At 39.7% G+C, this 72,089-nt stretch overlaps 2 protein-coding genes across 2 annotated transcripts; one reads left to right on the top strand and one right to left on the bottom strand.

Moving 5' to 3' along the window:
* Positions 1-12,466: 12,466 nt before the first annotated feature.
* Positions 12,467-50,813, bottom strand: LOC148759187 (uncharacterized). Its single transcript, XM_088793235.1, has 16 exons — positions 50,732-50,813; positions 50,581-50,686; positions 47,704-47,818; positions 47,375-47,548; positions 41,629-41,735; positions 40,165-40,302; positions 37,997-38,067; positions 35,480-35,513; positions 32,918-32,990; positions 27,820-27,859; positions 27,371-27,432; positions 24,888-24,981; positions 21,060-21,130; positions 17,404-18,135; positions 15,879-16,031; positions 12,467-12,654 (listed from the first exon to the last, which is right to left on the bottom strand). The coding sequence occupies exons 1-16, from the start codon at positions 50,811-50,813 to the stop codon at positions 12,556-12,558; spliced, it is 2,151 nt and encodes a 716-aa protein (XP_088649361.1). The 3' UTR covers positions 12,467-12,555.
* Positions 50,814-50,964: 151 nt separating this feature from the next.
* Positions 50,965-53,238, top strand: LOC141570011 (patched domain-containing protein 3). Its single transcript, XM_074324843.2, is given in 10 exon segments — positions 50,965-51,014; positions 52,130-52,230; positions 52,233-52,343; positions 52,346-52,410; positions 52,412-52,473; positions 52,475-52,553; positions 52,556-52,698; positions 52,700-53,049; positions 53,052-53,198; positions 53,201-53,238. Coding segments are annotated over 10 exon segments (1,146 nt in total).
* The last annotated feature ends 18,851 nt before the right edge of the window (positions 53,239-72,089 follow it).

Genomic DNA, 72,089 nt, shown 5'->3' with positions numbered 1-72,089 from the left:
CGTCTGGGGTCTTATTTTATCTTTTTCCATTTATCAAAAATATAGAAAGATGAGAAAACAATACACAGGAAGAGAATGCATCCGCAAACTTTAATGCAAAGGAGTTTTAACTAGAAGGGGCTTCTCAGAACTGGCAGTTCTCAGACTACGTCCCGTAGAAATCTCAGGTTCCACTGGGGACACCTGCGGGATTGCACAGCTTCTGAGTCTCCATCCCTCCGTTAGCTGGGCAGCTCTAATGGTCTCTGTTTTATATAATAGAGTTGCAGACATGTTTTTTTTTTTTTTTTTTTTAAAGAACATCAGTAGTCTTTGAGTAAAAAATATTTTTCAATTCAAATTCACGGATTTAGTAAAAAAATCCCTAATTTTACGTAAGAGGCAACCAAGGTTCGTAGAGATTATAGGTCTTCTGAGGTCACAAAACCGATAAGCTGCAGGCCAGGAATGGGCTATAAGGCTTCATATTGAGTCTAGAAATCCATGCCAGCTACTTCCTCACATTCAGGAAAATTATATCAATTTCTAAGTATAACTCAGAGGAAATGAGTATGTAAAACTTTGTCATGTAGCTCAATAATGTTGAGGCACGAGAAACAAAATAGTAGCCTTCTAATTCAAGTACAAGCTTTAAAGTGACAAATAGAAATAAAGAAACAGATGAAGATCAGACCTCCTGTTAATGGCAGTCAACAATCAACTATAGAGCGTAAACATATCTAATCACGGAACAGGGAACGTATTGGAGAAAATCTTTAGTTAAACCGAGCAAGCTGAAATTGAGGAAATTCTTCCTTCAAAGAACTCTTCCATTCCTCCACATAAACTTGGTTGACCAACATCACCGAGCACAGGTATTGTCTATGTTGGGGGTGAACTGTAGGGAAATTTATAACACAAAACAGATTTCTCTTTACCATGTAGCGCACTTGTGCCCAACCTCACATCATCACACCTATATCATAAATCTTTCCAGGCATTCTGTAGTGATTTGGGCCACTTATCTCTGGGTCTTGACAGGGTGGTGCTTTTTCATCTCTTATTCAGGCTTGCATGACTGGGCAACCCAATGCCTCACAAGGGATCAACGTCTGCCTTGGAACGCAGGCATTGAATTTCACATCAACCGTTTTTCAATTTATCCAGAAATACTAAAAACACCATACCTCCCTCCTACCAAAAATTAACTAACGGAAAAATTACCACAAGCATATTCTCGTGCATTGCTTCTGCCTTTACACTCTTGCATCTTCTGATTTCTCTGGTGATAACTAATGAGAACATTTTAAGCGTGCATCACACAAACGATTTACAGAAGCGTTGGACATTCACTTTCTTTTTGTACCCAGTGCTCAAGAAAACTTAGAACAGTTAAATGTGTATAACAATGCTTCCATCAGAAGGCAAATGGAACTCAGAATTAAAGGTCTGGAATCTGAGCTCTTCAAAGTGAAATTTCTCAAGATTCTTTTCAAATGAAACTGGAAGAATATAAACAAGACTACCTGGAGGAATTCACACTTTGAATATCATTGGAAAGTAAAGTACACACACAAGTCAAAACAAAGAGTCAGAGAAAATCAACTAGCTCATTAATTTGCCTCCAAAATATAACTTTGATCCAGACAGGTTCATGTGCTTAGTAGGAGTGAAAATTCAATAAATAATATACTTTTGGAAAATGATGCTAGTAAGTGAACTTAACCTTTACCACTTAACCTGCACATTCTGGCACTTGGTAAATGTACTTTCTTGGTTAAGACCTTTGTTATTATCACTACAGGTGGTTTTGAGAAAAACTATTTTTTTTTAATCTTTCTACTCTACACAAAGGTATACATGTTAAATAGGGAAAGATTAACAGAGGCGTGAAAGGCAGTATAATTGACAAGGTGGCTAAAAATAAGGTGGTCTGCCTGCCCGAGGCTGTGTGCGGAACACTGAAAGGGCAGGTCCCACCTCCAAAGCCTTGGTAACACTGTTATAAGCTAAAGCCTGTGGAGCTGTTTGAGAGCCTTTTGATCACCAACCAGACTTCTTGTTCTCCCCTAGAGGGAGTTGCTCAAAATGATGCCTCAGTGCCAAAGGGTAAATTTCTCCTGGGTATTCAGAGTATTGTCCAAGTGTGGTGACAGCAAATGCTTGAAAATAGCTTTGTGGTATTTTAAAAATCTCTAACCTGGTTTACTAAGTATGTCTCAGTGCAGTCCTCAGGAATCTTCTTAGTTCAGCCATTGCAGAAGTCAGGATGTACTACCCGTGAAGCCGTCTGCATCGCTGATAGCCCTTTCTCTGTCTCTCCTACTTTGAATTACTCTTAGTCTGACATCCCCAGAGAAACACATGAACTAGTTTAGAACAGTGTTCAACCTATAGGTAGGTGTGCCCCAACACATTTTCAGTGTTAAAATGCTGTGTAATGGTAAATTCCACTTGCTATTCTCACAACTTTAAAAAATGCAAGTCATGGTCATCAAACGACGGCGTGAGGTGAGCCTCTGCAAATCTCCCCTGGAATTTACAGCAAATGGAACAACTATAACGCCACAAAGGACTCCCTGCACAGCAGACAGGCAAGACTAAGAGGCCCACTGCAGAATTCACCTAAAGGTCATAAAGGTGGGCGAGTCGCGCCAGCCGGGCGGGGTAGGAGGGAAGGGAGAAGCACGGAGACGGAGCCCCGCAGGCACAGCACGCAGACCTGGCTCAGTGCGCCGAGCTCACTGCTTCCCGGAACCAACGCAGCTGCGGGAGAGGGAAGAACTCGGACTGTAGGGCTCCGCTAGGGCTCCACAGGGCTGAGGGGGCAGCATATAGCACGGCTGAACCCAGCGCTCACGGCAGAGACCTCGGAGAAAAGACTGAGGGAAGAAGGCTCAAAACAGTGGTTTAAGCCCTCACTGCCGAGCAGAGAACGGAATCCTGAGGCACTGAGACCAGCCGCCCCCTCCCCAACCTCCCAGAGCTCCCCCCTTCCCGACCTGCCCGGTGCTAAAAGCGGAACGGTAGCAGTGTCAGATCCAAAGAACAGAATATTTGCTGTTCTGAGAACTGTGGACCTCAGACACAGATTCGCAGCCCAACTAGTTCCGGCAAAGGGGAGGGAGCTGTGGAAGCAGGACCGGCTGTGGTGGTGGTCGCAGCCATTGCTCTGGGCCACCTCTCACAACTCACCCCACCCCTGGCCCCACCTCTCTGGGCGAATCCCTGCAGGAGTAAACAGAACTACTGAACCACATGGGCTCTGAATCTGGTACAGGAAAAGCTTTGGAACGTCATAAGCTCTCCGCATACCCACAGGGACACTGCACCGTCTGACCCAGGCAAACTATTAACAGAGGAGAAGCCGTCACCCAAGGAATTCCCCCAATGTGTGAGAAGCTGGAATAGTGCAGAGAAAACATAGCACTACAGTGTGAGAGAGAAAAAAAGGCTACTATCAGAGAGAAAATAAAACAATTCTACCAACAAGTACTGGAAAACAAAAGAAAAACCTCTTCTGATCTACCTGTTGCAGAAGCCACTCCTGTAGATGTCTAGGAAGAGAAATAATAAATCAGTAATTGCCATGAGTAACCAAGGCAACAAGACAGCTCAGAAAGAAAGTGAAAAGTCTCCAGAAAAGGAACTTAAAGATATGGAAATATGTGACTTAAATGACAGAGAATTCAAGATTGTGGTTCTGAAAAAACTCAATGACGTGCAAGAAAACACAGAAAGGCAGTTTAATGAACTCAGAAACATATTGAAAGAACAACATGAGCATTTTACAAAAAAGACTGAAATTTTAAAAAAGAACCAAATAGAATTTCTGGAGATTAAGAACTCAATAGAAGAAATTAAGAATGAAATAGCCAGCTTAGGTAGCAGAGTTGACCAGATGGAGGAAAGACTCTGTGACTTTGAAGATAGAAACCTGGAAATGACATGGATAGAAGAAGAAAGAGACTCAAGATTTAAAAGAAATGAAAGAACTCTACAGGAACTTTCTGACTCCATCAGAAAGAGCAATATAAGAATAATGGTCATACCAGAAGGAGAAGAAAGAGAGAAGGGAACAGAGAATATATTCAAACAAACTATCGATGAGAATTTCCCAAACTTGTGGACAGAACCGATCCTCGAATCCAAGAAGCAAATAGAACACCTAATTACCTCAATCCCAACAGGCCTTCTCCAAGGCACATTGCATTGAAGCTGTCTAAAATCAATGACAAAGAAAGAATCCTCAAGGCAGCCAGGGAAAAGAAGACGGTAGCCTACAAAGGAAAGCCTATTAGATTATCATCAGATTTTTCAGCAGAAACTCTACAAGCCAGGAGGCAGTGTAACCAAATCTTCAAACTATTGAAAGAGAGAAATTATGAGCCAAGAATAATATATCCAGCAAAGATATCCTTTAGATATGAAGGAGGAATCAAGACCTTTCCAGACGCACAGAAGCTGAGGGAATTTTCTAATACACGACCTGCACTACAAGAAATACTAAAGGAGGCTATTTGACCACCATCAACGGGACAATTTGTGGTGACCAAAACGTAAAAATGGGGAGAGTGAAGGTCTCAACCGGAATATGGGAATGGAGAAAGTAAGCGTGCTGAAGAAAATGGAATACTCTAAATATCAAACTTTGTTTTACTCATTTTATGAGGCCAACATTACCCTGATACCAAAACCTGGTAAGGACAACACAAGAAAAGAAAACTGCAGACCAATATCTCTGATGAATACAGATGCAAAAATCCTAAACAAAATTCTAGCAAATCGAATGCAACAATGCATTAAAAAGATTGTCCATCATGACCAAGTGGGGTTCAGCCCCGGGGCACAAGGATGGTTCAACATCCTCAAATCCTTCAATGTGTTACATCACATAAACAAAATAAAGGACAACGATCATATGATTGTATCAATTGATGCAGAAAAAGCATTTGACATGATACAACACCCATTTATCATTAAAACACTTAATAAAATAGGTATAGAAAGAAAATGTCTTAACATAATATAGGCCATATATGACAAACCCTCAGCTAATCTCATAATTAATGGTGAAAAAAATGAAGTCCTTTGCTCTACGTTGAGGAACACCACAGGGCTGTCCTCTATCACCTCTGCTTTTCAACATAGTGTTGGAAGTCCTTGCCAGAGCAATCAGGCAAGAGAAAGAAATAAAAGGCATCCAAATTGGGAATGAAGAAGTTAAATTGTCACTCTTTGCAGATGACATGATGCTATATATAGAAAACCCTAAAGACTCCACCAAAAAGCTGTAAGAAACAATAAACGAATATAGTAAAGTTGCCGGTGACAAAATCAACATACAAAAGTCCATTGCATTCCTATGTACTAACAATGAAATTTGAGAAAAAGAAATACAAAAAACAATTCCTTTTGCAATTGCAGCAAAAAGAATAAAGTACCTAGGAATAAACTTAACCAAGGATGTGAAACACCTATATGCTGAAAACTACAAGACATTTTTAAAAGAAATAGAAGAAGACACAAAGAAATGGAAAGACATTCCGTGCTCATGGATTGGAAGAATCAACATAGTTAAAATGGCCATATTACCCAAAGCAATATACAGATTTAAAGCAATCCCCATCTAAATCCCAATGGCATTTTTTAAAGAAGTAGAACCAAACATTATCAGATTTGTTTGGAACCACAAAAGACTCCGAATAGCCAAAGCAATCTTCAGAAAAAAGAACAATGCTGGAGGTATCACACTCCCTGACTTTAGCTTGTACTACAGGGCTACAATAAACAAGACAGCATGGTATTGGCAGAAAAACAGACACATGGACCAATGGAATAGAATTGAGAACCCAGAAATAAAACCACATAAATATGGACAGATAAAGAAGCAAAAAACATGCAATGGAGAAAAGACAGCCTCTTCAATAAATGGTGCTGGCAGAATTGGATAGCCACGTGCGAAAGAATGAAACTGGACTGCTGTCTGTCACCATGTACGAAAATTAATTCAAAATAGATCAAAGACTTAAGCATAAGACCTGAAACAATAAACTGCATAGAAGAAAACCTAGGTAGTAAACTGTTGGACCTTGGGATCAAAGAGCATTTTATCTCTATATTACGTAAAATCATAACTTTTCTTGCATTCTTGCAGCTTTTCCTGTCATCCTCCTTCTCCCCTTCCATTGGACTCCAACCTTCTTTAAGGTGTGGCCTCAGACCCCTATTCTCACCACTTACTCTCTTCTTTTACATAAGCTTCTGACTTCCCATGCCATCAGTGCACTAAAACGTTTTTGAGGGTCCTCTCCTTCTGGAGCCCTTATCCTGCTTTACTTCTCAGCAGCAGCAGCTAAGAATGCCTACATGCTTTCTATGGTCTCCTAACCCCAATTCATTTGTAAACAGCAGCCCTGGTGGTCAGGCCTTGACCCTTTCTATTCCTCCTTTGAAATTCTCTCAGTTTCTTAAATCCCAATGCTGCCAACCTGATTCCCCATCTACAATTGCAGCCTTGACCCCTTTGCTAAGGTCATCTGTACTTTCCTTTCTTCCCTCTCATTCTCATGGCCAGTGTCCCCAACCACGCACTCAGAATCCATGACGTGCTGCGGATCAGCTCATCTTGTCCAATTGAGGTTCATTCCTATCAGTGTTACTTTTGAGTGTAGTGTTATTTTTGGCTCTTGAGATGGTGACCAGCACTCTCCGTTCTGTTGGTCTCCTACAATGCAAATGTTTTTCACAAGCTGCAGTTTATCCACTCTTAGCCATGGGGGTTTTTTGTGTGTTTAGTTTGAATAATTTTTTATTCCATAGAAACGTGACTTGACCTATGGAAGTCTTCTTCTGAAATGCCTTTCACATGTACACTCAACTATCTCATTTGCAGGCTTGAATAAGCTGGAGTTATCCCTTCTTCCCAGTCCAGATTCTTTCTCTCAACATTGTGCGGATCAAATACCTTAACCCAGGTAATGTTTCTCCAGGGGAGACTCACGACTTGAGAGCCTTCAAGCGAAGTGATGGCTATTGGCTGAATTGGTTGAAAGCTGTCATTATTCAATTTTGATTCACAGGGTAGAGCTTACGGTGGCTAATCATTCTATGTCAGGGTCCTACCTCATTCCTATAGGACCCTGCAGGCAGTCCCTCATTATTTTTGTATGAGCTTAATCAGTTGAGGTATGCTTACACATTTTTCAATTTTGTTGATGTTCGATATTATTTTATATGAATTTCAGGTGTCTAGCACAGCGCTTAGATATTTATATAAGAAGTGAACCACTGACTTGTCTACAGCCACCTAGCATTATACCTAGTCATGAGCACAGTGTTAACTATAAACTATATTCCCTATGCTTTACATTATATCCGCATGACTATTTGGTGGCGACCCATTTGTACTCCTTAATCCCTTCACCTTTTTCACCCTGCTCCCACCTCCCTTCCCATCTATCATCAGATACATCTAGTACCGTCCTGAGACCATGCACTGTCATTACAGTATTATTGACTACATTCCTTGTGTTATATACCCTACATCCCCATGACTACTTGTAACAACCAATGTGTACTTCGTAATGCCTTCCTCTTTTGCACCCTCTTCCTCAACCCCCTTTCGAGCTGGCAACCAGCAAAATGTTCTCTGTATCTATCAGTTTGTTACTGTCTATTTTGTTCTTGAAATTCCACCGATGAGCAAAATCACATTGCAAGTGTCTTTCTCTACGTGACATACCCCATTCAGCAGAATACCTACCAGGTCCCTCCATGCTGCCGCAGATGGCAAGAACCCATTCCCTTCCCCGGCCGAGCAATGTTCCATTGTATATATGTACCCCATGCATATATCGTTATCCATTCATCCATCCATGGACATCCAGGCTGCCTCCGTATGTGGGCTATTGTAAATAATGCTGCAATGACACGGAGGCACATGTCCCTTACAAGTAGCATTTGGGGTTTTATTGGATAAACCCCAGAAGAGGGATGACTGCGTCCTTCTTTGACTCTCGTTATAGCCTTTGTTTTAAAGTCTATTTTGTGGGGTGTAAGTATTCCTCTTAAAGCTTTTGTTGTTGTTTGTTTCTATTGACATGTAAATCTATGTTCCTTCCCTTTATCTTCAGTCTCTGTGACTTTCGATCTGAAATGAGTCTCTTGTAGGCAGCATACTCCTATGGAAGGGTTTTATTTTCGTACCCATTCAGCCACCCTATCTTCAGTTTGGAGCATTTAATCCATTTACATTGAAAGTAACGGTTGATAGATATATACTTGTTGGCACTGTATTATTCCCATTTTTAATTTTTTTTCCCTACCTTAAAAGTGTGCCTGTAAAATTTCTTGTAATAGTGGTTGGTGATGAGAAACTCCTTTAGTGCTTTTTTGTTTTTGTTTTGTTTTGTTTTGTTTGTTTTGTTTTGTTTTGTCTGGGAAACCCTTTATTGGGTCTTTGATTCTAAATGACAGCTTTGCTGGGTCCAGGAATCTTGGTTGTGGACCTAGCCTTTCATCACTTGGAATATCTGTAGCCACTCCCTTCTGGCCTGCAGAGCTTCTTTTCAGAAATCAGCTGAGAGTCTTGTGGGGGCTCCCTTTTAGAATACTAATTGCTTTTCTCTTGCTGCATTTAACATTCTTTCTTTGACTTTAAACATTGGCATTTTAATTATGATGTGTCCTGGTGTTGTCCTCTTCAGGCTCATGTTGTTTGGGACTCTGCACTTCCTGGGTTCCTATGTCTATTTCCTTCACCAATTATCTTGGTTATTTCAGTCATTATTCCTTCAAATAGGTTTTCAGTTCCTTCCATTCTCTCTTCTCCTCCTGGTACCTCTCGGATGTGAATGTTAATGAGCTGGATGTTGTCCATGAGGCCCCTTGACTATGCTCACTTTTGGATTTTTTTTTCTTTCTTTTTTTTTCTTTCTGCTGTTCTGATGAGCTGTTTTCTGTTACCTTATGTCTAAATGACTGATGAAGTACTTCTGCTTCATCTAATCTACTATTGATTCCCTCTCAGGTATTCTTCATTTCAGTTACTGTAGCTTCATTTCTGACTAATTCTTTTTTATGTTTTCGATCTCCATTTTAATGTCTCTATGTCTCTGTTGTTGTTCTCCCTGAGATCATTGAGCATCCTTATAAACCGTGCTTTGAACTCTGCATCTGGTAGATTGTCTCCATCTTGTTCAGGTTTTTTCTGGAGGTTGTACCCTTCTTTCATTTGACACATGTTTCTTTAACTCCCAAATTTTGGCTGACTCCCCATATTTGTTTCCATGTATAAGGTTGGGCGGCTATGTCTCCCAGTCCTACTAGAGTGGCCTTATCTATTAGGTGTCCTGTGGGGCTCAGTGGCGCATTCTCCGTTTTCACTAGAGCTGGATGCTGGAAGGAGGTCCTCTGTGTGGACTGCGTGTGATCTCCTGTTGTAATTCAGCCCTGGTGGTTGTTTGCATGTCAAAGGGAGGGATTGACCCTAGGACTGATGGGTTGTGAGGACTGGCTGTGACCATAGTGGAGGAGCTGTTGTGCAGGGGTGACCCCACAGAGCAGGATTTGCTTCAGCAGGGCTCTGGTGCCTACACAGGGCGCCCTTTCGGTGTGTCTTTTTGTCGGCAACTTGGAGATGCTGCCGCTCGATCTGACTATCCTGCCCTGAGGACGTCTGGGAGGGGCCCCACCACAGTCCAAGCTCAGCGGCAGCCTCGCCCTGCCTGGGGCCACCTGGCTTGTGCCACAGAGCAGTCTGCAGATGGCCACCGCATGCTCTGCGTATGGATGGGCTTCGAGAATTCAAGTTGTGAACAGAGGCCAGGTGCCGCAGCTGCTTCAGAAGTAAAGGATATGCTGAATGCAGATGCTGCTTGTTTGGGTTCGTGAACCTTTGAGAGATTTGACGAATGTCAGTAGCATGAAAAAGACATGTCATTTTTGTGGAAAGACACTGCTTGGGGCTTCGGTGGGCCTGCATGGTGGGTGGTGTGGGGTCTTAGGGAATCACCAGGGAAGGACAGCACAGTGTTATTCAGGTTGAGGAGACTCAGATGTGTCGGCCACCCAGATCTGCATGCAGAAGGGTGAAGGATCAGGAAAGAAACTAAGGATTCTCCCAGTACCTCTGTCTCAGACAAAGCTGCCCCTCCAGCCTTCGCTTTGAGGCCAGACAACCCCTTATGGCCCTGGCATCTTTTGAGCTGCTGCTCCAGGCTGGAGCTCAGGACAAGTGAGCCCGTCAGTGAGTAAGTCTCTGCCCAAGCCCTGTAAGAGGATGGCCTGGGACTCTAGTCATCCTCCTCACCCAACCACAATGTCCACTGGTTTTCACGGCCAGAAGTAATGGGGACATCTCTCTTTGATACTGGAACCATGGGCTAGGGAGCATAGTGTGGGGTGGGACCCTTCGCTCTTTCAGCACATGTTCGTCATAACCAACATATCCCTCCTGATGTTTTTAACAGTCACATGGGGCAGTGGGACCAGCCTGTTCCATTTTGTTGCCTCTCCTACCAGTCTCGAGGTAATTTTTTCTACATATCCTTAGAGGTAGAACTTTGGTTCCGCTGTACTTCAGGTCATTCTCAGTGGTGACAGTTCTGTAGTTTAATTGTAATTTCAATGTGGTCATGAGAGGAGGCAAGCACAACATTTACCTACTCTTCCATGTGGACCACAAATCCCCAATTTTTTTGTTGGGGGTATATTGGGGGACAGTGTATTTTTCTAGGACCCATCAGCTACGTGTCAATTAGTTGCCTTCCAATCTTGTTGTGGGAGGTGCAGCCCATCTCCAAGTGAAGTCATCATTCTCAATCTCGTTGTGGAGGGCGCAGCTACTGGTGCATGTGGGACTCGAACCAGCAACTTGGAGTTATGAGCGTTGCACTCTAACCGCTAAGCCAACCGGGCATCCACCCGTGGCTCAGCTCCATGCTGAAATCATTGTTTCTCACTTGTTCATGTGGGAATCGAACTGGTGACCTTGGTGTCACGAGCACCGCTCTCCAACCACTGAATCCCCAAATTTTCAATTATCAATTCCTCAATAGATTTCTCTTTAAAAGAGTAAAGTCACAACTTCCGACACTCGCATTCACGGAAGGCTCCTTATCAACCTATTGTCACGTCATTTGTATGAAAAGTACACTACCACAATGTCACTAAGGTATACGAAGTCCAGACAGTTTTTAAGTTTCTTCAGCCACAGGCAGACCCATGAACATAATCTTCTCTTTCCCTGGATAGGCATGTCTGTCTAAAGCTCTTGCACAGACCTGGCCACTGTGCCTGAAAGACACCAGCTGGTAGGTGCATCCACCTCAGCAGTCCACCTCAGGGTTCACAGTACAATCTTCTGACTGGAAATCCTAGGCGGCCTCTCCTACATGGCACAGGAGGATGGCAGGCGAATGTAGTTCTGCTTAGGAAACAGTGGTATGGGTTTCACTATCTATCAGGAAATCGTCATCCTGGATGACACATCAATCTTTCCTGAGACCAGATTGTTACATCTTCGAAAGTCTGATAATGCAAGTGAATGAAAATCTTAGTTGCTAAACTTGCAATGCTAGGAGCATTATGTTACTATGTAAGGCCCCGCTTGAACAGCCATGTCTACTTTCTCACTGCCATCTCTTTTCTTTTTGAAAATCCAACAAAGAGAAATGTACTTTTCAGGAAACACGTGCATAATGAACTCGCATTCATTCTTGATGAAGGAAACAAATTAGACTACGATAAGGAATTCATTTTCCAAGTCTCACTGAAGAGTTTAGATTATAAGAGAAACTCAGCATTCTAGATGAAGTCATTACTCAGATTTCTGGACTCAACATCTGTAGTGCAGTGTGAACGGCAGCACTAGTGACAATAGCCAAAAGCTGGGAAATCCCAGATGTTGGAGAAACGAACGGAGAAACACATTGTCGTATACCTCAAACACTGCTTTTAGACTATCACAATCTCTTTCTACTAAAATCTTACTACAGAATTCATTAATTTTATGAACTCAGACGCCTACCCCTGTGAAGACGATTTACATTACTGTCAACAAGGACTGTCAATATGACACTTTTCTGATTGTGCAAAATATTTTTAGGTGCTACTACTACCGAAGTGAACATTCCCTTAGTATGACAGAAACCAGGAGATTGACTTACTGAACTTACACGTAAGAGGTTTCTCTGAAGCTGTTCAACTATGCCGGCTTCCTTTGCGGTTGTCACTTTGAAATCCATATTTTCATTTTCTAGCTTAAAATGTATATTTGGAAATAATTATTTTCACACATTGATTAAAAACATACCACATAATCTCTGGACAAACATCTGAAGTTCCAATTGTGTAAAATCTTGCAATTTGAAAAGCACGTGATTGAGCAAGTGTGCAATTTTTGTAGTGTTCTGTGGATAATGTGTAAGATTTAGAGATAATAATATACACCAATTATGCTCTTCAAAGTAGCTCAAAGCTAAAATTTTAACCAACGTAAACACTCATGAATTTATTATTATAACTGATGTAATTCTCATGCTCTACTACACGTCCACTTCATAACTATTCAAGTTACTGTCTGTGCTGCTGTAAATCATACTTTGGCACAGGATCTTGCATCTTCTCTGCACGTCTTGAGTCCTCTGCATGTCGATCTCGTGCTTCTTGGAACTACAATACAGAAGAAATTAGGTTTAACTATTGAAGATCTAGTACAAATCTACCTCTTGTGTTACTGAAATTTGATTGGCACACAACCACACTCCTTCATCTACATTTGGTTTATGGCTACTTCCCGTTGTAACAGCAGAGCTCAGTTGTGAGAACAGAGACCTTATGGCCTACAAAGTCTAACACGATGTATTCCGAGCACCCCACCAATTCTAATATCAAACACTCACCTTTGGGAACGACCATGGTCATTGCTGTGATAATGAGAGTAAACAGGCTGCTCTGGGGACAGCCAGATATTTATTGGACTAGTTTAGGGGCAATGTCTACCTACGAGCCACAATGCCTGTGTTTGAATCTCAAGGCCACCAGTTCTTAGCTGTGTGACCTTGAGCAACGTACTGAAAATTTCTGGGTCTCAGTTTCTTCATCTGTAAAATGGAGATAATAATGGCATTGACCTCACTGGGTGTTGGGAATATTAAATTAGGGAGTACACGTAAAGTAGTTAGAAGAAGACGTGGCACGTAGTAAAATTGAAGGGTTTGAAATTAGCATCATTATTGTCACTGGTTTTAATATTCTGATAAAATGTGAGATTTTGTACAGACGGTATGCCAATGGAAGTGGTCTCTTACACAAGTTACACTGAAATCCTTCTTCATACGATTGGCAACGGCAGCAAATGGGGAGCGTGAGGCCCAGAATAGAGCCCCCATCCTTCATAAAACTTTTACCAATACCACTAGCTAGCTGTAATTTTTGTCTGCTTGTAATAATTTGTCAGTTATTTTGTGCTGAGACAAGTAAAGAGTTAACAGGTGCGGGCTTGTGAGCTGGCAGGAGCGAGCTTAATCATTAACTGCTTGGCTCTGAAGGCGCTGGCCGGCACTGCACCTGCAAGCTGACAAGCTCCTTACATTCATCACAAGTGCGAGGAGAACAGTTCCCAGTCAAAGAGCAGCACTGTGCAAGCAGACATCCATCACAGATGGGAACAGGACAGTTCCCGGGAGAAGACAATTGTAATGGCAGCCCCCCCTGAAGCTGACAATCATCCTACACGCTGCATGGAAAAATATAAAACCCCAGCACAACTTCTCCTCGGTGCATCTGTCTCCAACGGGCTCTGCCCTGGCAAAACTCCTTTTGCCAGTATTTCTCTTACCCTCTGTCTCAGCAGTTCTCTCTGTCAGACTGTCCTGGCCAGTTCCAGTAGAAAACTCTCTCTCTACCTGACTTTCAATAAATGCTTTCTCACTTTGCAGAGTCTTGTGAATACTTTCTCATTCTGCGAACGACCATGAGTTACTTCTACACCAATACACTTCGTTCTGGACTGTTCAGTGGGCAAAGACCACGGACTATAATGCAGAAACCACCTCGGGACTGAGCGTACAGTGCACATGACCATGAGAGGCAGGGTAAAGCCACTGACATGGAAAGAATGGACTCTAGTGCTAAATCCAACTTCCCGGATCACTTCATTCGCAGTGAATGTGTATGCTGGGCTGCGTTCCCAAGTGCTCTGAGAAGCAGATGAAAGCAACATGCTCGGGCGGATCAGAAAAGCCGTCCCCAGATCTTCCCAGTTACTCGCGTGCTGTCAATCTCTGCACATCCCAGTGCGACTGAGGAGTGAAGAGAGGCCGGTGTCCTGTTCTTTTTTTTACACATGGGAGCACTGAGCGTTTGATTGAATAATTCTCTATTAGATTAAGTGCTTTATTTTCTATTTAACTGTTTAAGATACGTTTTCAATAAAAGCTTAACTATATCCATGTCTCCAAGAGGAAAGTATCGGTGTAGTTTAGAATATTTGATTTTATCCTATCTACTGTTCAGCGGATATTTTCAATCTATACAAGGATAGGAGCCATGATATCAAATACTATTTCCCGTTAGACAAATTCATACTGTAAAAGACAAGATATCGCTCATGAAGAAAATTTTAACAATGTGAAATTCAGGGCTAGATTGCTCTGCACAGACTGGCTGACAAGTGCTGAGGAGAAGGAGCTCAGTGAGAGTTCGAGCAGCCACAGGAAGCTTCACGGAGAGGAGAGCGTGGGAGCCGGGCGTCCCGGGGCAGGGGAATAAAACATAGGCTCCCACCGTAACTTGCAAACTGATGTTCACAGCAGAATTATTAATAGCCAAAAAGTGGAAACAACACAACGTTCCATCAACTGATGAACGGATACGTATTTTATCCACAAAGTGAAGTAACGTTGGGCAATAAGTAGAAATAACATATTGACATGGGTTATAACAGGGTTGGGCCCTGGAAACGTGATATTAAGTGAAAGAAGCGAGACATAGAGGAACTCAGATTGTGTGATTTACATGAAATATCGGAATAGGCAAATCTTTAAATACAGAAAGTAGATTGGTGGTTGTCTGGGGCCACGGGACATGGGAAGCTGGGGGTGACAGCTCAGTGATGCGGGGCTTCTTTTAGGGGTGATGGAAATGTTCTATAATTGACTGTGGTGATAGTTGCACGACTCTCTGAATCTCTGCACGAGATTCTGAATCGTACATTTTAAATGGGCAAATTATGTAATATGCGAATTACGGCCTGATAAAGTGGGTTTTTTTGTTGTTTTTTTAATCCAATAGTGGATGTAGATCTCGTCTATTGTGGGTGTGCAGGCCTCAATGATCTACACATTCCCATACTTTTACAATATTTTAAAATGGAAAGAAAATTAAGGAAATGCTGACTTTGTTGGTTTGTATCATGACCTTTCTGTACAAGTTAGCCTGATATCCATGAAATATATACAGATTCTATAACCATTCACAAATGTGACAATAATAAGATAATTTTCCGTATTGTTCTATTAAACATTGTCCTCTGATTGTAAATGGCTGCCTCATCATGGTAATGGAAGTATCACTACAAAATACTGTTTGGTAGAAAAAAAAAGTCTGTCGACTTCTATGAGGAATGCTGCATATTTCTCAACTTTCTCAAGTATATACATTACAAGAAAAAATATACAATAATAATAAACTAATACAAATAAATAAAATAATACACAAAGCAGAATGAAAGCCAGAGTTTAAGGAGTAAGTGCATTATAAAGACCATAAAACTATAATAAATTAATTGCAATGAAAATACAAAAGACGCCGCCGTTGAAAATCAGGATCCTAAAACACTTTATATATTTAATCAGCTAGAGCTTAACTGTTGACATGTTAGGTTTCATACATACCTGTCTTCTCATTTGTTCTGATGCCTTCATTAGATCCTGTCTCTCAGCTTCTGGATTCATGCGATCATGTGCTATAACTTCCAGTGAAGCCTCTGGCAGAGATTGTTCTTTTAGGTTGTCAGCTAGCTCTTGTTGCAGTTGTGTCCCAACCACCTAGGAAGATGTTTCTGTTACTGATTTTATATTCACGTGATACTAAATTACGTTGATAAGCTGTAAGTCTAACGTGTTAATATAACACATAACGTGAAAGAGATCACCGCATGCATCAATGCACCTTCTTTTCCTCTCACGGACAGTCTGCTGTTTACTGAATCCGCGAGGAGACACAGAAGGTGTTATCCCCAATCACCGTTAGGTTATTTGAACAACAGATTCAGCCCCACTGCCATGCTCCCCTGATGAGTCTGCAGAGCTTTACAGTCTACTGACGTCTCGAAGGGAAATGGGTGCGTCGGTGGCACTCATGGTAGCACAGTCTACATTGTGGAAAGTGTGCCCCTTTTTTATCTCAGGCTGAGATTGACTTCAGAGGTCCTCACATATGCAGTCCTCTGCTCACATCCTTCCTAGAGATTCCTATATCTTAGAAGAAAACAACCGCCTTTCAACGGCCTTCAGGGTCCCATGGAACCTGGCCTCGACCTCCCCGCCGGTTACACGTGAATCCTGCCACCCCTCACTCGTCAGAAAATGGAGATCCAATGCCAAATTAATAAACCACAGACAGCTACAATTCTTTCTTTTTGAATTGGACAAACCTATGTCCAAATGATAGTAATTGGGCCTTCTGATCAGAAATATGAATAAATCATTTGTAAAAGCATTCAAAGAAAAAGAAATGTAGCAGTGGGAAGATTAAATCACATATACTTTCGCTAAAACTCAGCACAGTTGTCCCAAATTGTGATTTAATGAAAATGTATCTTCCTGTAAAGAGTTGAGCGATCATAAGAGTACATTATTTGAAAAGGAAATATTTCCATATGTAAATCAAATTGACATGACTATCAACCAGATTATAACAACTTAAATGTATAGGATGCTACTGAAGGAAAGAAGCAATATATTGAGGGACAGCGTCTACACTTTGGGTCATCTGGGAAATCTAGGATTAACTGTCTAGGTAATGCACTGAATGGAACCTGAATCTCCAAAAACTTTGGAGACTGGAGCCTGTCTATTGATCTGCTTCACAATGGTATTAGACTGTGGTGACAGAAATATTCAATTATTATTTTACCAGGACAAGACTAAATTGATAATATCAATCTATATGTATTAACAAATTCTGCTTTGGAATTTTAAGGGCAACACAATGTCTTTCCTCAAAGTGAAGCACCTCGCAGGTCTAATTTTTATTTGCTGGATACAATGTATGCTTTTAAGCTGCGACAGCAAATACCTTTGTAGCATACATAGTTTTAATATTCAACGACATTCAACATTTCCCCATCGTCAAAGATCTGAACATTGCCTTTTCTTGCAGGAAATTTGAAAACTATGTATCTCTGTGGACACTTACTTCTCTTCCTGCTTCAGGGTTTCCGAGCCGATGCAGCCTTGCAATGACGTCAGTGCAGCGACTGATTACCTCCTTATTGCGCTCCTCCAACGCACGGTCTAGTTTCTCAGACTGAGTTTGACATAATTTTACCATATCCTGAAGCTGGTTTTGGATAGTCATTGCTCTCTTTTCATTCATAGCTTCTCTAAGAACATCTCTTATGTGGTGGAACTCAGTTTCTAGGCTACTGAATTTACTTTCAGCATTAGAAAGTCGTTGAGAAAGAATCTCATTGTTATGTTTGAGGTGAGACATATCGAAATTCAGTTTGTCCCGTAAACCAAACAGTTCCTTTCTTGCTCTCTGGAGAAAAAGCTGTATGTATCTTTCGGATTCTTGACGCTGCTCAAAAGCTTGGATAGCAGTAGCCAGTTCAGAACGGTAGGATTCAACTTCTGTTTCCAGTCTTTCTCTGTTTTGTTTTTCACTCCTCAGTTCGAAGGTTAGTCTTTTATTCTCAGCTGTCAGAACATTCAGCTGTCGATGATATTCAAACATTGTTTCCCTTAGCGTTTCCTCATTTAGTTTTATTGTGTCTTGAAGATGGTCAGTCTTTCCTTTTACAACTGCCATGTCCTCAAAATACTTTTTTTCCATTTCCTGATGCTTATTTTTAGCTGTGTCTAGTTCCAGTCTTAATATGGCAATTTCACGCATCAGATCTTTTTGTTTTTCATGACTCTCAGAAACCTAAGTAAAAGAAAAAAGACTTGTAGCTAGCTCTCAATGAAATGACATATCGTGATAGCCTCTCAAATTACAGAAGAACCTATATGTTTGTACAATGAAAAGCTTGCAATAAATGGATATCCCACTGATTGCAATAAATGGGTATCCCAAATCTCCAACTTTATACAAGCATAAATTTCCCAACGTTCAAAAATTTAATATAAGATGCTGAATCCATGAAAGTGAAAAACAGAATTTTCAAATCCAAAGAGAATTTTTACAGTCTCAGATTTGGAAAAGATACACAATGAGAAGGCATAAATGGTTAAGAAATCGACACGCACTTTAAAATAGAGTTTACAGTTTGAGAATATAGTAAATCCACAGTAAAAGTAGAAACTCTGCATATGTTCGGATACATTAAATTTCCTAAAGTTCTTTTTTTCTGAGACTATTCCATAGATATTCTAATTTCCCAATATTTTCATAGTCAGTTATGAAAATTACATCTCGTAATGACTGATAAATCCAGGCATTACACTAAGTTGTTATATACATGGATGAACTCAGTATCTGTCACAATCTGACACAGAGAGATGGAAAAGATCAGCACGTTCAGGATTTTCCCCAGGACTTCAGACTCTACAACACTGTTCTCGCACCAAACCCAGCATTTCCCCTCGTGTTAATACATAAATTGAAGGGGTCTTAGAAATTCACGAGGTTATTTGCTGCTCAGTAACTTTGATTTCCTCTTCATAATGTTTAAAGTAGTTATAAATATGACATAGGGGGAAACATACTGACCTATTAGACTGGGAATAAAATTCTCATCAGTAAATTATCACGGGATATACCCTGGCATATCATCTGCTTCGGAAGTTCATTGTACTGAAACAGGATGCTACTGGGAGCAAATTGTGACTTTTCTCAGAAGGAGGAGAATGAATGCAAAATATGGTCTCCGGCCTGGCTACACATTAGCATCAGTGGAAGTGAAAACTAATCTCTGTATTAATACAGCAAGGGGATAAAATCACTGCCGAACACTGGAACACCTATTGATAATAGCAATAGTTTTGAGATTACAGAAAGCTCGTAGATTCTTACAAAAATTATTGAAAGCCTTCTGTATGGCTGAGACCACTGTGAATGTCACTACTTTCTGTTGGACATAAATGGATTTGAATCAAGAACATCATTTACTGCAACGGACCAAAAATGTCCCTGCACATAGAACACACGCACACACACACACACACACACACACAACACTCTCTCACACACAAATGCACTCTTATACACATGCACACACACACATTCTTATACACCCACACACTCTCACACACACACAAACATTCTTATACACACACACACAGACACACACACACAACACTCTCTCACACACAAATGCACTCTTATACACACACATTCTTATACACCCACACACTCTCACACACACACAAACATTCTTATACACACACACACACAGACACACACACATAGACCCACAAACACACACATACATATGCTTTTAAAATCGTGAAGATTTCCCATATGTACTGTGTTGGTTCTAAAAAACATATACGCACACAAATACACATGTGTTTGAAAATGACTAAACAAAATATCTCAGAATTCTTTTTCTTAACATCTATTTCTTTCTCCTTTTGTTTGCAAAAGTTGTTAGTCAGAATTGCGTCCTGCAACATTCTGTCATTCTGCTCTCGAGAACGTCTCCTCTGAGTGTCATTTTGCTCCAGTGCCACCTAGCGAATCCAGTATGAACCAAGTAAAATTAGAATATAATTAGAATTTAATTGTTAAACTTCTTAATCGATGTTTACTTACTCCCAAATTCATGGACTACAACTAGGAAGTGGCAGATAAAGTGCCTCAGTCGAAAGTGAGAGAAAAACATGAGCCTGCCAATCTAATTCTGTCCCACTTTGAACTAAACAATTCGTTAGATGTTAAATCCACCCAAAAATGAATTAGTAGATGATTGTTAATGTTACAGAGGCTTCCTCCCTTAAAATATTTCACCCCACTGTATCTTTATTAGTGAGTACCTACAGGGAACCTAACAACTTTTTAATGCTTAATACCTGGAGAAGAGGCAAACTTTAAGTTATTAGGAGCCAAAATCATTCACATGAAACAGAAAGAGAAGCAAATTCATAAACAATAATTCAAAGTATATACTGTGAATGGGTTACGCATTCATAGAGTTACCTGTTGCATCCTGTTCCAATTGATTCTAATACCCACTGAGGTGAGCAGATAGCAACAATGAGTAACCCTGACTCATTTCCTACACCAAAATGAAAGGAACTCGAAAGTGAATGCTTGTACCCTAACCCAGAAGGTCTCATCATGCAGGGTGTGATTCTCTTAATAGGCAGGTGAGTTGATCTCATGACCCCATCCTCTCCCTCAATGTAGACTCGGAAGTCAATGACACAGAGGTCCCAAGGCAGAGTCCATCTCTAACCCCGGCCTTAGTGAGTAGCCATACAAAACTCCAAATTTTGAACCACTGAGAATGATGACTCCTTTCACATGAGTCCGACTCGGTGGTCAGCATTTGTACAGTGTCCATAACTTCAACTGTTTAATCGTCTGATTCAAGGGTCGATGGTACCTTCTTTATCAGGTAAGAAAGTTATAACAATGAAGAAGCAAACAATATTCAGGACTTTTGTTTTGTTTTGTGTTTTGCTTTTTGCCTCAATTCCAGGAATCAAATTGATTTACAAGTAGCTATAGATTCTAACAATATTTCAAGTTTCATAAGCAGTGCAAATGTGATGAAAATAATATTCCATTATGACCTCTTGACTCTGAAAAGGCTACCTTGAAAGTGAACTTCAATGGACTATGTTACGCTATTGATGCATAAAAATGACATTATACTAGAAATTTAAAAGAAAATTTTCACGTACATGACAGTGGTTATTTTCACTTCCATCAAGCCTCACTTGTTCTTTCTCTGATTCCGTGCTTAAGTGTATCTCTGTGGAGAAATCTATATATTAGTTAAAATGAACTACTCAGGACACTGTGATACAAACTGTAGTCTCTATAAAAATAGAAAATAACATGGTATCAATTGAGAGTTAAGCTTAGTCTTTCACTGAACACTGACTGAAAAATACTTCCGATTATCTAAAACCACAACAAACTATTTGGGAAATCACTGATGTCAAAAAGTTGAAGGCATACAAACATGGCAAAATCCACTCACGAATTCATTCACCCAACTTCAACGAAAAAGCAGTCAGACACAAAACACATTTTATAAATACGGGAAGACAGATCAAGTCGCAGTGTACTCTGTTCTCTACCCCCTCAGAGTACCTTTTCCACAACACCCTAAGATTCAACTGCAACATCTTTCACGGTTTCCAGAATCTGTGTTACTGTTTATGCCTTTATCGGTGTACACTTTTCCTCATACCTGAAATGTTGTCCTCTACTATTCTGACAAAGTCCCTTTCGTCTTTGAGGATTCAGCACTGGGCTTTAAGGAAGAACAGAGGTAAGAGGGGACAGGCTACGTGGACACAGCTGCGAAGGAAGTACAATGCAGCATATTCTCAGCGATCCCCTTACGACCGGAAAAGTCACCTCTGAAGTACATAAAGCCATAGAAAATCCAAGCAATACTTCAATATTTGGTTTCAGAAGGTGCTTTTTCAGTAACACCGAATAGAGTTATGACTAATTCTTGGGAATTAATGCAGGGCTATAAAACTAAAGTTAAGAAACCACATTTCATCTCAATAGACAATCTTTCGACCTCTTCCTACGTTTCCCATCTGGTTCAATCATTCTACACATAATCCTGCCGCCCACTCCCCAGTGTCCGCTCAATGTTACTCTGAAGGAAATCATGCTGTCAACGCATTCTAATTCTTATTTACATCAGTGTTGCTGTGGTTACAGCAAGACTGCAAATGTCTTGCTGAAAGGTATTCCGTTTGGACGTCTGTTGCATAAATGGGGTGAACATTAAGTAGGTGTTGCCACAAAATGATTTTTGGTAAGTCAGAAAATAATGGTGAAGCTGCACAGAGGTGGCATAGGGTTGAACTCTTTCTATTTCTTTATTATGTTCTTTGCTCTCTCTGTTTTCTGGTAGCTGCGATTCACACGAGTCACAGAGCCTAGTACATCCTAACAGAAACATACCTCCAATTGGAATCTCAATAATTCTTTCTGTCTTTTTTTTTTTTTCAATTCTTAATGGTAAAAAAGGATCCTAAGACCCCAAAGTTTTCAAAGATGGTGTGTATCAAATATTCATTCTGATTAATTTCTCCGGGCAGTTTAAATAATCAAACACACCATAAGCTCGTCTGCCCACACACACACACACACACACACACACACAAACACACACACACACATAGAGTCTGCTAATCAGAACATCAAGTTAGCCTAAGATCATTGGTGTAACACACTAAGATGACATAAATTGAAAACATACATTGACATGTTAGCAATTGGGGGTTTCCTTTAGGGAAACGTCAACATTCAAATGAGCATTTTAGGATACTGGAAAAAAGTTCGTGTATGATAATAAAATTCTGGGAACCCCTATTAAATACATGAATTCCAAACTGGGAAATTTAGAGTGTCAAAAAAAAAGGAGAAATGTGTGCTTAGTTAAAAGGCACATTTTTTAAATCTCTTTTTCTTATTCTTGGAAATATCTTTTTGTTTCAAAAAGGGTACCAACAATGACATCTATATTATTTATGTCAAATCAATCAATTACATTTGAAAAATGAAAAAAAAAGGAATGAGGAAGAAGAAGACTGTGAGCATGTAAAAGATAACATCTTTTATCTGAAGAACGGATCAATGGGAAAGCTGAGGATAGAATGCCACAGAATATCTTGACTGCAATACATCAGAAACATTGATACCATCATGCTACAAGTATTTATCATGGTCTTCAATTTGACCTGTAATTGAACAAGCACACAGTTGTGTTAAGAGTTCTGTTGAATGCATAATTCATTTGAAAAGGACAAAGTGTTATGAATCCATCAGCTGGGATATACAATTATAGAATAGCAGTTCATAAAAATATTCACTTCTTTCCAAACCTATGGGGGCTACTAGTGTGCCTACACTTCTTGTATCATCTACTTTACAGCCATCGAAAAGTTTCTCGATCTGCTCATGCAAAAAGGTGTATCAAACTTCTTCAAGAAACGATGTAGGATGAGTTTTCAATATGAAATATGATATTGAAAGAGGAAAAATTAATTCAACAACACAGAAATATTAGATATCAAGAAACTTCTACATTTCAAAATCGGTGTAACATTTACTGAAAACAAAAATCTTAACCCTTAGGGAATGAAATCTCTAATTTCTTTTTTTTCCAATCTTAGTTTTCCTTTGGTATCTCATGCTAGACTTTAAAGGAGTTTTATGAAACAGCCATTTTATCAAAGAATTAACTCCTAAAAAACAACAGCCATGTGCTCTATTCAAACTCATCTCGTTGGAATAACAAATACCAGAGTAACCTATGTATCTTGGCTGCCTGAGAATCCTGAGGAGATAAAAGAGTGGCTACAGTTTATCCCATTCCAGCACTTCCTCCTGCTTCCAGGATTCTCTGGAGCAGCAATGATCTCACCTTCTATTTCAGAGCAAATACACTGAAGCCATCCAAATGAGGTCTCTCACATTGCCTCATCGACTCCAAAATTACCTAGATGAAGCCATTTTCATTCTTTCTGTGGATTATCCCCACAACTTTTTCTTTCCTCTCTGTTTAGTGCTAGTATCTTACAGCTATCACTTCTACTTCTTCATTTTCTTGCTTCCCTTTGGTCGTAAACAAGGTCAGAAAAACACACGCAAAATAATGCTGTTCCTCGATCCTGTTATGTCTTCAAGTATCCGATGCCTCCTCTTCCAGAATTCTCTGAAGAGAAGTCAGCCCCCTCTCTGCACAGAGCATGGTCTGTGGACCAGCACCTTGGTGCCCCCTCATTCCTTGTGAGACATGCGGACACAAGACCTGCTGCTATCATTTCCCCCAAAATGCAACTGCATTCGGAGTCATGGACTTTCTCATGGACATCTGGTCAGGTTATTGCCGCCCTGAATAGCCCATAACTGATCCTGCTCTCTGCTTCATTCCAATGCTCTTATTTTGCTCTATAGGATACTACCCTATGAAGTAATAGTATTTTATATGGCATTAAGTTATATACATTTACAGCTGGCCACATAGACTTAAGTTGATCGATGGTGGATAAATAGAGTTCTACGTGGCCACGTATCTCAATCCGCAAACTCGTCCCTACGAGAAGAAAACCTTGGACACGTTTTGGTACTGGAAGCTCACTTTCTATTCTTCCCATATTTCAAAAATTCTGCTCTTCCTTTTTCTAAACAATTATTTACTACCTTATGCTCTGTATACCTGATTAATTTTCCTTCATTGACTCCCCATAATTTCTGCCTTTGTCCTTCTTCATTCCTCTTTTATTCTTTTCCTTTCTTTATTTCCTGACTCTCGTGACGGAATATCTTGAAATGGAACAAATAATTGAGCTCCTGTGGTTGCACTCCCATTTGAATCTGTTGCTGATAACTGAGCACTATACAACTTTTGTCCTTTTCACTTAATTTTCCTCAGTAGGCGTCTAATAGGTGATGTCCTTTGGCTATTAGACTATATCATATTCATGTTTCAAGTCAACAATCAGGTGAATGACTTTATTCCACAATTCAGGTCTTACCTTCGACTTGTGCAGGAAGGACATATTTTCCTCTTTGATCGTCAGCGAACAGGAAAGAATCAATATACTTCTTTGGACGTCTTCCAGGAATACTCTGTTAAAATTTATATCCATCATGAGTTGTATAATGATGTCTAATCCATCCTAAGAACATATCTGAATTACCCCCTTTAAAAGGAATTAGACTGAACAATAAGACAAGCATGTCTTATAAACCAAACCATCTAAAAGAAAAGCCTGGAGACGATGTCTAGACCGGCCTCCTCTTTCGTCTTCATTTGGCTCCTGTCTGACTCTAAAGTGCACATGGAACCAGAGCAAAGGCTCTCACAGACACAACACTGCTGTCTACGCTCACTTCACCAAGGAACTAACTTCAAACCCCGAAATCTACTTTGCATTCCCACCAGCATGGTAGGACACTTTGAAAATAAGTATGTGCACAAAAACGTTAAGAAGTGCACTTAATCCAAGTTTTAAATATTTCAACTGACAGAACTGCTTTAGTGCAAAAATAAGATGGCTGACATGATAAGAAACGTTGGTGTACATCACGTTGCGGATAAACAGAACTATTTTGAACTTACTTCATTTTGGTAAACAATGGCTTGGAAAAAGCAAACTATTATTTGATAAAATGTTTTGATAGGAAAAGTGGTTGAATGAAATGGCAAGGAAGTCAGAAAAATATTCCTTTAAACTATCTTTAAATAATAGCCAAAACTTTTCCGTAGTTATGAACTCTTCAGAAATATTACAGTTTAAGTTTCCATTAGGGGAAAAAATAAGAATATATGTTTAGTAACCATCTAAAATGGGCCAGGCACTAATCATGCACATTGCATTTCTCTTCTACACAAAACAACAGATATAAAGATGGTTTCATGATGGTTACCACACTGCCTGCTTCCTGGCCTTTCTCAGACATCGGAGTAAATGACGAGCAGTGCGATCCACTGTTGTCTCTGTCCAGCAGGTTTTGCTTCTAGACCTTCACACGACTGGCTACTTTTCATGCTTCACTTGGCAGCTCTGTCACACTCAGAGAGGACTTTTCTGACCACTTAAATTCAACTCCCACTCCCATTCCTACTGTAACCCCCCCCCCTTAGTCTCTACCTAACATTCGCCATTTTCTTTATGGGAAGATTGCGTTGTGTACTTGTTTTTCTGGTCCTACCACGACAGCTTAACCCCCTCAACGTCTACACTCAGTGCCAAACTGCCCGGCACACAGTTGGTATCCAATAACAGACATTTGCTTCAAGAAGGCCTCACGCCCCAAACCACTACAGACCTTTGGGATATGGCCAGTCACAGTCTCCTGAACCTTAACACCCCCAAATTAGAAATCCACATGTCCCTTGTAACTTTCCCGTTCTGTTCTTGTCACCACTGCCATTCCTTGTCCTTCAGGCTATGGAAAGTGTCCCAATATTAATAAGTCACTACAAGCCACTGTGATCACTGTGTCTTATATTTCCACAGCACCCTTTACAGTTTACAAAGTGTTTGCACTTTTGCTATCACATCTGTTCATTACACATACCTGAAAGGTAGGTGTGACTACCATCGTATGAATCAGATCACCGACATGGGCAGGTTAAAAAGTTTTCCAAGATCCCATAGTTAGTGGGTGACCAATCCAGGATGCTAACATGTTCCCAGGCTTCAAATAAACTGCTTGTATCATTAGGCAGCAGACGCATATATCAAAATCACACCCTTCCTATCTCTTTTCACAGCTTTCACCTCAGATTTGCTCATCATCACTTTGTACTTATATTACCACAAGTTGGTTGGCAGAAAGTTACCCAATGCCTGCTCTTTTAACTGAACAAGACTGCGTGGAAGGAGCGAGTAAATGCTTTCACAGACACAATACTGATGTACGTGCACATTAAACCAGCGCTCAGCCAAAGTGCTCTTAGTAGAATCCTGTCTACTTATTACTATGCACCATGTTCTTCCTGCCCTGGAAAAGCTCCTTGCAGATCTACCTGACAATACAAATATAATAAGACTTTGAAGTACCACGCATTATCTTGTCACGTTCCCAGTTATAAAACAACTACACTCCAAACGCTTTCGTTCTGAATCTCATTAGGACATTTACACACCCACAAAAACCACGATCAGATATCTGGCCATAGGTCGACTTGGAACAATTCTTGAGTTTCGGGGAAAGTTAACTTCAGAACCCCAACTGATTCCTTATGACCTTGAAGGCTTCGGTGTTTTGTATTGTACTACACGGCTTTCTTTCAGGGAACCTTGCAGTTAGCAGAATTGTGCTAGGCAGTCTTATTATATTCAGCACATAGCTCTTGTATTAATAATAGGTTAAACCATGAGAAAACAATTTGTATGGGGAAATGCAGAGGTGACGAAGTACAGTCAAAGCCTACCTCCTATGTGTCCACATCACTGAATGCTGATATTTAAATAATAATGGTAATAAAAATAATAAAGAAAGACAGTACCTCAGAATCCCCGGGTGATTTTACATCTTCTTCTTCTCCTAATCCTAATGCTGACATGTGGACTATAAAATGCAATCACAGAAACATTAATGTGAATATTTATTACTATGCATTTTAAATACACATTCAAGTCTATCTCCATTCTTGAATATCAGATAAAAGTCATAGTAGAGAAGAATTACAGAGGGTTGATATATTTGTAAGAAGAAATGTTGGTAGTAGTTGTGATACATTTGAAGAAACTTAGCAAAAACAAAAGTACTTAATAGAAATGAATATCACATTTGGAACTACACAGGCTATATTTTTTTCTACCAACATTGAAGCTATTAAAAATGCATAGGTAGTCATTAAAATACCACTTCTATTATTTTGGTGAACTCCATCAACGTGAGTCAAATTATCGTTTTTGGTGTGCTCTTGTGGAGCACTTTCAATAATATCCATACCATTTTCTTTTTTTCTGATTGCCGGTTTTGTTGGTTTGTCCTATAAACACAAAACAACACAAAAACCCAACTTAACAACACAGCATATTCATTTACTTGCTCATTAACTCACTCATTCCATCAGTTTTCAAGACCACAGACATTAACCGTATTCATCAAATCATAGGCGCCAACCGCAGAGAAGCTGAAAATATAAATACCAGAAGTTGTCCTAATTCTAGTCTGGGTAGAGGTACATGAGAACCGTTAGAAAAGTATCACTGGCTGTTTGGACACTTGAACTGAATAAAGTAGAGTAAGTGCAGCTCAGGAGGTGCTGCAAAGCTGGGCTGCACCTTGAAAGTTATGCTAAGTACAGAGGGAAGGCGAGAGAAGGGATTCTAGAAAGGGCAGCAGGAACAAAAACATGAGGTATGAGTCAATATAGGAAGGGAGGGCACCAAAGGAACAGGTAAACCGGAACCACTGAGAATGAGATGGAGAGATAAAACTGCAACATCAGAACCAAGCCAAAGAAGGTAAGTGTCAGGTAGCACATGAATTTTACCCTCATGTCACGGACAGCCATTCATCAAGCAGAGTTGCTGCATCATTGGAAATATATTTTAGGACAGTGACTCCAGCTGCAATTTAAACGGAAACATAAGGGATGCAATGCTACAAAAGAGTCCTTCAAAATTAAATGTGAGAAAGTGAATTACGGTAGTAATTCCTAAAAAATAGCAGGCACGTAGAAAATATGAAAGTTGGTGAGTCACTGGATGTGGTGATTCCAGGGAGAGCTGGGGTCCAGGATTTTTCTTGCTTCGGTATTTCAATGGTGCTATTTGCTAGGTTGGGGAAAACAGATGACAGAGTAGACTAGAGACAGTCAGGAAAAAAGGAAGTTTCGGGGCATGAGTTCACTTTGCGACGTATCAAATTTGAGCCAGCCAGGGGACTTAGAAGGAAAATCTGGATAGATACATTTAAGTAGAAATAGATGACTTTACTCAGAAAAAGCGTATGATTTAAGGAGATAGATGTTTATAAAACATACTCAGCTGATATCATTCAATAATGTAAAGCCTACACAGATCTTGTGAAACTTTAAAAATAAAACAAGAGCAGACATATAGAAACGTGGGATTCAATTCTTCAATTACATATTTCAAAACCTAAAATATAAAATACCCTTCTATGGATATATGTAACTTCTTATTTCTGGGATATTATCATAATAAACATTTTAAGTTTAATGAAAAAAATTGTCAATCACCAATTCATGATGATACTAGAAGACAACTATTTAAAAATAATTTGTAAAAGATAAGTTCAAAATAGTAGAAGAGAAATTCTTTCATGATTCCAGAATCACAAGTCATTTTGAAGCACTGCTATATGTATGAAAGATATATAAAACCCGTTTTAAAATTCACATGGCTTCCTTATTTCCCTGAGAACAAACAGTACAGTAGAAGTCTAATTACCTGTCTACTGCATATAACATGGTAGTTAAATACTGCAGGGAAAATCTAGTGTAAGGACAGTAATAAAACGAGGATTATCCAAGTTGAAGATTTAAAAGTCTTCAAATACATCAACGATTGTCATGCAGGACTGAAAGAAGAAAGGGACTAAGAAATCAAGTGACCAGGATGTCTGAGTTTGAGATATGAAAGAATTTTCAACTTAGCTTTAACAACTATGGACACCAAAGTTAATAAAGTTTCTTAAGAATAATATGAAATGAACCGATTGCTGAAGAGGATTTAAAAAGTGAAAAAAATCATCTCGGAGAGAATGTTGTATACTCTGGTGGTAATAAGGTGGCTGAATGGATAAGAAAACAAGACCCATATATATATGACATCGAATTAAAAAGTTTTGCACAGCAAAGGAAACCTTCAACAAAATGAAAACACAACCAAATGAATAGAAGATATTTGCAAATAATACATCTAATAAAGGGTTAATATCCAAAATATATAAGGAACTCAAAAAATGTAACACCAAAAACACAACAATGAATTAAAAAACGGGAAGAGAACCTGAATGGATTTTTCTCCAAAGAAGTCACACTGGTGGCCAAGAGACGTAACGAAAAGATGTTCAATGATACTTATCATGAGAACAATGCAAATTAAAAACGCAATGAGCTATCACTTCACACAGTCAGAATAGCCATCATCAATACATCAACAGACAAGTGTTGGTGAAGAGGTGAAGAAAAGCGATCCCTCGTGTGGTGTTGGTGAGACTGCAAATCAGTGCAGCTGCAATGGAAAACAATACGGAGGTCCCTCAAAAATTGAAAACTAGAGCTACCACGAGACCCAGCATTCCTGCATCCAGGTATTTCTCCAAAGAAATCCAAAACATTAATTCGAGAAGATACTTGAAGCCATAGGTTTGTTGAGCATTATTAGCACTAATCAAGATACGGAAGTAAGCTAAGCGTCCATTGAGAAATATTGGATAAAGAAGAGTGGTACCTATACGCGGTCTCACAAGCAAGTGTGTGAACTTCCCACCTAGCTCTTACATAGGCAGCACTGTACAAATAGCTCGATAAGGTTTCATAACCTTGGTATATCAGTGTCTCACAGCTCCAGTTGTGTCGATGGGGTGGTATCTTGCTGAGTGGTGTTCATCTTTGTTGCTGCGTGATTTTGTGTGCTGCCGCGAGAATGTCTGAGGTTGAATTAGAACAATGAACACATATTCAATTTCTTGTTAAACGTGGCAAGAGTTGAAGTGAAATCTGGTACATTTTAGTCCAAGTTCATGGGAATAATGCCATGAAGAAAAAGACTGTCCGCATGGATTAAACGTTTTACTGAGGGGACAGAATGCGCCATGATGAAGACAGGTCAGGGTGGCCAGTAACAAGCAGAACTGATGAAAACATTGCAAAAATTCATTCATTGAATTGTGCATGAGAATCATGGGCTGATTGTGACTTTTTATTTCTGTACCAAACTAAACATTGATACAGACACAGGTAGGAAAATCTGAACTGAAAATCTTGGCACGAGAAAGGTGTGTGCAAAAATATACCCGAAGTAGCTCACTGATGAACAAAAGCAAAGAGAGTGAAGTTTGCCAACACCTTTTAGGGAGGCAAGACGATGTCTTGGGCCATGTTGTCACTGATGATGAAACATGGGTGTACCAACACAACCCTGAAACAAAGCGTCAAAGTGCACATTGGATGTCAGCCAATGCACCATGACCAAAATTTCCGTCACCCAAATCAACAGTCTAAATGAGTTTCTAATCTTTTTTGATATCAGAGGGATTATTCATTACGAATCTGTACAACTGGACAAACAGTGAACCAAGTTTATTATCTGGAAGTGCAGAAAAGGCTGCGTGAAACAGTTAGATAAAAACGACCTGAATTTTTTGAGAACGATTCATGGCTCTTGCATCACGACAATGCACCATCTGACACGATACTGTGTCTGAGGGAGATTTTAGCCAGTAAACAAATAAATGTTTTGCAATACCCTCCCTACTCACCTGATGTGGCCCCTAGTGATTTCTTTCTTTAGCCAAAGACAAAGAAAATATTGACAGGTAGACATTTTCATGACATTCATTACATCAAGGCTAATATGTCAACAGCTCTGATGGCCATTCCAGAAAGAGTTCTACAATTGCTTCGAAGGGTGAACTAGGCGCTGCCTTAAGTGCATGGCTTTGAAGGTGACAATAGTGATATTCATCAATGAAATACGCAGCATTTATTCAAGGATGAGTTTGCGGACTTAACTGTTGAACGTCTTATACACTAAAATATTACTTGGACATTTAAAAACAGTTGAAATCTTATCACTGGCAACAACATGGGTAGACCTAGCTGGTATTATTCTAAGTCACATAAGTCACACAGAGAAAGACAAATACCACATGATTTCACTTATTTGTGGAATCTAAACACAATAAATGAACAAAGAAACGAGAAAAAATTCATGAATACAGACAACAAACTGATCACGGCCCGCTGTGAGGGCTTTTGGGGGGCTGGGTGGAAAAGTTAAAAGGATTAAGATTGCAAATAGGCAGTTACAAAAAGTCGTGAGGCTGAGAAGTACTGCAAACACAGTCTAGTCAATAACATTGTAATAACTACGTATGGGGCCCAGGGGACCACACTGATAGGGGATCACTTTGTAAGGTATATAAATGACTGACCTCTACGGTGTACACCTGAAGCTAACATAATACTGAATGTCAACAGAAACGGAAATAAAAAAATTAAAAACAACAAGAAAAAATTTCTGAAATCTGACATTTTACCATACGGTTATTAAGAATCACTGCTTCTAGAATCATCATTTTAGGCAGAACATGTACTTTTCCATCGGATGAAGACATTTAAATATATTCATAATGCAATGATTTAGCATACAGTGGAATCCCTTTTAATATGGGTTTTGAGATAAAGAAATTCAGTTCTACTTTCCGCAATTTCCACTATTATTTTAATCTAAATGATGGACCCAGCACACGTGCAACTAATATAAAATAATATCAAATGTTAAATGAATGTAACTGAAGAACTAGTAACAAGAAAGAAACAAGAAAACATTTCCTCCTCACAACTATATGATACCAAAATAAAAAGTGTAAAAAAAGAAACCTATATAAGATATGCTATGCAGTTTTAAAACTGCAAGGCTTCAGAAAGATTTCAGGACTATTACAATAAGTAACTGGATCCATTAAAGATTTCATTTAGGCAAGTGTATAAAACTCACGCTGGTGTAAATAAGTGTCGCATTAAGAATCTTTCCCTTTCATCAGATATCATATCTCCTCTGCTGTGAGAAACCTCCCAATATAATTGTCCTATCACAGTGTATTTCCCAGCCCATTCTGGTTTTTCGTCCCCATCTTCAGTACTTAGAAGGGTTTAAACAAACAAACAAACAAACAAACAAACAAACAAAAAACACCTCAACTGGTCCTATCTTATAAACTGGTTTACTCCACCAATTTCTAATACAAACATAAAACAATGATAGGTGGACCCATACTAAACTGTAAGAGAAAGTACTACACAAAACCAAATGCAGAGTAAGGAACTTAATTTCACACAGGTGCACTTTACCTTGGGATCAACATTGAAGTCTTTATCCTGTGGTGTAGACCGTGAACCATCAATGCCATGTTTGCAGGGAAGACTGTGGGGTAAAGATACACAAGAAAAATAAGTGAGTTCCTTCCTTTACAAAAGCAACAACAACAAAAACGGTGTGGTAGATCAGCTATCTGCATATCAAATGAAGGGCCTTGATATAATTAAAATTTGGCCTGTTTTAAAACAGTTTTCCGTGCTCTATTTCTGCCTCCAACTCTCCCAACCTATGAAAGAGTGTGAAGATACACACTCTAAGTTTCCACAGCAAACAGTCGCAGCGAATGAATTGGCAAAGCCTGAGATTACTTTGTGTTCACCAGAAGTCCTGAAGGCTGCACTGAAAATCCAATTAATGGCTGACATAACTTTTGTAACCTGAACTGCGAGGAATCTGATGACCTAAATCGTGGTGGAAAGATACGCTGGCACTTCTCCAGTGTCTGCCCCGCTTCAGAGACTCATCTGTGTCACTCAGAAATGGCACTCTTGGTTCTTTAACATGGAAAGCACTGACTAAGACAACCCCATTCTTTCCTTTCACCCTAAAACAATAGAGTGAGTTCCCTGAAATGTTTGCAAGTTAGAAGCACAAAAGTCAAAGAACAAATGTGTATGTTGTTAGCCTTCCCACTCCCAGCTCTCTCATCCTCAGGGCTCCCTGGCAACCTCCAACCTTGAAATCTGCAGCCTATGAAGGCGCAGACTCCTGAAACAAGGACGGCCTCAAACGACCCACTATTTCCCTGCTCCTGGGAAGCAAGCTAACGGAGTCTCGGTCATCCACTCCCAATGCAGGCATGTTACCAACTCCCCATCTCCATCACTGATCTGACAGTCAGTCCTTCCTCTGCCCAACCCTCCATGCACATGGGAAGGACATGAGGGAGTTGGGAAAAGCGGTGGAGGGGACGAGACACCTGCCTTGGGCCACAGATCTCTGCAGTTCTGCAACCTCTCCAGTAACCTAGGGCTGGAAAGGATCTAAGGCCCCTCTGTAAGCTGGGGTGCAGGTAGGTGGTACCACATTCCTACTTGCTCTAAAGAGAACCTTTGCAGTGGCCCAAATTATTTTAATATTTCAGATAGAAACTTTGAATTTTCTAGTTTCCCCAAATGAAAAAGCAGCAACCTGAGCGGTACGCCCTTGGAAGCCTTATTTTTATCTACTTTTCTACACAACTGCCAACATCCTGTGTCAATCTTATTTTGATTTGTGTTAACTTGTCACCAAGCCCACTCTTCTGATCCCTTTGGCCTGATCGGATCTGTGATCTCTGCTCTAAAACCCGTTTTTCTATTGCGAACCACTGGTGTCTTGAAACTTGGATTCTCCTGCTAATTCCATTCTGATCAGCTTCCAGTGCGTTCATTAGACCTTTCTATTAGCAGAACAGTCGCCAACAGGATGATAAAGTAGGAAATGTATGGGCTTAGGAATCTGAATTTAAAGCTCATTTCCATCACTCACTTAGACTCAAATAAGTCACTTTAATCTCTTTGAGTTACAAACCCTCCATGTGAACAACCACTTGACCAAAACGTTAATCACAGCATAAATTACCAGAGGGTGTTTTAAATAATTAACTCCTAACCTTCCTTAAACCCCTGAAATTCTAGACGCTTTTGCTTCTACCAAATAATGGACGACTTAGCTTGCAGAAATGGAAAAAATAACACAAGAGAAACTCCAAAAAAAAACCAGAAAAGAAATTAAAAAATCAAGAAAACTCATGGAAGAAGAAGAAAGACTTTAGGGAACAAAGGAAAACAACTTGATAGAACCAGGTAAAGGAACCACCCTGAAGGGAAACCCAGACTGGGAAGTGTGTCAGTTGAGATATCAATTAAAAATATCCTCTAATTTGATGCTGAATTTCATTAACCCAACATGGCCTACACATAGGTACTTTTCACTTACGGAAAAGTAATTCATCTCCAGAAGGGTAGATGGCATTACACCCCAAACCACCTGACTGACCAGGTCTTGCTCATGTAAAGCCTGTAGTTCTGTGGCCACAGCTAGCTCACTTCTTGCTAAATTCTGATGCTGAAAACCAGGTTCACATTACTGCTAACACTGTCCACTATCTGAAGACAAATGCTTGGACTAACCGGGTTTCTTAGGAAAAACTCTAAATCAGCGTTAACATATGACTAAATTGGACTCTCTGAGCTCCTCTGACCTGCATCTGAATCCTGACTCCAGAGCTGCCCAGGAACTTCTCAGGACAGGCTGAGGGACAGGAGAATGGCTTTGGGAGCCACGCAGGCTAAGGTCACAGCACAGGTCAGCCACTTGCTAACTAGGGAACCATGGGTCAATTAATCAACCTCCCGGAATCACAATGTCTAATTAATAAAAAGAAGCCTGAACAGCACAGCTACTTTGCAAAGCTATTGTGATGACAAATGAGCTAACAACTGGTAAGTAGATAAGACAGGGCCTGGCCCAGAGCAGGACACTCAATAACTGTTCGGTTCTCTGCAGTCCCTTAGTGAACACGCCATTTTTAGAAATCCATAAAATCTTACCTGCTTGCGGGATCTTTCTTAGAACACTCGTCCACTATTAAAGAAAACAATTAAAATACATTTAAATCCACACTAGAAAAATGCAGAACTTTAACTTAGCAGACTGATACTGTGATAAAACAGATTTCTGGAGACTATAGTAGAGTGCATATTAATGATACTATTGGTAGGAAATTAATATATTATGAATTTTTACTTCTCTTAGATATACATAACATATATGTGAGTAAAATCAAATCAAATAAAAAATAAACGGCGTGTATCAAAATTTCATACCTACAAGTCAAGTCCCGTTTTCAATGATTATGAAACTAACCAACACCCATCAGATTGAGAGAAAATGGTATCATCGGTAGAATCAGTATCATAAACTGACAATGTGAAAAGGACATTGCATGATTTTCCTCATTCCATCATGACACGCAGTTACAGCAATGTACACTTATTTTGCTCTTACACAGTACAACGTTTCCATCTCTTCAGCCAAGAGTGTTCACTTTGGGATGAAACACCCTCTCATTAGGAAGCTGGGTCGGTGGGCACTGTACTTTGCAGCAACGCACAACACAGGAAACAGACTCTTTCTGTTGTATCTCCAATTGCAAGATAATATAAAAGACTCTGTGACTCCAGTGTTATCAGTACACCCCCTGCTACCGTTTCCTTCCAGGGTAGAGAGTCTGCCTGGACCCACTGCAGTCACCACTGCTGGCTCCCTGCCCACTGGCCATTCCTTAGTCTTCATTCTCACTGAAGAAGCACGACTCTGTGTGGATATGTACTGTCCCACTACACAGAGAAGGTGGCCTCTGCTCAGCTCCAGAAAGAAAATGATTGTACTAAGCTAATCACAGTGACTGGTTTACCACTAAGTGTTGTAGGAATGAGCATGTGACGTACTCCACCTCTAAATGTTATGGGGGGGTCCAATGCGAGCCTCTCAGTTTTCACCCTAATTAAAGAAACACAGAGCTCAACCTCACTAACCATCAAAGAAACGCAAAGCAAAACACAGTGACATAGGACCTCATAGCTGTCAGATGGCTATGATCAAGTTGACAAGAAATAACAAATGTTGGCGCGGAAACAGAGAAAAGAAATTTTTGTGCACTGTTTGTGGGATTGTAAATTGGTACAGGCACTGTGGATAACAGTATAAAGATTCCTCAAAAAAATTGAAAAAACAACTGCCATGAGATCCAGCAATTCCACCTCTGGGTATTTATCCACAGAAAACAAAACCACGAGTTTGAAAGGAAGTGTGCACCCCTATCTTTACTGCAAGATTATTTGCAATAGCAAAGATATGGAAGCAACACAGGTGTCCTTCCATGCGTGAATGGATAAAGAGGATGTGTGTGTGTGTGTGTGTGTGTGTGTGTGTGTGTGTGTGTGTACATTTATATAAAGTATTACTCATCCACAAAAAAAGAAGCAAATCTTTCCATTTGTAACAACGTGGATGTTCCTAGAGGGTATTATGTTAAGTGAAATAAGACAAAGATAAATACCGTGTGATCTCCCTTATATGTGGAATCTAAAACTACAAAAACGAACAAACACACAAGAGAGACCCTCAGCTACGAAGAACAACCTGATGGATGCCAGGGGAGAGGGAGTGGAGGGGATGGATGACAAAGAAGGTGAACACGAAGCACAAACTTCCAGGTATAAAATATCGCAGCCACAGGGATGTAGCGCACAGCACAGGGAGTATGTCAACAATATCCTTATCACTTTGACTAATGGCAACAGGGCATCCTGTTGTAGAGAACTTACACTGTCATGACAATTATCCGACGAACACAGGGAAAGATCGTCTTCTAATGAAGTCAACATGTCTCATTCCGTTTTGACTTATGAGCAACGAAGGTGACAATACTGACTTTGTTGGTATATCTCCGTGGAAAAAACTATGCTTCTCAAAAGGCGTTGCTTTTCTGACTTGTATACTATGAGTAGAGAACTTTAAAAAAAATGTTTCTGGGATGCTGCACACTGGCTAGTTTTGTAGTTCTTGTTTGCAATTTGTTTATAGGACCGGGAGGATATTGTTGAGTTCCTAGTTTTCATTACATTTTTAGTGAGACCAAGCACTGAGTAATAACAAGTACTCATTTGCTAGATGTAATCCATTTGCAGTAAACGTTAAAGAAAGAAAAGATTCCATTTTTATAACAAGTCCAATTCATTACAAGGTAATTATAGAGGGAAACACAGCATACTAACTGAAAAAATCTTCTTTCTTATTTACACAAAGATCATATGGGATTTTAGGGATCGTGATAAAATAAATGAACTTTTTTCACACAACGCTGTCTCAGATTTTAATTACTTACAATAAAATTTTATAATAATGCTGAATGATGGACTATTACAAAAATTAAGTAAGAAAGAAAAACATACAGATGCAGTTTACACATTCTTTTTCTTACATTTCTTTCATTAGCAAAAATATTTTACTCTAACTTTATCTATGGTAGGACCACCAGGAAAATTCACTATCAGAAGTCTTACCTAGTGTGCTAGTTTCAGAAAACACTTTAGATTTCACTGCTTTCTCATAATCAGTAATCTGTTGTTGGATGCTATGTATAAAAAAGGTGATGATATTATTGTCTTAATACTGATATGAAAAACATTTATCAAAGACATGAAATTCTTAGAGCATTTCAGGTAATATCAGAGCTAATATAAAACTTTAATCATCCCATGTGCTTCAAATTTGTACGTTCTACAAACTTTTTATTAAGCGTGTGATTAAAGAAGACAAAGAAAGTAAGGTGAACCAGTCATGAATTGAGGGCATTAGTGTTCAATTTATTGGAGTTAGCTTGACATAAGGGCAAGGGTCTTAAACTGAGAAGTCCTAGCTCTATGACCCACAGCTATTCAGTTCTCGGACAAAGTGCTTCTCTCTGGCTCAAAGTCCTCCTCTATAAAACAAGCATCCACTGCCTTATTTTACCAGGATGTTAGAGGATTCAATGAAATAATGAACCAAAAAGAGGCTCAGAGAAATAGTAAGGCAACGGAATGAGTTTTCTCGAGCTTTAGTTTTGGAACTATATTGGATTCCCAAATAAACCCCAGTGTGTGTTTTTCATAGGTTCTAACATTCAAATGTTGCAGTTTTCAGAAAATGTTTTCAGTTTTAGTTATTAGCTACTCTTCCTTTCTGGTTTGTAATTCAGGACCTCTCAGCTATTATACAATTTGTACCTAAGTGTATTTAGAAATACATTACCTCATTAAATAGATGACATAACAGTCCACTATTCCCGTAGCTACTCACACCAGAGGCAGAGAACTAACAGAGTGAAACCTGGCTTGGACTGCTATGGTCCCTTCTCCACCTCCTCAAACGCTGAACCTGCAGGTCTTATTAGAACGATGCTTAACCTCCCTGTCCATCCCCATTGACTTGGAAGATATGACCCTCCTGACACACATGCATACTGATGAGTCATGGGTGGGCTCAGCCATTCTAGTGTTAAATAACCTACTTGAGATTCAGATTCAGGGCTTTCTGTTGACTGGCTTCCCTGTGAAGCACAATTGAAACCATTTTGAAACCTGAGGGAGATTCAAGTCACTTGGGAGATTTTCATTATTTGGAAAACAGATCTAGGTTAGTTAAGGGCCCCACCTTAACTAAGGGATCTCAGGAAACTTAGTGCCCACTACTCTGGGAAGGGCGATACGGGACCTACGGGGACCTAAGGGAAGGGGCTCTAGGGGATACCAAGCGGCCTCGGGGTACAGATCTGGTAACAGAGGAGAAAGGAAAGTCTGATCTTCTCCTGCATGTTATTTGACCCTCTCTGACAGCTCAGAACGGTGCCAACTAACATGTGCTAGCAGAAGACACAACAAGACGCTCAAAGGGTAACTCATCGTGAAGGTCTGGGCTGACATGCGGGTCCCACATAGGTTTCCAGTGTGGGGGGAAGGTTGTGTGTGGCTAAAGCTGGGAGGCCCAGCTGCCAGGCCAGGGTGCTGGTGCTTTGGAATAGGGGCTGAGCACACAAGTAGGTGGGTGGAAACTAAGGAATGTTGGAACTTTGAAGTCCAAGTATGGAAAACCACGGACCCAGAGGATTCCAGATCAGCAAGGAAACCTGGGAGCAAAGGTCAGTCGTGAGTACAGGACTCATTTCTATAGCAACCATGCAGCAACAGATCGAGGGAAACAAGAGATGATCCGAACGACCTTCTTTCCCTCTCCATCTGACTTGTGAAAGACAATGGTCTCCCTTAGCCTTAGGGAACCCTTTGGCTTCTAGAAACATTCAAGAGGGAGAGTATAGCAGATGGCCTCCGGAAAATACAGGATTTCCTGCAATGCTGAACCTTTCACAACCCCAAACAACTAGTTGGAAAATCAGAGAAAGGACATTATTTGTACCCAATGCACAAGGGTTGTACTTGGAATGAAATGGAGAATGTTGAGAACCCTGGGATAAAGGTCTTCAAAGTTCTGGAGTAAGGAATCTGTGCCGTGTGCTACTTGTAACTCGTCTGACCTTTCGTTTGGTTTCTGGCTGAGGACATCCAGTCACTCTCTGCCGTTCCCCAACTGCCTGAACCAAACTGTGACATCTCACCTGTTACACAGGAAGTGACACTTAACTTGTTCTAAAGCCCCTTTTCCTGATAACTAGCATTTTAATGTAAACACTTACATCTTCAAATTTTGTAAACGAGCGAAATCTTTTGCAGTCCGCCCAAAGAAATCTGTAGCAGAGACATCAGCGCCTTGCTGAAGCAGACACGTGACTATGTTTGGGAAGTTATCCCTTGCAGCAAACATGAGGGCCGTTCTAAAATAACAGAGAGATAATTTCACCCTTAGGAACTTTAAGTTATGTAAACAGCTAATTGGGTAGACTTTACCAAGCTCAGTACACAGCTTGTCTGGGTAGAATGGACCATTTACATTCTTTTGTGATCATGTTTGTAAATTATGTCTAAGGCTAAAATGAAGGGACACAGAAAAAAGAAAAAGAAAAAGAAAACAAACAAAAACCTCTGCCCCAGCTGGGTACTGCACAGAAGTTGCTAAGTTAAAGTCCTTTATTAGACAAGCAACTATGCTGAGGTCACTTATCTGAAGTGGGTGAAGATTTCAATGAAGAATTTCCTGTTTCTTCCTTAGTCTGATATTTGGTACTTCTAAGTCAGCTAGAAGTCAGGTAAGTTAAAGCTACCTGGCAGGCTTGACACAATAATATTAATGATAATTCTAGTAATAACACTCAAGAGTTGTGCTTAATGATGCTGATAAGCATGTGCTGGGCGCTGTATTAAATCCTAGATAATTTGACACACAAACACACTTGAAGGATATAATATTATCCTTGTTTCATATCAGGAAACATATTTAACGATGATCAGTAATGTTCCCAAGGTCACGCACGTGACACATAGGAAAGGCAGGCGTTAAACCCCGTCTTGTGTGAGTTGAAATCCCATTTCTTTTTTCTTCATTACACACCTGTGACTTGTGTTCATTAAATAAAATGTTTATTCGGTGAAAGTTGTCTTTCTCCCTTCTACTCACACCAAAAAAATGAAAACATCAAAATAGACTAGAAATAAAAAAAGAAAAAAACTGATGAATGTCTGGTAGTGGTCATTCATAGTCACATCGGGAAATTCCAGTGACATCAGTATTCTCCCAAGAAAACGCTTTAAAGCAGAGTCATCCAAAAGACAAAATCAACTCCTATTTGTGTTTAATGTGCAACGTTTCAGGAAAATTGTACGCAAAATAGAGGTTAAAAAAACTATCAGAGAGACTAAGTCCAACGTTGTATCATAAACGAAAAGTTAGAGCCCATACTATACAAAATCAGTAAAATTAACATGAACACCCATTAGCTAGCATAAGATCATACGAACAAAAACTCCTTGACAAATAGCATCAGCGAATATTATAAATAAATATGAATATGAATCCTGCAGGATACTCTTCTTCCTCTTGCCCAGTCAGAATAATTGCTTTTCAACCCAACAGATGATGTGTTGGTATTTTTCACTATATAATTATAAGTTAATCCTCTTCTTATTCATTGAATCTGACATGAGCGATTGTTACCACTCTAGAATAATACTAAGGTTAAGAAAAAGAGAAGAAACAACTATACCTTCGTAGCTGATCGCCTGCATTTATGTTTGCATCTTTCTTTATTAAAAATTCCACCATTTCCTCATTGTTTGTATGTGTAGCACGTATAAATGGTGTGCAACCAGACTGTAAAACAGAGAAGCAATTTATTGAAATTACATATTTCTAAGCTGAATTTTAAAACTCAAAAAAATCCTCTGAACTTAAACATACACTAAGAATAGGGAATAAAGAGCAGCCCCCTGTGCTGTGATCAGCTGCTCCTTCCCTTTAAAATACCCTCCTTCTACGTCCCCAGCAGATGAACTGCAAGCTCATTCCCCAGAACTCCCTTCAAACACTGACAGGCCCAACGTTCCAAGAATCTTTGCTCCTATCAAAGCCTCTATCGTAGTATAACTGCAGTTATTTTATTCTTCCCCGTCTGAACCGAGAGCCTTTGAGGGCAGGGGCTATATTTCATCTCTGTAACTCCCAACTCTAAAACACAGTAGTAAGTGTGTTCAGTATTTTTATTGAATCGATAACTTAAATGATTATCTCTGGAGTAGTGTTTCTTAAATTATATTCCAAAGAATATGTACTTTACCAGAAGTTAAGTACTGAGCCCCAGTAGGAAGATTCCAGGAAGATTATCTCTGTATGAGAAATATTACAAAACTGTGATTTATATGCCTATTACTAAAGAAATATTTCACTTTTGCTTAATTCTGATTTGACAATATTTTTCTGTGGCAAACAGAAACGTTTGAGAAAAGATAGAATTTCAGGGACACAGTTTTGAGAGCTTTCCAACAGAGGTGAAGTTTTCTCCAGCTTATAGAGACGCGCTTGCTTCTCTTGAATCAATGCTCTCAGGACCCAGATGTCACGTTCAGGCTCTCTTGCTCCAAAAGGATCACTAAGGGAATGGACTTTAAGTTAAAAAGACTTAGGCTCCAAATGAACTTTGATTGCTTATGACTAAATGGCCCAGGACTTCTCTGCGATAGGAAGATGATAGATTTTTAACTTAGCTGTCGGAAAGCTCAATATGAATTTTCGTCTCCGTTATAATGATAATAGTGGGATGCTAACGGATACCTACTTTTTGAAAAAAAATATGCTTTTTACCTCCTGTTCCATTTCAATTGCTACTTAAAATTATTTCATATTTTAGGAAAAATATAAATCAGAAATGAAACTATCATACCTTATCAATCAACGTTTTAGTACTGATTCATATAGATTATTTTTAGCATAATGAAAGTGACTAAATCACTTGCATTTTTAAGGAACAATTTAAGGAGAAAGATATAAAACTATCTGCAATATGCATAAACTCTCCAACTATAACTATGATTAAACTAATAAAACATATAGGCATTGTAAAGGGACTGTTATTATATATGGGACATATAAAGAGAAAGGGTTTGAAAAAAACTTAGGAACTCTAACTTGAAAAATCCAAACGTTCTAAAGAGACTAACATAAATAGACATAATAAGTCAAGATAGACTGTCTTGACAATCTTGAAATGTTTATCAAAATAAGAGTTCTGACAATTAAGTTTGAGAATTTGCCACCGTGCATTTACATTGGCAGCACTGTACAAACAGTTCACTAAGGTTTCATAACCTTGGTATGCCGATGTCTCAGAGATGTGCTTGTGTCGACCTGTGGCGGTGTCTTGCTGAGTGGTGCTCATCATTGTGGTTGCGTGTTTTTGTGTGCTGTCGTGAGAATGTCTGAGCTACACACATTAGAGCAACTCATAAACATTAAACTTCTTGTTAAACTTGGCAAGAGTGGAAGTGAAATCAGGGACATTGTAGTCCAAGTTTATGGGAATAATGCCATGAAGAAAACGGCAGTGTACAAATGGGTTAAATGTTTTTCTGAGGGGAGAAAACGCACCACCGATAAAGAGAGATCAGCGTCGCCAGTAACGAGCAGAACTGAGGAAAACACTGCAAAAATTCATCGAATTGTGCACCAAAATTGATCGCTGACTGTGAGAAGCAGAGCAGAGCAAGAAACCATCAATAGAGAAACAGTTAGGACAATCTGAACTGAAAATCTTCGCATAGGAAAGGTGGGTGCAAAAATGGTCCCGAAGGAGCTCACTGATGAACAAAAGCAAAGGAGAGTCAAATTTGCCAAGACATTTTTGAGAGTCAAGATGATGTTTTGGGCCGTGTTATCACTAGTGAGGAAACAAACATGAGTGTACCAATAAGACCCTGAAACAGAGCGTCAAAGTGCACAACGGAAGTCAGCAAATTCTCCACAATCAAAACAGTTCCATCAGTCCAAACCTAGAGTCAAAACAATGTCGCTAACCTTTTTCGATATCAGAGGGATGATTCATTATGAATTTGTACCAACTGGATAAACAGTTAACCAAGTTCTTGATTTGGAACTGTTGAAAGGCTGCGTGATAAAGTTAAACAAAAACGACCTGAACTTATCGACAACAATTCATGGCTCTTCCATCACGACAATGCACCAGCTCACAGGGCATTTTCTGTGAGAATGTTTTTAGCTGGTAAACAAATAACTGTATCAGAAACCCACCCTACTCACCTGATGTGGCTCCCAATGCCTTCTCTCTTTACCCGAAGTGAAAGAAAATAGTGAAAGGAAGACATTTTGATGACACTCAGTTTATCAAGGATAATACGATGACAGTTCTGATAGCCAATCCAGACAAAACGTTCCAAATTGCTTTGAAGGGTTGACTAGGTGCTGGCGTCGCTTCATAGCTTCCCAGGGATAGTACTTCGAGTGTAACCATAGTGACATTCAGCAATGAGGTATGTAGTACTTTTTCTAGAATGATTTTGCGAACTTAATTGTCAGACCTCGTGTACTATAAGACAGGAATCATAACCTCCAGTGCTAACGGAGGCAAAGTAGTTGACTCAAGTAAGAGAAGAACGCAGGGGAGGCCAGTAGCGAACGAGAGAACACATGTCTCACGTAAGAGGTGCAGCATAGTCAAGGCTCAAGGGGGACTAGGTTTGATTCTGTAAGAGATTCTTGACATTCAGATTGCTGTGTGAGTTTCCAAAATTGTCAATATTGACTCAACATATGGAGGAAACTAAACATACCCAGAGGACACATTTTGTCTATAGCTGACATGGGATTTTATATTTGCTCTTTCCAAATGGTTGTGTATAAAGTGCATATTTGTATGTAAAAGAGTTCCTTTCTTTGGTATAATCCTCGTGTGCTTTATCAAAAACTTGGGCACCGACATGCAACAAAAACTGTCATTTAGACTCATTTTACCCACTTGAATAATTTTCCCAATACTTATTCAAACCACAGTCTATTTGTACTTATTTTTCACAGATTGTTAATCCAATGGAAAATTACTCATAGAACCACTGAAACTAAAGTTTTGAAATGGTTCCCATCTATATTGGTACGAACTTCAGGCTCTTGATGTTTTGATGTTTAAACCTGCCATCCTGATTATGCCAGGGCTCTAGGAACTTAACAGACATACTGAGACAGTCTATCGCACAGCCTCAACTAAAAGGAAAGTTCACGATTTCCTACTATTGCAGGAAAACCCTGCTGGTAATAAACATTTATTGAGCAAACGATTTGTGCATGCACTAAGATGCTAAATTCTTAAAGGGTCATATGCTACTTGTTAGTAGACTACCCATCAGCAAATTTCTAAAGATTCTCTGAGCGCCAGTGAATGAGTAATGACTGAAAGGAAACAGGTGAACTTCTTTAAGCCAGCAGATATCGCCAGTGATACTCCCTTTCACTGCTTGAGCCCACAGGTAAAGACAGTTCAAAGTCAGGCCAAGAGTGTTGGAAAGAAGAGAGCTGAAGGAAGTGTCCATCCCAAACTGAACCTCTTCTAGAGAGTTCTTACGTTTTTGAAATCTGTGAAGTGATACATTACACTTATCCATTTAGTGGTTTTGAACCAAGAGTTGTGTCTGAATTTATTAGATCCAGGACTTATTAGATTTACTCAGTCAAAACTTTCAGGGAAGAGCCCAGGCCTGTAAATGTTTGCACAGTTCCTCAAGTGACTGTGATTCGCCAGAACAATTCTAGCTGAGATCTACTGCAGTACCGATCACTTCAGTCTGTTCTTTCGCCTACGTGGCCAATTCCCTCGGTCATTTGAGGATTCGGACAAATAACAGAAAAGTGTAAGAGACATGTCAATTATCCAAACTGCACATCATTTCCTGGGTTGGAGTGGAAAAAAGACTAATCCACTCAAAATGCAACTGGATTTCATTATTGATAATTCTCCATCAAGACATCTAGACTGCACCGCAGAGTTTAGAGTCTTAATCTAGGTGGCTCTTTCCGCCAAAATAAGATTGTATGTCAGTTAATTATCTGTCCCTTCCTCCTGTTTGCCACTTACTCGCCACCATTCACTGAAATCTTGTGGCCTCAGTGTCCTCCTAGAATCTATCTCCAGGCAAGCTTACCTCTCACTAACTCTCTCTCCTCAACTAAGGATTACTATCCCCGAAAACTGGACAGCCCCTTGCCTAAACATAGAAATTAATGGGAAAAATAACTAAGAACCTCTCTGGTATTTCCCCTCCCTGGCCAAATTTCCAAGTCGGTCTGCACCGTTCCTCTGAGTGCTCTCTCCTTTTCCCTCTTAAGCTTTGGCCCATGAGAGCTAAATCACCTTCATATAAATCACCTTTTTATAACATAGGAACATGTGAAGAGCATGAAGATTTCCGTGAAATTGTGAAATTTTTCTGTTAGTTTTAGTTTTAAGAGAAAGCCTATTGCCAAGGCGAATTTTGCTTTCCTGCATTGTTTTCCATTAGTTGGTCAAAAACTCAGACAGAAAAAAAATATATTGGAAAAAGACAGTTTTCCCTGTGACAAACTGTGTTTTTACAAATATTTGCCATAAGCACATAAAAGACAGGTGAGGTGTGCCTTCTACGACTTCTTTAGAAGTATCAGCATGTAAAGTGCAATCTTCGGCAACTAAGTTCAAAATGTTTTCATTCAGGAAACTGCCTGACTTGCAAACAAGTGAAATTGACCCTACCGGTGTCAACCTAGAGCATTCCTGCCGGGGTCACAGTGGCGAGAGGTGATGTAAGTCCAGGAGCAAAAGCGCGTGAACGCATCCCCATCACCTCCTCCCTCTGTACACCTGCAACCCGCCCAGGACCTGCATGAGGCTGAGCAGGAGCCCCACTCCGAGGTGGAGACCCTGAGAGGGGCCGTGGCTGGCAGAGGGGTTCTGAGCACAGGCAGCTGTCTTTGCTGGATGCCCAGACGTGACTGACCCTCCTGCGCAGTCTTCAGAAACCTGGGGTCCTGGGGTGCCAGGGGCCTGTGGCCTGCTGCTTCCCCTCCCCCACATGCACACCGCCAGCTCCCCCTGCCAGGTACCAGGTCTCCATTCCTCCTCCCACCCATCCCCAGCAGCGCCCATGTCCTAAGGCCCTGCCTGCACAGAAGCCACCCCCTCATCACTTCCCTCCCCCCAGAACTTCAGTGCTTGGTGGGCTCTGAGCCTGGCACCCACTTCCACGCAGAACAGCAAGTGCTTCCTTCTGGGGTGGAATGGGAACTGGGAGGCAGAGCTGGGCCCTTTCCTTAGACACCCCATTTCCCAGCCTCCCTGACTTGGCTTTGGAGTTGTTTCCGTGGTGACAGGGCCTGATGTACAGTATGCAATACATACCTACTAGAAATACAATGCTTGGGGCTAAAGAGACGTGTACTGCAAATATTGGGTAAATACGCCTGTTGATCGATACCTTGTCAGTTGCTTCTATATCTGCCCGGTGTTGCAGCAGCTTTGCGGCAATGGCTATGTTCCCAAGCAGGACCGCGTAGTGCAAAGCGGTGCAGCCACACTCGTCCTTTATATTGGGATCAGCTCCGTTTTCCAGCAGGAAACTCGCACACTCCTCTTCCTGGGCCTGTACGGCCTGTGGATTATACCCAGAAATAGACGGTCAATTCTGGGAATTCAAAGTAGATATTCCACAACTTTCCCCAATTAGTTCTAAATAATCAGGACAAGTTCATTTTCATTCTAAATCATTCAGTCCGTCTGGTGTGGACATAGCTGGCTACCACGTACCTTCATCAGAGCTGTCAGCTTCTTGTTGTCTTGGAGATTCAAATTGCATTTCCTCTCTATTAACAGAGTCACCACTCCCAGGCGACCACAGTCACAGGCCAGATGCAGAGCGGTCCTATGAGGGTGACAAGGCTTTTAAGGACATTACAGGGCACTGTCTCAAACATGCAATTCCTCACATAACTGTGAACGTGAGATGCTACTCCGAGGCCTTCTAAACCAATGTGGAGTTTGCTTCTGCACAAGGACAATATTTACTGGCTCTTGTCACTCACCACCTGAATGAAAGAGCAGCCTATGTGAGTAAGAGAGGACATGACCCAGGGATTCAGCTCAACATGGGTTTGATCCCACTTCAACTCTGTCACTTGTTAGCTATCCCTTCGCCCTTGTGGGCCTCGATTTCCTCAGCAACAAAATGGGCATAAAAACAGTAGTCACCTCACAGGACACAGGACTTTGCTGTGCATCTATGCTCAACTGACATCTATGCAAAGAGTTGGCTACACACTTCCTACCACAAAACGCAGCTGAATAATTGTTAGATAATATGATTATAGTGGTTACTATTACTACTACTTCGCAAAGACAACCTGTCGATTAAGCAAAATGACATCACTCTAAATACCTTGCAAATATGTTTTAAGGATTAGAAAGGACACTGTATGGCAGTGATTCTAAGATACTAGTTTCTCAATTTTAACACCTCTGACTTTGGAAGACAGTTTATAATTCAGAATGTCTTGTAACTACGATTGGCAGCCACTTAAAACCTTTCTTATTGGTACACACAAGAGTGGACACCCTGCCGTCCATGGCACCTTAAATGGAGGGAAATAATTGTACATACAAAAGACCTATTGTGTTCTAGTCCTGCACTTCCCATTGAAATAAATGCTGGTTCTTAAAACCACTGTGGGGAAAGAGGACTCAAATAACAAAACAAAAGAAGACAAGTTTTTAAAAGTAATTCTTATTTTGATTTTCAAGCAACTTGAAGCCAAAGGAAACTCAGGATTCAAATGAACAGGGAGGGCACATTTTATTCAATATTTAGTTTTATAGATTATATGAAAATCAGATGTTTCCGTTGATCACTATTAGTATTTGTACACTTTCAAAGTGGCCGGTTTGGTTACCTTTTACAACGTCCTAACTGCAGAAATCCTTTTGTTTGAAAGGAGGAAGCAAAAGGTTCCATTGAGATTAGCTTCTAATGCTTCCACGTCAAATTTTTCATTTGGCTCATACAGGTCAACAGAAACATTTTAAGGGTGAAAAGAGCCTGAGAGACAGATTGAAAAGGGCCTGAGTAGACTACATCTGGTACATACTAGGCATTCAGGTTAGAGTTGATGAACAAATGGGTGAAAATAATGGATAACTACCAATGGAGAGTTCAATAATTTTAAGGAAAAAATTTACACAGTAAAGCAATACTTCTGCAATAGTAATAATCACTTTTATTTGCTATTTTTGATTTCTGATTTTCATAAGGACCCAGCTGAAAAGAGTAATGAAAAATCATGCACATATTATAGGCAATCAAACTATATGTAATACAAAACATAAGCGTATATAAAAATATATATGCATGAACTCGAAAGGCAAGGAAAAAGGTTCCCTTTACTCCTGAAGAGGCTAAAAGTTGCCTGAAAATGCCAGTCTTTAAAAATGTAAAAAACGAAATAAAATAGAAAAGTGAAAAATTATTTTCATCTGCGCAAGATTCGTATTCCTGAAATCAATGAAATGTCCCCCTGGATTATTTCACTAATAATAAGCTTTTTCTTGAATTTCTATATATGTTCATTGTAGAAATCAGATTTTTTTAAAAGGAAACAAAAATTTCACTTATAATACAAATGCTCAGCTATCACTTTTATCCCAATTTGCACATATTTTTGGCTACCATAAGCTAATAATCTGTTTGTGTGTGTGTGTGTTTGTGTGTGTGTAATGAAACCGATTTATTTTCTCGCTTCCGATCTATCCCAGTATATCTTTGCATGTCAACATACATCTATTATCTATACCACCTTCAATGGTTGTATATTATTTCACGGTATGCATGCACTGCTTATATGAGTAATTTATAATGCATTGCTGTTTTTAAGTAGTGCTGAGAAAAATAAATTGTATGTAACTTACCTAATCATTTCGTAAAGATACTTGAGTATTTGGAATTGACGGGTAAAGGCAACTATATTTTTTAAACGTGGTCCTGATCACCAAGTGGCCCACTTGAAAAGCCAAAAGCAAGTTAAACTTGAAGCAGCAGTGTAAGTGCCGTGGCTCCTCTCCTTCACACGCTTTGTGTCGGACGGAAATGGGAATTTTGTTTCTCTTTTACCTTAAATCCCTTTTCTCACTATAAACACGAACTATATCCCCAGTGTCCGTTGGCCACTTGTAGGTACACACACATAGCTGTACACTGATGCAAAATGGATGCTGGGTCGTATGGGAAGAATGTTTAGCCCACAAGTCGACCTATGATGGGAAGTTTCTTTCTCGTTACGCACTTTTCTATAGGATATGACATTATGTCTGAAATTGTGAACATCAAAAATAAAATGCTGTGAATACTGAGTTGATGTCCATCACAGATATTTAGTTCAATGCCTTTGAACGTGTCAGTAGAGCGCTCTGTAAGGGGAATGATGAGTGGGTCCCAAGTGTTTATTTCTGCTGCCCGCAGAGTCCGCCTGGGCCCTGGACCCCAGGTAGGGTCCCCACCCCGGGGAAGACAGCCCAGCGCCCTGGGTGACAGGAGGGCTGGCATCACCTGGATGAGCCCCGGCAGGTGAGCCCCTCCCCCAGGGCCCCGCCTCCCCCGGGGCCCGCCTGTGGCCACCGGCCTCGCAGCCCTCTCACCGCTTCTGCCTGTCTCTGTCATTCAAGCGTCCCGGACGGAGCAAGAGAAGCCTCTGCACTTCCGGGACGTCCCCGCTGCAGGCGGCTCTGTGGATCTTCCTGAGATCTTTATCTCAAATGTAGTAGGGCTCCCCAGCCTCAACCTCCTTGCCAGCACCATGGCTCTGCGAGCTGCTTAAGGAGCCCCAGGACGCTGTGCGCGTCTCAAACCCAAAGAGAGGAAACTTCTTCATAACCGAGCCTAAGGGCTTCGCAAGCTCCTCAGCACCACCCAGGCTTTTCAGTCCGCTGAGCCCAAACAGCAGTAGACTCAGGAGCCGTCAACTGCCTCTCCCACCAGATCCCAGCAGGACAGTGAGGCGGTTTGGAACCTCTCGGCCCAGAATGCCTGTAACCGAGCAACCGGGCCGGGTCAGAGCTGATGTCACTGGCAGGTGCACAGAAGCCTAAGGTGCAAGGGCACCCAGAGCTCACGGGCAAGGCCCAGGCGTCTCACATCTCAGAGGCACTTGAGGGAAGCACTGGGTTCCTTTTGCCTCGCGATTTCACCCATTTATTCAATCTAGAATGGCCACAAAAGATGTTCCTTTCCATTCTTTTTACTTCTTGGTATATTCACTTGTCAATTTGTGACAACTGTACCAGTATTACAGCTGACCCTTGATTTTCATACACTTTCTCTGCAAACCACCTGAAATTTGTCACTTCAATCCTTCAGTTGCTTTTCCAAAGCTGTGTCTGGATTAAGTTAAGCAGGTCATGAATAACCACACTACTACTGACAGTTCGTTTTTGGCAGTGTCACAACATTCGTCTGTCAAATGACTTTGCCTATACTTGTGTATTTAATCATATTTTTGTCCTTATAAAACTGTGTGGAAAATATAAAAATGAATTTACCAACACCAAGAAGCACAGATCATATAAACATACCGTGTTTCCCCCAAAATAAGACCTACCCCGAAAATAAGCCCCAGTTAAGATCATCAGCCAGACGGACGCATTTAGTATCTTATGACAATGTTCCAGAAGAAGATGACATGACTGTATTTGAATAAATGTAGATGGTCGTACATGAAAAAATAAGACATCCCCGGAAAATAAGCCTTAATGCAGCAAAAATTAATATAAGACCCAGGCTTATTTTCGGGGAAATGTAGCAATACAATATTAAACATAGATATCATTAGACATTCTGAGTAAAATACTTACATCAAGTGAGATAATTAAATTAAATATATAAAACCTTAGAAATAAATCATGGAAGATTATAGCTGAAAATCAAGGATAATTCAATAATACTTTTGACAACTTTCTTGGGATGAAACCCTTACATTATAACACGGTAAGACTAATATGATGTTTTTCTGCTTTTAAGTTGCATATACATTTGAACCTAAAATGCTATGAACTAGTAAACTAGTGAACTAGTAAACGTAATAACTATGTAAGCTTGCCATCCAGTAGAAAAGTATCTACTGTCTTCCCAGTCTGTCATTTCAGAAGGAAAGAATCGAATTTTTGCTATTGTGTTTTTCTGAGTTTTCAGAAATGGATTACAGCAAAGCAAGACTATTTCTGAGGCTCTAGGAGACTATTTTGGCCCTTTGCTCACAAGCACTGAGTCCAGGTTTTGGGTAGTGCTTCTATACACTTTTACCTGCCAGGTAGTATATATGGCTGTTTCCAAGTGGAGGAAGCTTTAGACCTTCGAAATTTGACAAGTGACGATTCCTACGTCACACAATATTTTACTCTAGATGAAATTATGGTCCCAGGGTTATGGTTATTGTTACAGAGATTCTTGACTACTGGCATAAAGATGCTAGGACAAAGAGTGGACAAACATCTGGCCGATTTGGAAAACAATGACTATGTAGATAAAATTCTTACAGTTTTGGTTAAGAGACTATGTGCAATATACGGGGGATAACAGACAAGATGTACATGACAAATATATGTTTTGTAAACAGCATTTCCAACTTTTATGGATTTTCTGCCTTTTGTGTATGATGTTAATATTTCATCATCACATAAAATCATTTCTTCCTTGGCCTTCGTTCAGACCAGGGGTGTTTTTCCCTCAACCCATATGAAGATAACACTTGCAGTTATGAGACTTGGCCTAAAAATGTGAAATTCCCTTAATAATGTATAAACTGGCCTTTATATATTTTGAGCAGTATACTGAAATAATAGAAAACACTGTTCGAAATGTCTTTGTCGCATCAACAGCTATGTTCTTTGTTTCCTTAGTGTTAATTCCTCATCCACCGTGTTCCTTGTGGGTAACTTTTGCCATCGCTTCTGTGATTGTGGGAGTAACCAGTTTCATGGCATTCTGGAGCATCCATCTTGATTCTATATCCATGATTAATCTTGCCATTTGTACAAGGTTTTCTTTCCATTTTTCTGCTCACATTCCCTGTGCACCTGTTTACAGTGCTAAGCCCTCAGTAAACCAAAAGGAACTGAGATATTGTGTGTGCTAGGCTACCCACTGCTACAAAGTGCAACTTTAACAGTAATCGGGGTGTGTGTTTTATCTGCAGCTACAGCATAGGTCTGCAGGACATTTTTTAAGATTACGTTCCTTGTAATAATATTTGCAGCTGCTCACAGATAATTTTTATCCCAGTATTCTTAACTTTTTCTTGAAGGTTTGTTTGAATATCCAATAGCAAATCAAAGACCAATTATGGAATTTCTGATTGCCCCAATTTTAAAGGATAAAAATGCACGATTAATAATAGACTAATCGGGGATCACTGCAGAAATTATGTAAATGTCTAACCAGTATGCTGTACACCTGAAAAATGAATGTCAACTGTAACTGACAAAAATGAATCAATAATTAAGAAAACAAACAAAGAATAGTCAATAAACTAAAAACAAAGGCATGTTACCTTCGCTTGGAAAGACCATTTTAAAATGTTACTTTAAATATCCAACAAAAATTAATCAGTTTTACATTAAAATACTAAATTAAGAAGTGTTTTCATCTGTATTACGGTCTATAGAGTCAAAGGTTAAGTATAACTTTTCAGTTATGTGTTCCTTTATTTCTTCATTAGAAGTTTATGTCTGGAATTCAAGTATTTTACATGATCTACTTCAAATGGAATATTATTTTCTTTGTACCTCCCACATGCATTATCATGTAATAATTCAACTTACTTTTGCTCACATTCTTGGGTATTGCTATGCATTTTCTTAATGGTGTATTTTGACGAACTGAAGTTTTTAAAGTTTTGAAATGCAATTTATGTCCCTCATCCTCTCCCTCTCTCTCTCCTCCTCCTTCTTCTTCTTTTTTACTTTTTATAATATCTTTTTATTATAGGTTAGTACTTTCTGTGCCCTAAAAATATTTTGCCTATTCCTAGATTACAAAAAAGTTAATCTGCATATTCTTCTCAAAGCTAACAGTTTTAACTTTATGTATGATCCATAAACCTGTTTGTTGGGAAGTATGGGTAGAGATTCATTTTCTTTCCACAATAGTTATCTAGTTGTCCCAACATCATTCATGAAAAGACAGTCCTTTCACTAATTGATAGGAGTCACTTGGCTCCTCTGTTGAGAATCAGTTGAAAATTTACCTGTGGCTTTAGTTCTGATGGCTGATCTGCTTGTCTGTAAAAGCCAATGCCACATCGCCTTGATTACTGAAGCTGTATAGGGATTTTTGAAATTAGGTTGTGTAAGTTGTCCAACATTTTTCTTCTTTTCCAAATGGTTTTTGCTATTCTAGGTTCTTTGCAATTAGATATTCATTTAAGAATCCCTTGCCAATTCATTTAAGAATCCAAGAACCAATTGATCAAAAGAAGCCTTTGGGATCATTATTAAAGTGTGGTGAACCTACAGATCAATTTGGGTAAAATGCATATTTTAGCAATGTGGAATCTTCCAATCTGTGAACATGTTTTATCGCTCCATTTGTTTGTCTTTTTGAATTTCTCACAAGAATATCTTTGATAGATTTTGGCTGATTTACTTTTAGGTATTATTTTATTTTATGACATTTTATTTTTTCTACTGTTTTGTTTTAATTATTATTAAATTTATTGGGGTGACTGGCAATGAAATATCAATTTTAAATTATGTTTCCATTTTTTTCTAGTACAATCAAAAACTATTGATTTTAGTATACGTCCCTCATGCTGCATAACCTCGTTAGGTTCATTTATTAGTTCTTGCAGAACTAATGAATATAGTTTCTTTATCTATGCAATTACGTATGGTCACATAAAGGCCACTTGACTTCTTCCTATATAATCTTTATTTCTTACTCGTCTTATTGCACTGGCTTAAAACGTCCAGAAAAATGTGGGAAAACATACTAAGAGCAGGCATCACGACCTTGTTCTCAACTCTACAGAAAACATGTTCACTATCTCATCAAGCAGAACAATCACCACTTGTATCCGCCTGAGGAAGCTCCTTTCTCCTCCTTCTAGTGAGCTGAGATGTTTTGTCATGACTAGGTATTAAATTTTACTGTGTAACTTTTGTCCATCTTTTAACATTATCGTGTCATTTTTCTGCCTTACTGTGAATGTGGCAATTTATGTTGAGTGATTTTTTTAATATTACACTAACTTTGCATTCCTAGGGTGACTCACATTTGGTCGTCATCTTATTATCTTCAAATATTGTGCATTGTTTTGTAAGTATTTTGTCAATGATATTTGTTCCTGTGATCACGAGGGATATTAGTCTGCAATTCCTTTGTCTTATAATGCGTTTCTCAGTTTTTACCATCAGGGTTATGCTGCCTTCAAGAAATGAGCTGGTAAATAATCCCTCTTTTCTGTTTTCTGAAATATATGATGTATGGTTAATATAATTTCTTCATTTTCCCCTTAAATATTTGGGAGAGTTCACCAGTGAAGTCATCTGGACATAAAGTTTTTCTGGGAAGGCTTCTTATTCCATATTCACTTTCATTAAAAATATACAGCCATGAACATTTGTGACAACATGGATGGATCTTGAGAGAGTAATGCTGAGCGAAACAAGTCAGACAGAAAAAGCAGAGAACCATGTGATTTCACTGATATGTGGTATATAAACCAAAAACAACAAAAGAACAAGACAAACAAATGAGAAACAGAAACTCATAGACACAGACAATAGTTTAGTGGTTGCCAGAGGGTAAGGGGGGCGGGGGGTGGGGGGTGGGAGATGAGGGTAAGGGGGATCGAATATATGGTGATGGAAGGAGAACTGACTCTGGGTGATGAACACACAATGGGATTTATAGATACTGTAATACAGAATTGTACACCTGAAATCTATGTAATTTTACTAACAATTGTCACCCCAATAAATTTAATAAAATAAAATTAAAAAAAAAAAAATACAGCCATGTAGATGTTGTGTTTTTTAGTGGGTCAGTTTCCGTATGTTTGCTCTTATGAGGAATTTACCCATTTTTGGAGTGGCCAATTGATTATTTTCTTATCATCATTTTAAGGCCTCTAGTGATGTCCCCTGTACAATTCTTGATACTGGTCATTTGTGTTACATCCCTTTTATTTCTTGATCAAGGGATGATCAATTTTATTGTATTTTTCCAAGAACCAAATTTTGGGTTTATTAATACTCTCTATTATTTCTCTATTCACTAATTCCTAGAATTCTACTCTTCATTTCTTCTTGTTTTCTACTTTGAGCTCAATTCTCTTTTCATTTTCAAGCTTTTAAAGGTAGTAGGTTAAGCCATTGATTTAAAGCTTTCTTCTTTTCCAAGAAAGCTTTCAGTGCTATACATTTCCTTGTAAATACCATTTTAAGTGTATCCAGAAGTGTTTATATGATGTGTGTTCCTTATCATTCCTTTCAAAATAAGTTCCTATTTCTCTTGTGATTCCTCCTTCTTTGTCCAATGCTTTCTTTGACCAATCAAACACTGCCTTCATTTTCTCCTCCTTTTTAAAGAATACTTCGACTGGACACAGAATTCTAGGTTCCGAGGTCTGTTTTCTTTCACACTTTAAAAACATCATCCCATCATCTTTTTGATACAATGCTTGGCTTAGAATTCAGCATTCCCAGATACATTGTTCTTCTCTATAAAATTGGCCTTAAGGTTGCCCACTTTCACCACTTTTATTCAACATATTTCTGGAAATTCTAGCCACAGCAGTCAGACAAGAGAAAGAAATAAAATCCGTCCAATTTGGAAAGGAGAAAGTAAAATTGTCAGTATATGCAGATAACATGATACTACATAGAGAGAAGCCAAAAGACTCCACCAAAAAACTATTAGAACTGATAAACGAATTTAGTAAAATAGCAGGGATACAAAAATTAATATTCAGAAATCAATTGCATTTGTATACACCAATAATAAACTATCAGAAGGAGAAATCAAGAAATCAATCCCATTTATAATTGCTTCAAAAACAAACAAACAAAAAATATCTAGGAATAAATTTCACCAAAGAAGTACGAGACCTGTGCTCAGAAAATTATAAAACACTGAAGATAGAAATAAAAAGAAAGATACAAATAAATGGAAACACATACCATGTTCATGAATAGAAAGAATTAATATAGTTAAAATGTCAATAGTACCTAAGGCAATATATAGATTCAACACAATTCCTATCAAACTACTAAGGACATTTTTCTCAGAAACAGAACATATAATCCCAAAATTTATATGGAACCATACAACATCCCGAATAGCCACAGCAATCTTGAGAAATAAGAACAAAGTGGGTGGTATCATGCTACCCAATATCAAATCATACTGAAATGCTACAGTAACCAAAACAGCATGGTACTGGCATAAAAACAGACACATAGACTAATAGAACAGAATAGAGAACCCAGAAATAAATCCATTCATATATGTTCCTTTAATCTATGACAATAGAACCAAGAATTTACATTGGGTCAAAGACAGTCTATTTAATAAATGGTGCTGGGAAAACTAGACTGACACACATGCAAGAAAATGAAACTGGGGCACCTCCTTACACCATATATGAGAACAAATTCAAAATGGATTAAAGACTTAAATGTGAGACCCCAAACCATAAAACTCCTAGAAGGAAACATACGAAGTAAATTTGCAGGCATTACCCTGAGTAATATTTTTACTGATATAGCCCCTCAGGCAAGGGAAGTAAAAGAAAAAATAAACATATGGGATTACATCAAACTTTAAAAGTGTTTTCACAACAAAGGAATCTATCAATAAAAAAAAATGAGAGAAGATATTTGTCAATGATACATCTGATAAGGGGTTAATATCCAAAATGTATAAAATACACTCAACTTACCACCAAAGAAACAAACAACCCAATTAGCAAATGGGCAGAGGACATGAAGAAACATTTCTCTAAAGAGGACAGACAGGTGGCCAATAGACATATGAAAAGATACTCAACCTCACTAATCATGAGAGAAATGCAAATAAAAACCACAATGAGATACCACCCCCCTCCGGTCTGAATGGCTATCATCAGTAAATCAACAATCAAGTGCTGGTGAGGCTGTGGAGAAAAGGGAACTCTGAGGTACTGTTGGTGGGATTGCTGATCCGTGCAGCTACTATGGAAACCAGTACGAAGGTATCTCAAGAAACTGGAACTGGAACTACCTTATGACGCAGCAATTCCATTCTTAGGTATCTATCCAGAGAAATCCAAGACGCTAATTCAAAAAAATATATGCACCGCTGTGTTTATCCCAGCGCTATTTACAATAGCCATGACTTGGAAACAACCAAAATACCCATTGGTAGAAAACCCAATTAAGAAACTGTGGTACATTTATACCATGGAGTATACTCAGCTATAAAGAAGAATGAAATCTTACCATTTGCAACAATAGGGATGTACCTAGAGAACATTATGCTAAGTGAAATAAGTCAGAGAAAGACAAATACCATATGATCTCACTTATATGTGGAATCGAAAGAACTGAATAAATGAGCAAAGTAAACAGAAATAGTGTCAGACATATAGAGAAAAAACTAATGGCTGCTAGACAGGAGGGGGTGGAGATGAGGGAGAAGAGGATGGGATTAGACAGCATAAATTGGTAACTACAATACTGCCACGGCGATATGAAAGACAGTTTGGGGAATATAATCAATAACGTTGTAAAGATTTTGTGGGGTGTCAGATGGGCGCATGTCTTATTAGGGAAACCACTTCATGGACGGTGTAGATGCTTGACCACATCAGTGTACACCTGAAGCTGAGGCTGAATAATATTGTATATCAATTATAATTTAATATATTTGCAGTCATGGGATATGGAGTACAGCACAGGGAATAGAGTCAATGGAATTATAATAGATATATACAATGTCAGAGGGGCAATAGATTGGGGGAGGGAGGTTATCACTTTGTGAGGGATGAAATGTCTAGCTATTACATTGTTCGGTATACCTGAAACTGATAATACTAATTTTAAAAATCTGCCCTTTTTTGGGTCTAGGTACTTTTGAGATTTTCTTCTTTATTGTTGGTTTTCAGGAATTTGACTATGATATAGTTGTGTATGGTGTGTTTTCTATTCAACCGCCTCAGGTATCTTTGAGCTTTAGGAACTGCTTGATATTTTCCGTCATACTTGGAAATATTTTAGCCTTTATTTCTTCAAATATTTTTCTGCCACATTGGCTCTCTCCTCTCCTTCTGGTACTATTATACAATTACAAAAACGGTTCTTGCTATTTTTAGTAAATTTATAAAATGGTCATATTCCTCAAGTTTGCATTTTATCATTAATCAATTTGAATTTGTTGACACCTTCAATCGACACTTCTCTGCAGCCATATTTTACTGACAAAAACAATTCTCTTTCTATCAGTGGTGGGACTCCAGGGAGGCTCAGGAAATGTCTGCTATGTAGACGTTATTATTTACGTTCTTAGGGGTAGAAACGTTTAAATATTTCAGTCCAAATATTTTCATCATAGTTGTTTTTATTCCTTTGACATTGCCTTTCCAACCAAATATTTATAGCACAAAACTCATGAAATAAGTTGTTTCTATTTCTATCTATCTTCAATGCTTTGCCATACCCAGTGGAGATGCTGCAAAGTAATAGGCCTTTTCAATTTCATTCCATTCAATACAGAAAATAAAATCATCCCCTAAATGGAAGCTCACCAAAAAATTATTCTCAAAAGTGAAGAAATTATAAAGCACAATTATTTCAAAATTAAACTAGATACACTGTTTAAGCTCTGCTTGTTTAATCTATTCATATCCTTCCTCACTTTGGTAGTGACAAATTGAATGGCTTCCAACTTACACACTTTGTTTTAAATAGTCTAGGTTGTCAAAGGCTTCAAAATTTTAATGTTCTATGGCGTTCCCTTCATTGAACACATTGATGAATGATTCACAATGGTTTTGAACAGATTGCAACGAAAATGAAGAGAAAACTCATTCACAAAGCAGTTCAATATCAATGGAGGGCACTACATTGATTTTTCAAAGCAGTTCTTCAAAGAGTCAAGCATTTGTAAAATCTGGCTGACGTGGAACAGCTAAGAGGAAAAGGAGTGAACCTTCATGCTTCAGAATCTTTTAAGTCAATGTCAGCTTAATCCAAGTATTTGTTGTCCACTTACTTTAGGCATTTTATTTGCTCGTCTCGCTCCTTCTTCATGTATTCCGAAGATGTAATCATTCGTATTGACAAATGAAGCCTATTTTGGTTAGTATAGGTCACTGATAAATTTCCTATGCAATCGTTAACTCTGGTGCCCGCAGCCAGAACTGGTTTTCTACTGCTGTCGTGGTATACCACTCTAATTGAAATTTGTCCTGGATGTCTTATTTGAAATGCATTATTATAATTAATAGTTGAATTATAGGAAGCCTGGTCTGGTTTGGTAGACCTCTGCTTTTTACTTTCAGGTTCTGCCATGGTCTGGCCCAGTGATGTGATGACACAGGTACACTGAACAGAATTCTCACTTGAACATGTGCTTAAACCTGTGATGATCACCCAGTGAGATACCACTTCCACCCCAGGTCCTTTACAGTTGCTAGGTTACTATCAATTCCCTGTCATTGGCAGTGAGCAAAACACTCAGTAAAGAAAATGAAGTGTGCTCATGAGTGGTTAAGGACACCTAAGTCTTCGTTGGACTCTTTATTGGCTTCTCACAATGGAAGTATATTTCTCCTTCATGTAACAGTCACTGAAGACGATCCTGGTCACTGAGAAGTTATCTTGCCCACGGTGCTTCAGAGACCCGAGTTCCTGCCAACTTCTGTAGCCGTTAATTCAAATGGGCTCCTCTGTTGCCTGTGTCTGGATGATGAACGGGACAGAAATCTTCTGAAAAGTCTTGTCCTGGAGATGACACACACTATTTTCTTGTATATTCTGTAGTTGCTTACTGCTCACATGGTCATACATGCAAGTCAAAAGGACTGGAAAATGTAGTCCTGGACTAGGCTGCCATAATTTATTTCAATTCTGTATTATGAAAAATGTAACATAATTTTTAGTTGACAGCAAGCACTCAATGTCACTGATTCTTAACCTATAATATTATATTATATCAAAATGAATTCCAGATGGATCAATGTTTAAATGTAAAAAAGGAGATGATTATAATCACAAAAAGGGGAAGTTTGTCTACTATAACACAAAATCCAGAACTCATAAAAAACAAAAAAGAGGTAGGTAATGCAACTGAAAACATAGCCTGGTAAGCAGCAATACAGGTAGATTGGGGTGAAGGCTCATGACTCAAAATACAGGAAAAAATAATCTTTTCAATATATGTGGTTCCTACAAACCCAGAAGAAAATTTCCACAGTCCAATGGGAAAACCAGCAAACTTCACTCAAAGTGGAAATATGATGATTCTAAGAAATAAACTAATAATCAAACCAAAATAATATGCCAATGCAACAAATGAAACACTTGACTGACTGACATTCTGGCATAGGCTGTGGCAAAACAGAACACCATACACTGCTTTTGAGGGTGTCAACCGATAAAACTTACAGAGATATTAATAGTTTTAGAAATTTAAAAGGGGACATCCATTGACCTAGTAAATGTACTTCTAACAAATTATCTCACAGATACAGCTTTTGTGCTCTATATAAATGATTTTCATTCAGTGAACACTGTTTATATCAGCAAAGGACTCTAAATAACCCACAGATCTGTCAATAAGTTCATGCCTCATAATCCATTTCATGCATACAAGGTCTGACAATTAAGTCCATGATCTCATCCTAGAAAAAGTGCTGCGTACCCCACTGCTGAATATCACTACAGTCACCTTCAAATTACTCCCGTTGGGGAGCTATGCACTGACGCCAGAGCCTAGGCCACCCTTCAAAGCAATTTTGGAATTCTTCCTGGAATGGCCATCAGAGCTGTCGTCGTATTACCCTTGATGTCCTGACTGTCATCAAAATGTCTTCCTTTCAATATTTCATTTATTTTTGGGTAAAAAAGAAGTCATTGGCAGCCAATCAGGTGAGTAGGGAGGGTGTTCCAATACAGTTATTTGTTTACTGGCTAAAAACTCCCTCACAGACAGTGCCGTGTGAGCCAGTACATTGTCATGATGCCAGAGCCATGAATTGTTGGCAAAATGTTCAGGTTGTTTTCATTTAACTTTATCATGCAGTCTTTTCAGAACTTCCAAGTAGCAACCCTGGTTAACCGTTTGTCTAATCGGTACAAATTCATAATGAATAATCCCTCTGATATCAAAAAATGTTAGTAACATCATTTTGACTCTAGATTTGAAGTGAGAGAACTATTTTGGTCATGGAGAATTGGCTGACTTCCAAGGTGCACTTTGACACTTTGTTTCAGGGTCGTATTGTATTAGTACACCCACATTTCATTACTAGTGATAACGTGGCCCATGACATTGTCTTGCCTCTCCAAAGGGTTTTTTACAAACTTGGACTCTACTTTGCTTTTATTCATCTGTGAACGCCTTTGGGACCATTTTTGCGGATACCTTTCTCATGCCAAGATTTTCAGTTAAGATTTTCTTTGTGGATGGTTACTTGGTCTGCTATGCTTCTCAAAAGCTGATGGTTTTGATGCACAATTCTAAGAATTTTTGCAATGATTTCTTCAGTTCTGCTCATTACTGGCCACGCTGATCTCTCTTCATTAGTGACATGTCCTCTCCCCTCAGAAGACTGTTTAATCCATTTGTACACTGCTGTTTTCTTCACGGCATTTTCCCCATAAACTTCGACTAACACGTCCCTGATTTCATTTCCACTCTTACAAAGTTTGACAAGAAGTTTAATGTTTGTTGTTACTCTATAGTCATCCAGAAACGACCCTCAGGGGATAAACAGTAATTCTCTTTTTCTAGACCCAGAACACCATTAGACAGGCTGAGGGATTTTTCACGGATTTCTGTGCCACAATTTTTGTTTCACCTATAAATGATGAAAGTGATTATCTGTCACTCTTACTGCTGAAACCCGGTGCTACAAGACTCTGCTTCATGGTGGAGATAAGGTATATAAGCATATAGAGAGAGACATACAAAGGTGGAAGGAAACTGAAGCACACGATGTGTTACAAAGCTCTCTTGTGCGCACGCACCACCAGGAGCCTGTGCACGTTTGTCCAGCAGTGTGTGCATGCCCAGTGCCCCTCACGGAGCAGAGCTCGCCCTCCTCCCTGTGCTCTCTGTCCGCCCTTCTGCCATCCTCAGCATGTCTCCATCTCGCAGGCCAGTTCTCCTCAGTGTCACAAGCCGGTGCAGCACTAGCAGGACCACAGTCAGACACAGCAGCAGGGAGGAGGACAAGAGCCACTGTGTATCCCACATATCTCCTTTAAAGAGTGAGAAGCTGTTTCTCACAGGGGCAAAGAAGACTTCTGACACCTTCCTGTGCAGAAATGTGATATGTGCCTATATCCAATTCAATACCTGTTACAGAGAATTGATCACAATGATGGGCGCAGATCACGTAGGTTTAATCCTGGGGCATGGATAGTGTGACTTCCCTCATGTCCCATGGGTTAGGGTCAGACACTGGAACACAATAAATGCTCTGCCTCATGAAAAAAGTGGAGACAGCTCTAGGCAAACAAGAAGATTTGTTTCTAGTAATATTTCTTGAAACTTCTCTAGGCTTCCCAATGTGTAGGAATGACACCCACTGCATTTCTCCACAGCCAATCTTGGATCATCTTGACCATCCTATAATGCTATCTGCGTCCCAGGCATAGGATGGACTTCACCTGAAATTGTCGTAAATTAACTTTTCCATTCACTCTGCTTTTTCTTTGGCTATAGAGGAAATAAAGTGCAAGCAAGCCACAGCTATTTCTTCTGGGAAACGAGGTTTTTGTGTCCCCAACCTCCTCTAAAGAACACATGTAGTAGCCAGTTGCACGCCCTTTCCTGTATGTCATGAAGCTTTCTGCTGGCCACTTCACCATAACTCTCAAGATACCCCAAACCTAACAGTAATTATACACAGTTTCCTTTAGATAGAAAAACATGCTATAGGGCCATATCAGCAATCTTTCATCTTACATATAGCTCTTCAGCTCCTATTGTGTCTTTCTGCTTGGGACTAGAGGCATAATGATTAATAAAAACAGACATAATTCATGACCTTGTGGAGCTTCAGATTAGCAAGAAGCCAGACATTCACCGATCATAACAAGCAAATGAAAAATTTTAACCACGATAAGTGCCAAGAAGGAGAGAAGCAAGGGAAGTCAGAAAGGGTGTCATAGGGAAATGAAGCGTAAGCTTGAATTGTGGGAAGATAGCAGACAACTTGGTAAGTAGTAGAGCGGTAGGAGTGAGTTCCAGACAGAAGGAATAGCATGGGAGAAGGTTCTGTGGCAAGAGAAGGAGTGGATCGTGTGAAAATGGGCAAAGTGGTGGGGGAGTTGGTGCAGGAGGAAGCCAGCCTCTCAGGTGGAACACAGATCACACAGGTCGGGTGACTCACGTTTTGAGTTTCAGTCATGTCCTAAGTTTGGAGGGAATTTCTGAAGTGTCTTATCTAGGGGATGGCATGGCCAGATTTTTTTATTTCAAAGGGTTATTCTGCGTAGTGGAGATCATATTGGAGGCAGCAAGGCCCCATTTAAGGCTAATGAAACATACCTCATAAGAGATGGTGCTGTCTTAGACTAGGGTGGAACTGAGGGAAGCGAAGAATTCAAAAGAGATTCAGGAGGTAAAACATTGCCAGAATCCAATGATGGGTTGGGTGAGAGGTAAGCTAGCACAGCCTTTTGAATGGTGGTACCTGTCAATGAAAAGGAAACACATAAACAGGACTGGGTTTGGAGGATGAGGGAGAAATTTTAGAATTGCTGAGCTGAAGGAATCTGTGAGACAACCATGTGGGCAAGTCAGCACAGCAACTGGGTCGATGGGTCAGGACTCAGAGGAATAAAATGGAGACATACATTTGTGAGTCTCCTTCATGTGGGTGCTAATTTAAACTTTGGGCATAGGTGAGATGCACCAGAGCGAAGAGTAAATCCAGTGCCTGGAAGGTGGAAATCCAGGGGCTGGCTGGGTGGGAGGACACGTCTGCAAATGAGACTGAAGAGTAGCCAGAGCGGAAGTCAGGAAACTCGGTGAGGATTAGGTCACAGAAGGCAAGGAAAGAGAGAGCGGTCCAAAGGCAAGCCAGTGACCTGCTGCCCTGAATGGTGCTGCCCTGAAAGAGCTTGAAGGAGGCCTGGACAGTGTGCTCTGGATTTAACCTCCCAGACGTAACCTCAGTATAAATTGTTGAGAATAAGAACAGGCTAAATGGAAATGGGTTAGGCAGTAAGTGGGTGGTGAGGCAATAGATGCTGGGAATCCACATAAGTTGTAAAGGAGTTGGAGGGGGAAGTGGGGGACATAGTAGGCTAGCTGGGGCAGTGTGTGAGAGCCAGTACAGTTATTTTTTATGGGAGAATCTTTAACATATCTAAAAGCTAAAGTGAGGACTCAGCTAGAAGTAGAGATTGAAGCTACAAACTAGAGAACAGGTGTTAATACCATAAAGAACTGGAGAAAGAACAGCAAGATGAAATCCCACACACAAGTGGAGTGATTGGCAGTTGATAAAATACATATCTAAGCTGGGAATGATAAGAGAAGAAAGCTGATACACAGGAAGGAGCACATCAGGTGAAGGAACAGAATCTAGCTGCCCTGGAAGCCAGATCACCTGGGGATTATTTAGTTCAATGAGAAATTAATTCTATCTTTGCCTTAAGTACTTTGGAGCACGTGTTCTACTACTTGTAAACTAATGCAGAGAAAAGGAATAACACGCATGCTTCATCTCATGCCAGCTCTTCATTTTCAGGTCTTGTTCCAAACTCACTACTTCAGAGCTACAAAATTGACACAGAAGGATTTGAAAATTTCAATTCCATAAAAACAACAACACAGGGGCCGGCCTGGTGGCTCAGGCGGTTAGAGGTCCATGCTCCTAACTCCAAAGGCTGCTGGTTCGATTCCCACATGGGCCAGTGTGCTCTCAACCAAAAAGTTGTCAGTTCAATTCCTTGAGTCCCGTAAGGTATGGTGGGCAGCGCCCCCTGCAACTAAGATTGAACACAGCACCTTGAGCTGAGGTGCCGCTGAGCTCCCAGATGGCTCAGTTGGTTGGAGCATGGGCTGTCAACCACAAGGTTGCCAGTTCGACTCTCGCAAGGGATGGTGGGCTGTGCCCCCTGCAACTAGAAAACGGCAACTGGACCTGGAGCTGAGCTGCGCCCTCCACAACTAAGATTGAAAGGACAACAACTTGACTTGGAAAAAAGTCCTGGAAGTACACACTGTTCCCCAATAAAGTCCTGTTCCCCTTACCCAATAAAATCTAAAAAAAAAAAAAAAAAAAAAAATGCACAGAAAATGTGATCATAAAGTTTTTAACCAAATGCTATTTTGTAGTCAATTTGAGAAATCCGAATTCCATTTATAGGATAACTATTTCTAGCCAGCAGAGCAGTGAGATGCTTAGCCATCAGACATGCGTTTGAAATCTGGTAACAAACACAGAGCTGGAAGTGAAGCATGCGAATAGATTCCTAGTTGGTATTGTTTCTTACTGCCTGGCCTGTGATACCTGGAGTCATGTTCTCTTTCCTTCCCATGGAAAAAGAAATCGCATGAGTCTGTATGAGAAAAGGCTAATCAAATTGCCAATATGAGGCTCTGAGATTGAAACTTGCTCTGTAATTGAACATCTGTAAGCAAAATTCCTGCAGTATTCACTTTATTTGTTAGAGTCATTACCCCTCAAATTGAAGCCTTGATACAAACAATGCAAATCACAAGTCTTATTCCACTTGTGCGTTCTTATTACTGCAGTGACCCTGGTTTTATTGAGTGTGACTCCATATTTGAGGGAAGGTTACACCAAACCTCACCCAACAGTTTGTAATCTTAAAAAATATATAAAAAACTGAAAAGCAGCAATGTGACAAACTTTTGAAAATGGGAAATTGATGTCATCTTGTTTTCATGGAGAAGTAAAACTAAAAAGTTTATCTCTCTCTCTCTCTGTCTCTCCATGTGTATTTATGTGTGTGTGTGTGTGTGTGTGTGTGTGTGTGTGTGTGTGTGTGTATGAATCATGATCAAAGTCAGGCCCATTTTGCACATTCTTTTTCTCAGTGCTCTGTAACAACCATATAAGACTCGTTATTCCTCCTTTAGAAAAAAAAAAAATTAATTAAAGTTTATTGCGGTGACAATGGTTAGCAAAGTTACATAGGTTTCAAATGTACAGTTCTGTAATACGTCATCTACATATCACATCGTGGGTTCACCATTCAGTCAGTCCTCCTTCCAACACCATGTATTTGACCGCGGTTACGCTCATCTACCAACCTCTCCCCCTTACCCTCTGGTGACCACTGAACTATTATTTGTGTCTATGAGTTTTTGTTTCTTTGTCTTGTTCTTTGTTTCTTTCAGTTTTATATCCCACATATCAGAGAAACCTTATGGTTCTCAACTTTTTCTGACTTATTTCACTGAGCATAAAAATCTCAAGATCCATCTATGCTGTCACAAATGGCACTATTTCATCTTTTCTTATGGCAGAACAGTGTTCCATTGTGAATACATACCACTTCTTCTTTATCCAATCATCTATCAAAGCATGCTTTGGTTGTTTCCATGTCTTGGCCACTGTAAATAAAGATGCAATGAACATTGGGTCACATATATCTTTACAGATAAATGTTTTCAGACTTTTTAGGTGTATACCCAGGAATGGAATTGCTGGGTCATATGGTAATTCTATTTTTAATATTTTAAGGAACTCCACACTGCCTTCCATAGCGGCTGCACCACTCTGCATGCCTCCAACAGTGTATGAGTGTTCCTTTTCTCTACAGCCTTTCTAACATTTGTTATTATTTGTCTCATTGATGCTAGCCACTATAACTGGAGTGAGGTGATATGTCATCATGGTTTTTATTTGCATGTTTCTGATGATTAATGATGCTGAACATCTTTTCATAGGAGGTCTGACAATTAAGTTCGAGAACTCACCACCATGCACTTATATTGGCAGGACTGTACAAACAGCCCAGTAAGGTTTCATAACATTGGTATATAAATCTCACAGCTGTGTCTGTGTGGACGTGTGGCAGTGTCTTGCTGAGTGGCATTCATTATTGTTGTTGTGTGTTTTCGTGTTGCATTGCAAGAATGTCTGAGCTTGAATTAGAACAATGAACAAACATTAAATTTCTTGTTAAACTTGGCAAGAGGGGAGTGAAATCAGGGACTGTTAGTCCAAATTCATGGGGATAATGCCAAGAAGAAAACGTCAGTGTACAAATGGATTAAACATTCTTCTGAGGGGAGAGAATGTGTCACTGTTGAAGACAGGTCATGGCGGCCAGTAACGAGCAGAACTGATTAAAACATTGCAAAAATACATTGAATATGTGCATCAACATTGTTGGCTGAGTGTGAAAAGCATAGCAGAACAAGTAAACTTAACAGCGAAACAGTTAGGAAAATCTTAAATGATAATCTTGGCATGAGAAAGCTGTGTGCAAAATGGTCCTAAAGTAACACACCGATGGGCAGAAGCAAAAGAGAGTGGCAGTTTGCCAAGATCTTTTGGAGAGGCAAGATGAAGTTTTGGGCCATGCTATCAGTGGTGATGAAACATAGGTGTACCAATACGACCCTGAAACAAAGCATCAAAGTGCATAATGGAATTCAGCAAATTCTGCATGACCAAAAAAGTTCTGTCAGTCTAAATCAAGAGTCAGAACTATGTTGCTAATCTTTTTTGATATTAGAGGGATTATTCATTATGAATTTGTACCAACTGGACAAACAGTTAACCAAGTTGACTATTTAGAAGTCTGAAAAGGCTGCATGAAAAAGGCAAAAACGACCTGAACTTTTGTCAACAATTTTGTCAACAAGGGCTCTTGCATCAGGACAATGGACCAGCTCACATGGCACTATCTGTGAGGAAGATTTTAGCCAGGAAAGAAATAACTGTATTGGAATACCCTCCCTATTCACCTGATCTGGACCCCAGTAAATTCTTTCTTAACCCAAAGATAAAGGAAATATTGAAAGGGAGACATTTTGATGACATTCAGTAAGTCAAGGGCAATATGATGACAGCTCTGATGGCCATTCCAGAAAAAGAGTTCCAACATTGCTTTGAAGGGTGGTCTAGGAGCTGGCCTCAGTGCATAGCTTTCCAAGGGGAGTACTTCGAAGGTGACCATAGTGATGATATTCAGCAATGAGGTATATAGCACTTTTTCCATGATAACTTTGCAAACGTAATTGTCACACCTCATATATCTATTAGCCATCTAAATGTCCTCTTTGGAGAAATGTCTATTCAGGTCCTCTGCCCATTGTTTATGGATTGTTTCATTTTTTCTTGCTGAGTTGTATGAGTCCCTTATATATACTGATATTAGCCCCTTCCTGGAAAGCCACGTGAAAAAGAATGGAAGTAGACTGCTATCTGTCATCGTATAACAAAAGAACTCAAAATGGATCAAAAACCTAAACATAAGACCTGAAACAATAAACTACATAGAAGAAAACTTAGGTACTAAACTTATGGATCTTGGGATGAAGGAGGATTTAACGAACTTGACTTCAAAGACAAGGGAAGTAAAAGCTAAAATAAATGAACGGGACTACATCAAACTAAAAAGCTTCTGTACAGCAAAAGAAACCATCTACAAAATAGAGAGACAGCCAACCAAATGGGAGAAGCTATTAAAACATTGTTAATGGGCAGAGACTTCTTTGACAATCAGACTGCTTGTTTCAGCCAGGATATTCCAATTTCTTAAAAAAAGTGTTTTAGTGATTTAGTAATGATTTGATTTTTGAATCACAGGTAGATCTCCATTTCAAATGCTAAGGCAATGGAGTCGTGGAAAAAAGCTCTAAAACTTGTTTTAGGCATTCACATAATAATCAACATTTGTCTTTCAGAGATGGTCCAGCATTGAAGAAACAACATGTGACTTGATTTTTAAGAGTCCGTATAAGTGAAGGTTCAAGTCCAGTAACATGGTGCTGTGGGAGGAGGTGTCAGTTGCCTTCTTCCCAGAAATTTCTGGATTGATCAGAAAAATAAATTAGCATGAGCCAAGATGTTGTCGCAAATGCCCCACATGTTGTAGTGTAGACTGAAGGAAAACGCCAAGAGCTGACTCGTATGCATCCTTGCTATGATTACAAAATGGAGCCATGGAAGCAGAAGCAGGCCTTCATCTGGGTTCTACACTCAGTCTGGTGCCCATGGGCAGATCAGCTCATGAAGATTAGAGGAATTTCTGCATAAGCGATGATGTTTGGGTGATATGCACTTATACCAGCGGATAGGACCTCTTAGTCTAAACTGATACAGTGATTTAAATAATTTATATTCAAACTTCATATGGTACATCCGTATTTAATAGGAAACGCTTTCTTACTTTACAGGAATAAAAAGTAAACATGCACATTGTCACTACTTGCCTGATGAAATTACGGAAGGAAGGATGGCAATAAAAGTAGGAGAGGACTTGCAGGATGACTGTGGACTTGGCCACAGCAAGGAAAGAAAGACAAAGATTCAGAATGAGAGAGTCAGGGAATGAGAGGGAGAGAGAGCAAGGAGCTGTTATAGGAGGACAGGGCAAAACTGTGTGCAATGGTCTCATGTGGCTGAGCAGAATAAAAGAATTGTAACCATAGACGCCAGCATTTGTGGGAAACCCCCATATGCCAGCTAGAATGTCATGCCCTGTTTGTGCATCATTGTATGTATCCTCTTTGAAAAAATGAAAAAGTCAGGTAGCTTCCCCACACTACCAGCATTGCATAGGTTAGATGGGATTTTTAGTTTTTATAGAACTTTTCTCTGTCTTTAAAAATCTACACATCACGTTTAATATGCAGGGCATTCTCTTCATCAGTACCTGGCAGTGTGCCCTTCATTGACCAATAGAATATACCAGGACGTTTTTTAATGCAGAGGCTGAAACATTAGTAAAACTAGATACTGAGGGAGAAAATGGCCACATAACTATGGATTCTTGAAATCTCTTTGGAAATCTCTGAAATCACGAGTAAGTGAATTCATAAAGGAATACAGCTGAGTGGAGGGGCTTACCGGGGGTGAGAAGGAGAGACAGGTGTTCTCTAGAGTCCTCTGGAGGAAGGTAGGGACACATCCCTCATCTGGTCCAGGAACCAAGCTGGAAGGGTGACAGAAAACTTCAGCTGTCAATGCTTCTAGCCTATACTGTGGGGTACCGCCCTGGGACAGTGACAACTGGCACTTGGCCTGAGGAGGCAGAGGGAACTCAGTCCTAAAGCCGGCACAAGAATTGAGGGTTCCCTCAGAAAACAGAAGTGTCCTGCCCCTGGATGGGACTGAACTAAGGCAAGCAAGGATTACTGCCTCCTGCTCCTGCTTGAGGAGAGCATTCCCTGAGACAGAAGAGTACAGGTGATTTTACTGGAAGATTTGTGTGTGTGCTGGATCAGAATCTGATATTTCATCCCTGCCTGGTTCTCTGTTCCTGAAATGTCCTTGTCTGGCTTTAGCACCTTCTAGGTTGCTTTGGTTTAATTCTTAACCACATAATATTTGAATGCTGACCTGCTTAAGACCCTGTTTTGTATAAATATGAATAAAAGGAGTCAGACCACCCTCCAAATAAAAAGAAAAAAAAGGAAAGAAAAAAAGTGAGGAGTATGTCTTCAATGCTGAAGCTAGAAACAGCTCCAATCTCTTACCACAAACCTTGCACCAAATTAAGTTAGAATACCAGGAATGGAAAACTAACTCACTTTGCAGAGGAGCGTATGCACTGCAGCAGCAAGTGGGGGAATTCTGGAAATCCCCCCTTAGTGTAGGCAGTTCATGGGGTAGAAAGGGCACCTTGGGTTCCCAGCCTCTTGGAGGTAAAGACTTCAAGGTCTGCACTGGAAGAGCTGCCAAGTTGATCCTTCACTGTGGCCCAACGAGAAAACACTAAACAGCCAAAGTCTA

This window comes from Rhinolophus sinicus, chromosome 1 (genome assembly GCF_057876585.1).
Source record: "Rhinolophus sinicus isolate RSI-liver-muscle chromosome 1, RSI-T2T, whole genome shotgun sequence".
NCBI lineage: Eukaryota > Metazoa > Chordata > Mammalia > Chiroptera > Rhinolophidae > Rhinolophus > Rhinolophus sinicus.
This window is presented reverse-complemented; position numbering and strand designations above follow the sequence as displayed.

What these genes read in the sequence shown, in the direction of transcription:
- LOC148759187 (XM_088793235.1), bottom strand. Translation starts at nt 50,813, where the DNA reads ATGAAGAAGTTTCCTCTCTTTGGGTTTGAGACGCGCACAGCGTCCTGG. An exon ending in AGCTGACAGCTCTGATGAAG is followed by an intron (nt 47,549 to 47,703) that starts GTACGTGGTAGC and finishes TATAATCCACAG; the next exon opens with GCCGTACAGGCCCAGGAAGA. An exon ending in AAGAAAGATCCCGCAAGCAG is followed by an intron (nt 32,991 to 35,479) that starts GTAAGATTTTAT and finishes TTTACCCCACAG; the next exon opens with TCTTCCCTGCAAACATGGCA.